A 59,750-nucleotide genomic window follows, 5' to 3' on the forward strand; every position below is an offset into this window, starting at 1 on the left:
GACTGGGCTTTTGGTCTGCAGGAGATGAGCTATTTAGAGAATATTTTAGAATAGCAAGAGAGAACTGCTTGGAGAACTGTTTGTAGTATACACACACACACACACTCACACATACTCACACACACACACACACACACACACAGAGAGAGAGAGAGAGAGAGAGAGAGAGAGAGAGAGAGAGAGAGAGAATTTTGGAGATCTCCAGAGAAAGCAGACCAGAGAGAGAAGAGACAAAGAAAGCAGATCAGAGAGAAAAGCAGGTTGGAAAGATGTCTCCAGAAGAACATAGGCTGCCAGCTTGCACCCATGATTTGACTTTGAGTTACTCAGACACCCCTTCTCTCAAGCCCCCTCTCCAAGCCAAGTTTGGTCCTTGGCAACTTTGTGGAATTGAAAAGCTTTTGTGAGGCAAATGTCCTTGTTAATAGGACAAAATGTCAGCCTACAGAATTGAAAAATATCTTCACCAATACTACATCCAAGAGGGAGCTATTATCCAAAATATAGTAGGAACTCAAGCAACTGAATATCAACAGCACAAATAACCCAATTTAAAAATGGGGGAAAGAGCTAAACAGAATTCTCAACAGAGGAATCTCAAATAGCTGAGAAGCACTTGAATGTTCAACATCCTTAATCACAAGGGAGATACAAATCAAAATGACTCTGAGATTCCACCTTACACCTATCAGGATGACTAAGATCAAAAACTCAATTGACAGCACCTGCTGGTGAGGATGTGGAGGAAGGGGAATAGCCTTCCATTTGCTGGTGGGAGTGCAAATTGATACAATCACTTTGCAAATCAATCTGGAGGTTTCTCAGAGAATTGGGAATAGTTCTACCTCAAGATGAAGCTATATCATTCTTGGGCCAAAAGATGCTCTACCATCTCACAAGGACACTTGCTCAACTGTGACCATAGCAGCTTTATTTGTAATAGACAGAAACTGAAAACAACCCAGATGTCCCTCAACCAAAGAATGGATACGCAGGTTTTTATAATTGATAAAAGTAAAACAATGGCCTTCCAAAAACAGGATTTTTTTTTTTTTTGCTAACATAAGCTTTGGGAGCTGTCAGGTATAGCTGAGGTGAGGGGTACATCTCGTTCTGCTTCTCATCCAGGACCATGAACACCCCTTTGGAAGGCTCTGTAGAGTGTATCTGGAAGGCAAGTTTGTTATGATTATGTCTTTCCATTTTCTTTTTTTTTTTTTTTTTTTTTTTTATTAACTTGAGTATTTCTTATGTACACTTCGAAAGTTATTCCCTTTCCTTTCCGGGCAAACATCCCCTTCCTCCCCCCTTCCTTATGGGTGTTCCCTCCCACCCTCCCCCCATTGCCGCCCTCCCCCGACAGTCTAGTTCACTGGGGTTCAGTCTTAGGACCCAGGGCTTCCCTTCCACTGGTGCTCTTACTAGGATATTCATTGCTACCTATGAGGTCAGAGTCCAGGGTCAGTCCATGTATAGTCTTTAGGTAGTGGCTTAGTCCCTGGAAGCTCTGGTTGCTTGGCATTGTTGTACATATGGGGTCTCAAGCCCCTTCAAGCTCTTCCAGTTCTTTCTCTGATTCCTTCAACGGGGTCCTGTTCTCAGTTCAGTGGTTTGCTGCTGGCATTCGCCTCTGTATTTGCTGTATTCTGGCTGTGTCTCTCAGGAGCCATCTACATCCGGCTCCTGTCGGTCTGCACTTCTTTGCTTCATCCATCTTGTCTAATTGGGTGGCTGTATATGTATGGGCCACATGTTAAGACTAGGAAAGAGTAATAGTTACTGGCATAATATATTCAGAATTTGGGTCAAAGTTCACCCAAATACTAACCAGATCACTGATCCTACTAAGCTACTAAGATCAGACTAAGTCAGTCATATTCTGGGTGGTTTATCCATGGCGAAATTCTTATAAACTTTGTTTTTTCATACAATACATTATTTCCACCCTTCTTGCATGATGTTTCTAAGTCCTGCATAGGGTAATACAAATGTTCTATTTATGATTGAACATTCAACAATCATTTAACCTTTGTACTTTGTCATCATTGACCACTGCAAAAAGAAACTTCTCTGGACAAATATGACATTAACATTATTCTGTGGCTATAAATATAGTTTGTTAGAAGCCAACTTGATGAATATACTAAGTCCATGTAACAAATCAACTGCAGTAGCTTCCTGACTAGAACTCATGACCACAATAATTATTGGACTTTTGACCAGGACTATAGTAATAGACATGAATTATCTCATGGAGTGACCCTCAAATTTAACTACTCAAATCCAATCACAAAATGGGTAATTATCCCATAACAGGCTTGCTCTGTTGCATCGGTAGGCTCATGTTGGGTTTTATAAACTAATCTTTCTCTCTTTTTTATAGCATTTGTGCATGTGGTGGTTTGAATGAGAATGTCCTCTGTAGACTCATATATTTGAATATCTGTTTCCCAGTTGGTGGAACTGTTTAGGAAGGATTAGAGTGTGTGGCTTTCTTGGAGGAAGTATGTCACTAGGGGGTGAGCTTTATGGATTCAAAAGCCTTGGCTATTCCCCATTAGCACTTTCTGGCACTATTTCTCGATAAAACACCATGACCAAGTCAACTTATAGAAAACAAAAAATTTAATTTGAGGCTCAGGTTTAGGGTTTGTGACCATCGTTGTGGGAAGTATGACAGCAGGCAGGGAGTCATGTCACTGGAGCAATTGTTGAAAGCTTTCATCTAGATCCACAGGCAGAGAGAGTTAACTGCAGAAATCATATCCTATTGTTATAAATTGGCAACAAGTGAGAACCTGAAACTCCAAGTTGTAGCTATGATCTCACTAAGGGAAGTTGTGTCCTCTGATCTCCATATACAGTAGTCTCTGTTTCCTATTGATTTTTTTTTTTTGTAAATCAATCACTCCACAGGGCTTCAGAATTGCTCATTAAAGAGTTGAGACAGAAACAAATTAGGTTCAAGTTTTTGTGCTGAAAATTCGTACTCTGTAGATCAAAAGTGTTAGCACTGGGCTCCACAATTCTCAGATGCTTCTGATGTCTCCATTGCATACAATCTTCGACAAAGTGGCAAAGACTTAATAAATAGCCTTGTTGTATATAAATTGATTTTTTGAGCAAATATTTGTTTGTATGCTCCTAGTGTGAAACAGACATGCAGGGTCATAGCCCATCATATTTTGTTTATTGAATAGGTATATTCAATTTCAGAATTTTCTGTTTAATAGTTGGAAGTTCAATGAATGAATTTCAGGGCTATCTTCTGCTTGTCATGAAACACTTAGGATTAAAAATGCTTTCTTTTAAAGGCACATCCTTTTTTATTAGACATTTGAATGCATCACTCTGTTTTATCAGCATTCACAAGCAGAGGGTGAAATACAGAATTGACAGAAATCCATTTGACAGAGAAAATGGGCTTTCTTCCTATGTGTGTGTGTGACTGCACGTGTGTGGGTAACATTACAGTAGTCATCATACAAGGGCAGGCATCTTTAGCATAATGATGGTCAACCATAAATTCAACACAATTTTAAAAATATGATTTGTTTTGGTCAAATAGTTATTTCATACCAGCAGCAAATTGAAATAGATTAAACAAGAGAATTTATTAGATCTGTTTAAACCCCAGAATGGATATAGAATGGATAGGGGTGTGTTTGTGTGTGTGTGTGTGTGTGTGTGTGTGTGTGTGTGTGTGTGTGTGTGGTGTTTAACAAACGAAAAGGAATTTGAAAGATGTCATGAATTAGGAAAAGAAAAAGAAACAATACAGCTAGAAAATAAACGCATATTTTATTTTAAGCATATAGTTTTGAAAACAAAGAAGAGTCTGTGGTTTCCATAAGAGAATCATTGAGAGTGCATTAAATGGAATATTTAAAGCTGTAAAGTTGAAATGGGAATTCATACCAATTATCATCTCCTCTAATAATTTAGATAGTATTTCCTAGTGTGTGAGAACAAATCTCTAAAGTATATGACTATGTTCATATTTGTATATAGTCTTGGAAAAATAAAACAACACAACCGAGAAATAACTTTTTCTTTGAGATCTGCCAGGAAATTTGTATTCGACACGCAAACTTCTTGTGTTTAATAGGTGATATAGGAAGTAACTGCTATTTCTAAAACACTAAACCTTCAAGGCTGACAATAATGTACCCCAAAGGGGGAAGATACGATACATTTAATAAAGTATATTTCATTTACAGTTCGGCGTACCCTCATCTTTCTGGTGATGACATTTTCCCCAGTCATACCTCTGATGAATGCAGATCTCCAAGTACATTTTAAATAGAACAACTGAATGATACACTCAACAGAATTTATGAAGAGGAAATAGACATATTTTAGCATGGGAGAATATTTATGCATTATTTAACAGCAATAATGTTTGAATTCATACATTATGCAAATACAGTTATAATCAGGAAAATGAAAGAAGTTGGACTATGCAGTATCTTCAACCCACCATTAGGTACTTATTTGTGCATAACATTTTACACTACATGATGCTTTACAAGGCTGCAAGGTGTGTCAGTCCAAGAGAAAGTTATTAGAACTTAACTGGGTATAAAATGAAGACCTGATGGCCACTCACTTTTGCCTTGATATTGGCTTCTATACATTTATCTTCCAACAAGTGTCAAAGTGTTAGCGATAATTAAGAGGGTATTAGAACCAAATGCACCCCAGCAAATGCTGTCCTCTTGATTGCTTCTAGGTCGGAAGTGGATGACTTTCCCTTTTTACCTAGACATCTTTATCTGTTTGTCAGCTCAGCCCTCAACATTTTGCTCAATTTGCCTTATTTATGCCTATAACCATTATTTCCAAAAACTACATCATTTTCCTACTTTACAGACAAGGGTACAGGTTTATTCAAAATCAATGTCACAACCTTGGCTTTGAATGCAGAAAGTCTGGATTATAAAACCATGATGTCACATGGTTTACATTACCATGGTAATTATTAATGTCCACTTTTTTTCATCCTTTTTTTTCCTCACACAAAACTCATTACATTTAAAAGGATATCAATTTTGTCTTTCCTTCATTGCAGATCAGGGTTAGTCATAGCACAGGGAAGCAATAAGGAATAAGGAAGACTGTTGCTCTCCAGAAAGCAAGGACGGTGCATAAAAGTGTACTGTGTGGCAGGAAGCACAGACTTCTGCAAGCACAGAGCTTAGCAGGCAAAGAGAGGATCAGTGACGCCACAGGAAAGGCATGTGACCCATCTTGATGAATGGAGGTTGAAGCCTTAGGATAAATGCTGAAGGGTTAAGACTCTGGGACCCGTAATGGAGAATTTTCCTTGTCCTTTCATTACCCATGAGCTCTCTGAGAGTCCATATGTGGCAGAACACTAGATCAACTTAATGTTAAGTCTAGAAGTTAGGTCACTCGTTCTTGATAGAGGGGCCCAGTGACCTCCACACTGATCATTTCTCAGTGTAGATTACAGAGGATGTACTACTCCCTGACTCTAACCAGAAGCAATGATTCATACAGTATCTTATCAAATCCCAACTCTTGCCCCAGAAAAAATAATTTTGATGTGTGAGATTGTGTAACATTTCAAGATTTTGTAAGCTAAATCCACTCAGGGACTCCCAGAGGACCTTTACATGAAAGCAGAAGGGCTGAGCTCTAGCAGCAGTGCCTGGGAACAGATAGCAACTCCTGGGCTTTCTGTTCAGCTTTGAGGGTTGTACAATTCTTAAGAGGCTGGGTTTTCTACCAGTTGTTTATACCAATCTATGCTCAATTAAAATTGAGACACTTAAAATTTAATTAAAAATACAATTACCAACTATTACTAACACACATACAATACCATACTTTCTAAGTGAAATGAATAAAAATTACTGACAAGTTATTTTATGTTTGCACAGATCTCTTTGCTGTGTAGTTCACTGCTAAAACTTGTGGATTTTTCACATCTCTGTGTTTTTACTCTGTTGGGATGTATTATTCTGGTTGAAAGACATAAAGGAAAATCTGTTCCCACACAGCTATAAAGTGGGAAAGGGAGTCTTAAGAGGCCCCAGAAGATCACTGTGGAAAATATTCTTTGATATTTCACCAAAACTTGCTAAGAGATTGCTTCTTGGAGGTCATCTGCAGTACAATCGAAGTTGAAGCCATGCTAACAAAACTCAAATGCGTATTCTTTAAAATACTATTGACTGGCTCTACATTTTATCTTTCTGCATTATGTTTGCATGAGTTTCTTAAATAACATTTTGTGATTGTCACTAATTTGGAATTGTAAGTTCAGAGTTATATGCATGTCTCAAATGCTGACAGAGTCCATAATACAACAGGAAAGTTCATTCACTGAAATCACCATCAAGCCTATGCAAAAGTCCTCAAGTACTGGAAAATGGGTAACCTTCTGTGGCTACCCATTTTTACAAAGGTTGGTTTCATTTGTAACGTATAATTTTGTCAAAAACAGTAACACCAACAAACAACAACAATAATAGTAACAGCAACAGTAATAGAACAGTTGCATTTCTCAACATAACAGATCCACTTCACTTAGTGACAAAATGACCCTCCCCCAATATTCATTATGGCGTAATCAGAGCTTTTCAATGATTCTTTGAAGAAAATGATTTGAAAATTGGCTTGTTCTATCTTGTAACAGCATTCTATCACTGAAGCTGGAGTCAAAGTATACATGTCTACTGTCCTGTATGTCCTCTTCCTAGTCTATAAACTCAACTCTTAGAAAACATACTCAAAAGAAAAATGTAAATAAAGTTAGTGTTTTTACTAGACCATCAAGGATATTCTTAGGTTAAAACTGGGTTTTTTTAAATGTGGGGGAATGTTAGGGCAGGGAAGCAGGAAGGGATGGGTGGAAGGGTGGGGGAACACACTCATAGAAGAAGGGGTAGGGGGTTTATGGATGGGAAACCAGGAAAGGAGATAACATTTGAAATGTAAATAAAAAATATCTAATTAAAAATGCGCTTCAGTGCAGTTGTAAAGCATAATGGTTACACCGAATGTTGGTTGGTGTTTGTCTTTCACGTCAAGAAGACATCAGAAGTCTGGTGCACATTACTTGGTAGTGTTCACTGCAAAACTGAGAATAGGCAGCAAACAAAAAGACAAAGACTATCTTAGATTTATTATGAAAATGATGCAAGGTTAGAGGTAACCTCAGATGCTCTTTCTGACCCTCAGGATGCCTTCACAGGCTCTTCCTGACCCTTCGGATGGTACATTCTCAGCCCTGTGGACCTTGGACTGTGGACTTCTTATGCTATGGTATAAGAAAAGAATATATGTGAGGTTTAGGGGAAAACTTTATAGGGACAGGTGCTAAGTAGAAGCACCTACTTCTAGAAGAAGAGAAGGGTTGTCTCTAACATTGTGAAGCATGGGGAATGGCTGCAGAGTTTCTGGTTGCCCCTTATACCAAGTTTAGCATTGGACCACCCAGGAGGAAGATGTAGTAGTTATTCTTCTGCTGCAGCTTCTAGCATATTAAATGTACCAATATCTCCTTCTCTGGATAGCATTTAAATAAAGACTGAGCAAGGAGTGTCAGGAAAGAATTATTTTCAGATAGCCCAAAACAGATTTGAATAAACCTCCCAGGACAAAGGGTCTCTTGAAGAAGAAGCTGGTACTATGAACACATGGGTTTCAGAATGGAATGTTGAGGTTCGCCTTGTAGACAGGGAACCAGAGGAGCAGACAAAGGCATAGCTGCAGTAATTAAAGCTAAACTGGAGGTGGTGAACGATGCTTGTTATTTTGTGCTTTCAACGCAGCACATCCAGGTTGCCTCGTAGGAATCTATTAGCATTTACATTACAAATCTCATTTCAACAGAGGTCAGAGCTCAAACTGAAATTCACTTGTGGTAGATACTCTTTGCCTTTCTATTGGCCTGTGTCATGCACAGAATGCTTCTCTGGTTTATTTCAGTTGTCTAAATATTGTAGGGCTGCCTGGCAATAAATCAACCATATGTAATATTTTCTTCTATTTATCTGTGGTCATCTTGAAACAGGAGGGTTCCTTGAATGAGGGTGGAATCCTGTATAATATACAGATTACCGATAAGGAGATCGTGTGGTGTTGTGAAACGGGTTAATAAGAAAGATTATTACCAGCCATTCATCTTTCTGCTTCCAAGGCAAAGAGTATCTTCCCGGGAGAGAGCAGGCAATGCCCTTGTAAAACTGCAGGGATGGTTTAGTTACCAACATCATTGCCATCTGGATGGAAACTTGTGGTAGAAAGTCATCCTGTGCTTCAAATTTCATTCATGCATTCTGATTTCCCTGGTGCCATCATTTCCTTAAGTTGAAGCCTGTTTTGTAGATGTTTCATATGGTCCAAGACTCATTTTAAAGATAAAGTTAGCATTTGGCAGTGTTTTCTGTCAAAGTCTTTTGCAAATGGAATTTCCGTGCTGTGGGGATGAATGATGGATATGATCTTTTGGTTTATTGAATATGAAAGCACAGCCCACAACATGTGTAGTACTAGAAGAAGAAAAAGCCTGGACCAGACCTTGCACCTGTCCTACCCCTCTTCCATTTTTGATGCTGTCATTTTGAAAGGAAGACAAAGACACAGCTTTGGAGAAAAAGATAAAAAGAGATCAGGAATAGTTCCATTATTCTATCTGTTGGAATTCTTGGAGAGGGGTTGGAACATTATGGTTGTCCATAGTTGTCTTTGAAATCATTGTGATGATAGAACAGCTTTATATCCTCAAGATTCATTATAATAATTTAGTATGGCTTTTCAATTTATAGTAGCACAAGTTACATATGGCATATAGAAAGCAGACTTCAGATGTTGGATTTTGATCTTTTCTTGGACTAGGAGTATGGGAGATAGCTCAGTTGGTAGAAAGCTTGTGTAGCATGAATGAAATCCTAGGTTTAATTACTAGTACTGGGTTAACTGAGTGTAATGATGAAGCACATGGCAGATGGTGATGGGAGGGTCAAAAGTTCAAAGTCATCCTTGGCTATGTAGCCAGTGTGAGCTCATCTCGAGCTTCATAGGATAATGCCTGTCTATGATATAGATGTTATATAGGGCAGGGAAGTGAGACACAGCTTCCAGTCTGTCATAGACTGTAGGCAAATAACTATAACTCTACAGTGTTCTGTGTGGTGAAGCTGTGCTCCTCAGTGAGGTACTAGATAAATGCACACTTAACTCTTTGTAAGTCAAGAAACCTTCTCTCTTATGGACCAGATATAGGCAATACATTAATGAAAGAATTGTCCCTTGGGCACAGGGGGCAAAAATACTCAGTGGGTTTCTATTTCTACATGTCTTATTTGGAAGTTTATATAAAAGAGTTACAGAATGAAAGCATGACTGAGGTAAAGGGTGCCCTGGAGATGGCGAGTCAGCACCTTTCATTTTGGCGGTGAAAAATGTTTCAGAGTTCATATCACAGACTTTAAGAATTATATCACAGGGGCTGGTAAAATGGCTCAACAGTAATGACACATGCTGAGACTCATACGGTGGAAGAATAAAACTGACTTCTATAATTTGGTATGTAACTCCTAGACATACAGGGTGGCATGCATATGGACACACACACACACACACACACACACACACACACACACTAAATGAATGAATAAATAAATAAATGTTCATCAATAATATTTTAAAAAAGTGATGTCATGTCACAGGAGAGTGTGTTTATAGGCAGCAAATGGGTCAGAGAAATTGAATTACTTTCAAGACTCTAACCTTCATGATTGAATAATGAACAGAGACTTTTTATTGAATAGAAGCCCTTCCTAAAATTCCAGCTATTACTATCATTCCAACGGTTGTCTCAATATATAAAGTGTAGTGACAATACAACCAATGCTTCTCTGATTTTGAAAAAAAGGCCACTTCTCTGTGGTATCTTTCAAGGGAGTAGAAAGCAGGTTTAGCCCAATGTCTTAGTAGAGAAGAGCTGAAGAGGGCTTAGAGTTTTACAAATTGACATATGAGTACCGTATGTGCCACCTCAGTCTCATAACTTCAAAAGGAAAGCCCAGACAAGAAAAGAAAGAAAGAAAGAAGCAGAACTTCAAACTTCTACTTCTCTTGGGATGCAAAATGGATATGACTCATGAATGGCCATGGGAAGAAAGGACATTTTCTCATTCCCAATGAAGATAGTACCTCTATTGTAGTTCTAATATTGAAGTCTTTGTTTTTAGAGCTGTGAAACCTCTCCATGGTTTGCCCATTCCGGGCTGAAATGTGGAGCCCAAAGCATCGTCCGTCACAGTTGTGTTACTAATGAAGCTCTCATTAATGCAAATGTTGACATACTATCTGCCTGACTATTTCAACGAAGGAACAACACAAATAATATTTGACATCTTATTTATGTAGCTACCGCAGTGTGAGTTTTCCATTTTTCTTTACATCTTGACTGCATATTGGAATGCAGCATTATTTTGGCCTAGTTCTGAATCTTTTAATATGCAAACTTGAATCAACATCAAAGGACAAATCAGCGAGTCTGATTTTCCATACTACGGACTTCTCCATCCTTACTAAATATTACCACGCTGATTGTGCCGATGTTTAAGATTCAGTGGTGTCCTACTGAGTTTTCTCTCTTTCCCTTCATTAGTCCATTAATACACAATATGGGCTTGTTTGCTCTTTTATTTTTAATTTTATACAACTCTCATAGAAGTCCTGATTTTTGCTTCTGAAGTATATCACTTATTAAATATGTAATTTAAAACATCATCAAAAGTTTTCTGGGATCACGTTGTGAATGACACTTTAATTATTTTAAGCCACTGTTATGTACTTGAGCAAGACATTGCAAGTCTTAACATTGGGATTTCCTTCATGGGCCAGAACAGAACTGCTGTGGGCTTCCTGTCAATCCTGCAGGACCCTAATCTGAAACAGGGGTCTTGAGACCTGAGAGCCACACTTTACTGTAGGATGCATGCAGTAAAGAAAAGCCTCCCAGAGAAGGGCTTGCTAACTGATTTTCCCTAAGAACAATCTGTTTCTCTTTCAGTTTATTTTAGGACACACTGGCCTTTGTTATTTTCCCAATATTCGGAGCTGACTGTCTTAATAAATGCACATATCATATGTTGCTCTCTCTGTGTCTGATAGGTGGATGGTGTTGGGCAAAAGAAGGTCACGGTGATGTTAAATTTGCTGCTGAGCAAAGGATCAAAGTGTAAATGGAATCCTGAAAGCTTGGGACTGTGAGTGTGCCCGTGTAAATAATCTATTAATTATTGACAGGGAAGGGACTGAGAATTCCTATTTAGTCGTGACATCTTTATTTTCTTACCAGCTGAACTATTTCTGGCACTTTTTAAATTAAAGTTTTCTTTTACTGTAGATAGGAGATATTTCAATTTACAGTAAATCTCTGCTTGTGCTTTCTCCTTCCTGGGACATTTTTGTTTGATTTCTGCATATTAAGGTAATATTGGAGGTGGCAGAAGGCAAGAGGAAATCCAGAGATAAGAACGAGAACAAGAATGGAATGAGTATTGTCTAGAGTTTTTTTCTTTCTTTTTTAATGCTGAACATATACAAAAGAGAAAAAAACCTCCATGAAAAATAAACTACTATTCCAAACGTTAGCTATTTGCAGGGAGCCAATGATGCTCAAGGGGTTGCCATCTCTGAGCCTAGTTAGTTGATAGTGCATAGCTGTCACAGTAGCTTCTATATTGTGAAGAAAAAGACAAAGCACATGTGAACTAGCTTAGTGCTCTCGCTGCAGTGTTTGAAGCCATAAGTTGGACGACAATTTAGAACCCTCATATATTCAGTTTCCCCATCTACTTTTCTTTGGCTATTTTGTGATATTTTCATATATTTTTTGGTTGTTGTTTAATTAAAACAACCAGTCCTTTGCCCATTGTAGTTTAGCCGCAAAGAGTATAAATTTAGCTGTTTAAAAAAATAAAAAAAAAGGATCGGTACCATTGCAGAACATTTGGGGACTTCTAAGACGCAGCGGGTTGATGCCCCTCTGTGTGGGGAGCAGCTTTTATTAACAGCAGACTTCCATTGACAAGATGACATGCAGACCTCTGATAACTATAAAGGCCTTCTCGTCTGGGTTTCTTAACAAACTCAAAGGTTGGACAGGTTCCCTGAAGTTAAGAACCTCTTTTTGTACATTTGGGTCAAGTTTGAAGCCCAAATGGGCCAATTTATGTTTTCAGGTTAGTTTTCGCTTTGAGTTGAGGAAATATGTTTGAACCTTCCATTCAACAATCAAACTCAGGGGGTGTGAATAACAGTGAACTTCGAGCAGGAGCCTCTGCACACCCACACTGCTGTGTCTCCTACTGCTGGCCTGCTGCTCTGAACTGGCCTTGAAGGACTCGACACCAGGGGGAGGTCTTTTATGTTCCCCTGGCTTTGATTTCACACTCTGGGCAACTGATCATTTATGATAAACTGGAGCCTTCCGAGGTGAGCAGTGTCATGGCTACTGCCAAGATTTGAAATGACACGACGTGGACGGATTTTTACAATGGAAACTTATATGGCATGTGTCGTTTTCAGAAAGAAATGTTTTAGAGAAGATGAAAAGATAGGAGAGCTGAGAATATTTAGAAATAAGGATTCCGTTAGATGGTTTGTTGAAAGAAAAGCAGGAAGGTAAAGTAAGAGGCAATTGTATTAGAGGATATGTAAATTACAAAACATTATTATTGCTTTATTTTTTATTTTTTGGTGTAGCACATAGTAGGAGTGGGGCGCTGTATCTTGTCTCCAGTTCGGAGAGAGACTGTTTTCTCCTGCAGGGAGGAGCTGTGCATTGGACGTTCTACATCAATGGCATCAGAAATGGGTGAGGTACAGAGCCATCATTTTTCCTGTTATTTTTAGCTACAGCCCTCCTAGAACACAGAATACTTGTACTGTCCAGCAGAGGGCACTAGTAACAAGTGCACACCAGTCATCGCATCCTGACATTTCCCATGGGCTGAATAACCCTGATTTTAGTATCATGAGTTAGAAGCAGCCAGTAGTCCTTTCTTGTAGCTGTTACCATGACATAATCTCTTCTTACCAAAGCATAAGCTTCCAATTCCGCCAGTCCATGAAAATAACAGTATCTAGTTCAAAGGACCCTCCCCGTGTCTACAATGGTTCTAGTAAAACAAACTCACATGGACCTTATCATACTGTTGAAGACGATGAATTCCCTTGACATTTCCACTCACTTTTACAGAACTCCAGAGAGGAAAGACAGCAAACCTTAATGTGGAGCCTTTTGTAGGTCAGAGAGAGGCATCAGGATGATGCAATCATAAGCCTTAGCTACCAGGAACCAGCCTTCCACAGAAGAGACCTGATCAAAGGTGAACAAAAGTTGGTTTTATAGGTGCACCAACAGAATTGTATTTAGCTATAACTTTACAGGTTCATATATCACGTAAAAAAATCCTCAATTTTGCAAATTATGCAAAACCATGTGAATAAATTTAAATATCATAAATTGTATACGTATTCAGGTAGTCACAGCATTCAACAGCCTTTTGTTTTGGGGGGGGCAGAAATTGACATCAGACTCTCTCTCCAGCCTATATCTTTGAGATAGGATGTTTCATCGATTCCAGGCTCATTTCAAGTAGAGTCTGTCTCACCAGTGAGGCACAGGATCTGCCTGCATGTGCACCTCAGCACAGGAGTTCTAGGCTTGCACTGCATCCCAGACTTTTAAGGATAGTGCTTGAGATGCTAACTCAGGTTGGTCCTCAGGTTTACACAGCAAGCAATTTACCCACTGACCCAGCTCTCTGTGTTGAATCTTGGCCAATTTATCCCCATCAACCAAAATGTACATAAGGGAGAAACAATGGAAATTCATAAGTCCTAAATGCTTCTGGGTACATTTATCATGAGAAACCAAGAACAATGTCTTCAAGTCATTAGCAAGAAAGATTTCTCTGCACATATATGCTAGCAACTTAAAAAGACTGTTATTTTATGATTATCTAAATGAAAATTAGAGGTATAGTCTCATTGAATAAAAAACATAAAGTGTGTTTTATGGTCAATTATATTTATATATTTGTGTAATATACAAATGTGATTAATTTTGGATATTTGTGATTCTTTTTGGCCTAAACTTCATGGACATATGTGTTAAAAATATAAACACACACACACACACACACACACATACACACACACAAATTAACCAACTAAACAAAAAGCTCTAAAAAAGTGACTAATCAACTAACCAACAAGCTCAATAACCACAACTAAACTAAACTAAACTAAACTAACTAAACAACTAAACTAAATTAACTAAACTGAACTAAACTAAACTAACTAAACTAAACTAACTAAACTGAACTAAACTAAATAAACTAAACATCGAAACTAAACTAAACTAACTAAACTAAACTAAACTAACTAAACTAAACTAAACTAACTAAACTAAACTGAACAACTAAACTAAACTGAACAACTAAACTAAACTAAACTAACTAAACTAAACTAAACTAAACTAAACTAATCGCCCTCTATGAAGAGGTGCAGGAGAGATGGCTCAGCATTTAAGAGCACTTGCTGCTCTTGCAGTAGACCTGAGCTTAGTTCCCAGAACTCAGGTTAGGCTACTCCTAACCGCCTATACTCAAGCTCCTCAGGATCTAGTACCCTCTGCTGGTTCTGGAGAGCTCCTGTCCTCAGGCATACATGCGCATGTGCGCACGCGCGCACACACACACACACACACACACACACACACACACACATACACACACACAATTAAAACAGTAAAGTAAATCTTAAGAATAAAGCAGGAATAAATGCTGAGTATCATTGGAATGGCACCTTTTACTCTGAAACTATCCTGTATGTATATGACTCCCATGAAGGTATAGAGTTTGATTGTATGAGTTCTTTCTCTGTTGCTGTAACAAAATACCATGGCCAAAAGTGGCTCAAGAAAGCAGTAGTCTATCTCGGAGTGTGGTTCCCCAGGGAGAACCCATTATGGCAGGAATGGAACGGCAGCAGGATCTGGACCAGGTATCTAAACGTTCTCTAACCTTCTCAAACAGCATCACCACTGGGGACCGTGTATCCTGGGAGACATGAGCTGATGCGGGGAGGCATTCTTATTCAAGGCACCCCAGTGACATTAGTCAATCAAAGTTACTGATATTTTTTTCTTATCACATCTCAATGCACAGTGTCCATTTTGGTTTCCATTATGATCATACCCAGACAAGTGTAGGAAGAGCAGGGTTCTGAGATATGAAGATGTTGCAGGGAGATAGATTGATGCAATTTGAATGGGTTCTATAGGGTTCCCTGCATTTAAAATACCCCTTTCTTGTCATGGAGAAGAAAGGCCGTTATTCTTGGCTTCCACCACAGAAGTTCTCACTTCAGAGTTGATGAATATTGCTTCTACTTCTGGGGCTGACATCTCTTTTTCCTTTTAGCACCAGGTACACACACAGGGTGAGTTGCTATGGAATTTTCAGCATCAGGACTGATACCGCCTACGCTCTTGATCGTCATTAAACATTGTATCACTAGGCTTTCCATCCTTGACTCTGGGATTGCCTGACGCCCAGGCAGTGCCAAGGCTAGACCGGAGGATGGAAGGGGTGAAGCTGAGGAGGTGGTGAGGAGGGTGAGCAAGGGTGTGAGAACAAGGGTAATAACAGAAATCGTCAATACTTACATAGTATTTCTACATATTGAGCAATATATGTTAGGGCTCAGCTATTAAAGGCTAGACTTACAACTAAAAAGATAAAACTATATGGTAGAACTATGCGATTTTTATTAACTGCCATTCAAAATTGTTTCTCTCTATATTTATGTCATGTTTTAAAAAATGAAGGCAGTAGAGAAGGAAACCTGTAGATAAGATTTTTTTTTCCTCTTCTCTTTGGCAGAAAATGTTAAGGCAGTGATTGGACAGATCAAAATGACTTGAATACGAAGAAACATATTATCTCACACTGCCAGAGGCTTCCAGGTAGGTGGGTTCAAGGCACAGTAGCATCCTCCAGACTGAACATCGGCCACCATCTCTTTACTAACATCCTCCCAGAGTCTGGACTTCCCCTCACCTCTGTCTTTATGGGGAGAAGTTGGGCACTGTAAGTTCCAGGGCTTTCAGCCACATTATCAAGTACACAGGATCTATCCAGCACAGGCCTCTGAAGAAGCAATGTCAAAATGAGTCTGGAGTACCCAACTGAAGTGTTTCACTTCTGAGAACAAGTGCTGACTTAATTCTCAGGCTCCACAGGAAAGCAAAATGGCTCCCGTTGCCTCCTGGTTCAACTAGAAAAATCAAAATCCAAAGCAATGGAATAAAATAAATAAGCCCCAGAGGCTCAAAGACTTTAAATCATTTGTTCTAGGATTAGGAAGCATGTATGAAATATGGTGTCTGTTGTCCCGGAAAGTTAGTACTTCCCTAAGATGCCCGGCTTAAGAGACAGAACACTCCCAGGTACTGGCGTGTTTGTGCAAACCTCTTTGTACATGGTGGGAACTCAATGCGAATCAGATGATTTGATTTTAGCCTCAAAAATAAAATTAAAAGGGAGCTCCCTCAGGCTAATTTGGCTTTGCTCCTTCTCTGGCATTTTCCTCTGTTTAGTTTAATTGAATTTGAACCAGACTCAACTGTTCTGGTTCAAAACAACGTCCAGGACCCAGAAAGCTTTTCTGATCTATTTGACGGCACAACATCAGCATAGAAGGAAGAAAACATAACCAAGGATGCTTTCTGTTGTTCCCATATCTTGGCCCTTCTCTGTAACCACTTAGCCAATTAGTGTGTAATTTCCGTCCTTTCCGTGGCTACACTACTTAGCTTCTCCCAAATCTTTAAGATGCCGTATATTTTTTTCAAGATGCTTGCAATACATATGGAGAAACATATGAAGTATATGTAAAAATGTTATGAATTAAATCAACCCCAGGAGATGGTCTCTATATGGTGAATTAATTCCATTAATTAATTAATTGTTTTGGTCTTTAGAAATTGGGGAAAATTTAAATAAAATTAACTTGGATGAAGAAATTCTATTGTGTTTTCTCAGATGTCTGTAGACATACCATCTGCAGCATAGGGACATATTATGTCCCAGAGGAATACCAGGGCTTGGAAAAGTAGAGGTTGGTATTTAGGGCTGGTAACCCTATACAGTAGGTCAATGATTCAGAGTGAGCTCTGGAAGAGAGTGGGGAATATCTAAGTAGAATGTGAAGTTGAAGTGACTGTATACAGACAATAAGCAGTCAATATAGGTGACCATTATAGCCAGCATAGACTCATACACTTCATGGTCCCCTTGTGACACACTATTGCTTTTCTGATTTGTGGCATACAATACATATTGTTGTTGCTACACATAATTACACTTGCCTTTAAGTCTCATCAGAGGGCGCAATCTTCATGGACTTGGAAGCAACAATTCCATTGGTTGTTTCTTTTCACAAGGAAGAGGGGTGTGGCCCTGGGAGTGGCAGAGGTGGCTGTTAACCCACAAAGAGCAGATGAGATATACAGGAAGGAGGTTTCATGGAGGCGAAGCCCAGAGATAGTGCGCACAGGATTGCCTGTGAAGGTGATCTTTAACCACATTCTTGATTGCGGTCACTGATGACATGTTTGTAAATGTGAAGCTAATGAATGACAGCATTTGCCCTATAAGGCTTTAGTGACTTAGACTCAAAGCGTTGGACCATTGTTTGAGAGATAGTAGATTCCCTATTTTGTCATTAAGGCTGTGAACTTTCCATGTTTCTGTCCCATTACATCCCCTCTAGATATTTGTCTGTAACTGTGAAGCTATCCTGCTGCGGGTAGACCTTCCTCAAATATTTAAAATCCCTGGGAGTTTGTCTTTCCTTTCCACAGTCAGAGTTCACCTACCGTATCCTGAGCCACACTATCTCCACCACAAGGGTTTACATTTTTGCTAGACAATGACAAGGGGTGGAAGAATTCTATTGCTGAGGACTTGAGAAACAGCAAGAGTTTTCACAGAGATATCTCCCTATGGACGCTCTTGAGATATCCCAGCATGCATTTTCCTGTTAGTGTGATGCCTTTGAAAGCAGGAGGGGAGATAGGAATAAAGATCATGGAGAATCAGGAGCAGCACAAGGATGTTGTCAAGTGATTTCCACGGAAACCAAGAACTGATTAAAAGAGAGAAGCAAACAAATTTGGGGTCATCTGGAGCCTAAAGATACATTTAATAACGTTTCTTCATGTCTTTAAGTTTCTATCTATCTCCCCTATGGAAGAAATTTGCCCGATAAAACATAAACCACTAATATCGTGCTGTAGGCAGAACATGGTTCTGTGAGCCAATGCAGTCTGGTTTCAGGGAAACTAACAACATTATTGATTTTAGGCAGGCTTATTAGAATCAGTATTACATGCCCTCTTCCTCTAGCAGATTGTATTTGGACCTTCATTATGAAATCTCATTACATTAAAAGGAGGCAGCAATGACTTCTGTAAATAAAAAATTTCCAAAGATGGATCTGTTCAAATTAGGATATCTGTGAAACCTGCCTTGGGTATCAATCTATCGAGGAACCAGATTGTGTATTTTCCTGAGCCTACCTTGTATTTTTTTTAAAAAAATATATTGGAAATATTCATCAATTCTCACAGCATACAGGAAAGCTTCAGTGGGTTTTCTGTTAGCAACCCCCCACAAGGAACATATTGCTGTAAAACCTGGGTGAGACATCACATCACATAATGACTTCAGACAGCTTGAAGGGATGAGCATGGGCTTTTCCTTTGCCACAGAGCCTTAGAACATGATAGACTCACAGACAGCAAACTAAGAGCTATGAAAATGGAGTTAAGTCGCTAGGAGCCTTGCCTGGGATTCTAGTGCAGAAATACAAAAACCAAGAAATCTCCTTCCACTTCTGCCGCAGTGTGCGGCATAACGCTTGGATTAGGAGGCTTAGGCGAATTGATAAAATTGATGGAAATGAACTGATAGAGGAAATTACTTTTCCAAAACAAACAGTTACAATATGTACTTTTCTCTTAGACACTCAGTCCCGTGTCTGTTTGCTCAGTATCAGGAGGCACAGCCTTGTAAATACTGGGGGGAAATGAAGAAAACTAAGTTTAGTGCCTTATTTCAAAACTGTGGCCACAAACCTAAATCAGAATGCACAGTGTGGCTCTCATGAATGCAGAAAGAAGTCCCGCGGTTTCCAAAACTAGAGATTTGGGGACTAGAAAGGAGGAACTGGAAGGTGGGTCCTGGAGAAATACTGGAGGAAAACTCTCATCTGTATTTTTCTTGCTGGGTTGAACATCGTGCCCCAGCACATTCTATGCCCTTTTTGTCACAGAACGCTTTCCTACCTCCTACTCCTTTGAAATCTCGGAGCTGCCTGGTTTACAATATTGGTCTGAGCTTTGGGATTAGACATGGAAGAAAGACCTAGGCATTTAGATGCTTAGCAGCGTGGTGTACTGTAGGGAGAGAAACCCAGAGAAATAGGACAGGATTATCAGGACTAGACTGGTAAAGGGAAATGGTTGGAGGGACACTTTTCTTCTACTTTTTCTGGGGTAGGCTTCATTGCCAAGAACAGAGGAGCAGCAGGATCTCAAGTAGAGGAAGCCACACACAGCCTATGCATTAGCGATGCAGTATTTTCCAATGCCATGATTGATCTTAGCCTTCTTCGTGATTTCTTTCTCTTATGAAATCTACGCATTGTCAGTCATCTTGGTATTTGTCTCCTCTGTTTTACAGAATCTAATTTCAGCCACCCATTAATCTGCCTGGCTCCTTCCTAGGCTGGCCTGTGGCCATTACTCCTTCCTGTACCACTGGGTTCTGACAACTGGGTTTGTCCCAGGGAAGTGTATTTGGGAACACGTTTGTGGAACTGTTGATAAAGGGTATAAAAGGCTAACGGGAATGAATGCTGTCAGTCTGTACTTCTCTTTACTTCATTCTTTTATTCATAGTTTTATTATTTTATTTTCTTCTCTTCCGTGAGTTCATTATTGTCTTCCCATGCAAGGAACGGCCCAGTCCCTGTTTATAAAGTTATTTTTCAAAGTGTCTGCAGAAGGAGAAGATGGTATTTTTGCATTTGACACTGATCAAGCTTTCTCTCGAGCACATTATGCAGTTCTGGATACAGGATACCACAGGGATATTGTACCTCTTCTCTCAATGTCTCAGGCAATGAGAACTAACAGGGCCAGAGAGCTCAGGAAAAACAAATTAGGAACCAAAAAACCCCAAATTTGTTTAGTGCCACAGTGGTACACCAGAAGTTTTTGCCTTTTCCCCAGCATAACTGAGAACTGAGGATCTTGTTTCTCTCAGTCACGGCTGTGTTTGGAATAAGGGAAATAAGAGTTTAGAGAGATGAATTTGAAGCACATCACACCATTTTGGTAACTAACAGAACTAGGATTTGAATCGGTAGCTTTCAAACATCAAAGTCTTTTTTTTTTTTCAATTTTTCCTCTCTTTCTCTCCCCCAATTACCTTTGAAGAAAATTGTCCAGGGTTATAGGTTTTTCTGTCACCTTACTGTCAACAAGTTAAAAGTAAGCTATGAGAGGTGAGCAGACTGGCTGGGGAGACCCTCCACAGAGTATGCAGAAGTGAAGTCATTGGGTGGGACTTCTCCCTGAGGTTCCCCAGAATGTCTGCAGCATCAGGAAGCCTTCAGCCCACACTCCTTCCTCTCCTGCTGACTTGATTGAGAGAGAGAGAGAGAGAGAGAGAAAGAGAGAGAGAGAAGAGAGAGCTGCTCTTTCTCTCCTCACGCTCTCATGCTTCCATCCTGCACAAACTGCTAGCGGTTGAGCTGCCAAGTCGGAGCTGCAGGCGCGATGTCAGACCAGCCAGGTTCATGTTCATATTCTCTCTGGCTGATGAAATATTTAAACTGTGCTGATAGCCTCAGATGTCATGTGAGATGCCAAATGCACCACCCATTTGTGTCAATTTCCACCAGGGACTGTAGGATACAGTGCCCAGCCTCTATTTTGTTCCCATGTTTATGCTTTAAAAAAAAATGATATTTGCCCCAATGGTGTTTTTATCAAAAGCAGCTCATCACCAAAATAGAAAAAGAAGAAAAAAGGAGAGAGAAATGAGGAAAGAAAAAGAAAGAAAGAAAGAGTAAAAAGCCAAGAAAGAAAAGCCATTGTTAGTAGGCTTGACTGGCCAACTGCATGCAGTTAGTAAGGACTTTTGGAGGAAGAACAGAGGGCATGCTCTGTCCATCGACTTTTAATTAAAATTGCCAGAAAATCAGAGCAAGAGGAGAGAAAACCTGTTGCAGGTTTGTTAGCCCTGTAGCTGGCGTGAGGCAGGAGAGCAAAGATCTCTTTGCAAGCATAGGTGAGCAGGTCACCCAGAATGCAGCTTTTATGCCCCAGCTAATTGATGGAGACACTCTCAATTTGACCCAATCCCATGGAAACCTGACAAACAAAGCCAAACCCTTGTCAGAGAGCTCTGCTGACACAGGTAAGGTTAATAGGCGCGAGGGACCAGACTTTCCTTAATATTAATAAAAAAATAATTTAAGCCTTAACATGATGCCCCCGACTTCTTAATTCTGAAGGTAAAAACCAGAATGCTTTGTTTCAATGCTGCTAATGGGGTCAGTCCCCGAGTCTGAGCTGGTTACCATGACCAAGTCCCATGGAATTCTAAAAACCGTCACCATTTGTTTCTAAACAGATCAAGAGCTATTTACCATCGCAGTGTTTTGTGCACAGCTGGGTGTCTGGCAAATGTCCAATATCCATTAACATTTAAAAATTAGTCCCATAATGCATCTTTTCTAGGGCTGGAGAAGTACACACGGTGACACGTGTTGGGAACCAATTACACTTGCACCGCCATTAGTCTGACTGCATTCAACTTCCCAGTAAATGCAGGCTAATTTAGTTTCCAGAATGGTGTGTCTAAATTCATACAATAACCTCGGAGAAGGCTGAGTATCTGAAGATGGATAGTGTAGCCGCTGCTGAACAACAGCATGAGTTCTCCCGTGGAAGCACCAGGGTGCATCGTGCAACTGTACCTTGAGTTTCTGCACAGTTCCTTGTAGGGCATCTTTTCTAGTCAGGGTGAGACTAGAGGGCAGACACTTACCATATCTCAATAACCATCTGGAACACCACTTTGGAAATCAGTTAATATCTTCATGTGACTTTATTTTCTTTCACTCCTAGAATAGTTATTTTGTTCTGTTCATCAAGAGAGTGAACACACACTGCCCTTAGAACAGAGAACTTAAACTCTCGGGGGGGAGGGGAATCTTCTTCCCTTATTGCACAAGCTGAACATAGTTATCACTGTAATTCATATTGAGGTAAAAGGTTGAAAACAGAGAGGAAGGATGAAGGGTAGAGACAAATGTTGGTTAGTAGCACGCTTGCCTATCATGCAGGAAGCCCTGGGTTCAAGCCCCAGTATCACATAAACTCGGAAATAGTAGTACATCTGTAATTCCAGGCTTCCCAAGGTCAAGGTAGGAGGATCAGAAGCTCGAAGACATCCTCCATTACATAGTGTGTTTGAGGCCAGATTGTGGGACACATAGGATGTTGTCTAAGTACAAACATCCACTAACCAGCCAACCAACCAACCAACCAACTAACCAACCAACCAGCCAACCAACCAACCAACTAACCAGCCAACCAACCAATCAAACAGAACAAATAACAACAAAACAAAGACCATAAAAAATACACATGTTATGTATGCACAGTTATTCTTCAAGTTTCCACTTCTGGGAAATTTCCTCTAATCATATCAAGGTTGAAGTCAGAGTCATCCTAGGAGCAGACAGAAGGTGTGTTCCCTCCTTGCCAGGTGTCCATTTGGCCTATGGAAAAAGGACAGAACCTGAAACAAGGCCCTAGCTGATGACTCCAGAGCACATACCACAAAGCTTATCTTCACTCACTTCGTCTGTGTCATGCTGCTTAATAAAGCTAAATTGCTCACGTAAACAGAGCACTGTGCCATGAGCTTTTAGGATTCAGAGGTGGTTTAAGAATATAATTTTTCACTAACATTCAACAGAACAATTTAGGAATAGCTTACAGAAAATTGCAGGAAAGCAGTCATTTTCCAAATGTGCACAAACTGATTCAGCAATGTACAAGATTTGGGGGAGTGGCTCTGGATGTACAGTGAGCTCTTTTAAAAGGTCCTCTCTGAAGGGAGATTTTTCCAAGCCTCAGGCCATGCTTTGGACATTATTCTGTCTTTCCAGCCCTTGCAGTGTATTACGGCATGATTCCTTTTGGAAGCTGTAATTGTTAATTTAAAATTTTTCATTGACTGAATTGATTTAAATTAGAATTGGTCCTAGGAAAAGTCATAACTGCTATAATTTAAGAGTAATTCTGCAGGTATTGGAGGCATAAGTTATGTTTTTCTTAGAGTATTCCTGTTTTTATTAGGACTGTATATTTTGTTCCTCATTGTTTTGAGTGGAGATGCTTTTAAATATTGTAAGAAGTATAACTACCTCATTAGGGCTGATCCTTGTTCTTATTAAATTAGGAATCAGTGAGCATCATCCCTTGTCTCTGTTTCGCTGACCATGAGTCATTGTTTCTTCTGAAAGTTTATGACAGAGGGAGCTAGACATAATAGATGAAAATAATACAGAGGAAACATGCCCATTGAGGAGAAAAACAATAAACCATATCATCTTATCAACACGTATATACTGTGTTTCCAGTTTGTTTTGTCAACAGAAGGATTAGTCCAATGAGTGAAGAATTAGGTGAGAAGGGGGTAACTTTGTTGAGAATATTTCAGTTTTATGATTTAAGAGGAAAGGCTTTATCTATAATAGTATTTGGATGTGTGTTCAGCATAAAATAATTAGTTCAAAACAGGCTGAGGTGGGGAAGTGCATTTATCTTTTGTGTAAAATGCACTCAGGGTTATGATCTCATCACACACACACACACAAATGCTTTACAACTGGAATCGTGAACAAGAAATGTATTTCCTTCAACGTAATTATTTAGTTTCCTACTAAGAACTTGCACTGCAGAGGTCAATTATCCTTCAGGGATATCCTGGAAGAAATGAACAATTAACTTGATTTTCTGTTGAATTTGGAGCTTCAAACTCAGTATGTGATCTATTAAAAAAAGGAGATAATTCCTCTTAAACCATGTCCTAATCTACATGGGAGCCTTACACTGCAGGTAAGAAATCAGGGAAGTAATCCAATCCACCACCATGGGGCCACGGCTGAGCCTCTGACACACAACAATCATAGCTTCAAAACATTCAAAGAAAGAATCTCTCATGGGGAGCAATGCAGAATAACAGAACACACTTCTCTTATGAAGAGTAAAGCCTTCTGAAAGGGAAATGGCATTTGATTTTTTTCCCCAACTAAACAGAATTGCTCAAATCTGATTAAAGAGAATCACGGCAAACATTGTAATTTGGAGTAATCAGGAGAGTGTACAGTTTTATGGAGAGATGAAAGGCATGGGTAAGACTTTCATGAGCCTCCGACTGTCCGGGAGGCTGACTATTACCTGGCTTCACTCTAAAAAAAAAAAGCTTTCTTGCCCCAAGAAACAGAATTTAAAGTGGGGACTAAATTGAGTTAAAAAGCTTCCTATAAAGAGCTTTACAACAAAACACCAGGCTCACCTATGCAATGACCCCGGGGGAAGGAAACACACAAACACGCATAGCCCCCCTCTCTCAATATTCTAACATTGGAGTTGTAAATACATTTTAAATTTATTTTAGATTTCATTTAATTTGGGGATGCTCCTGTTAGATGACTGAATTTCCTTGGAAATTGGGACTATTCCCAATTTCCCAAGAAAAACTCAATGACCCTCAAAGGCCTTTAAACTACTTTCTTGTTACTGATTTAGCATTTCCCTTGACTATGCAGTCATTTTTTTTTTCTGTCTCAGTCCTGGGGAAGAATGGTTTTCAAATATATAAACACACAGGCATAGACACACAGATTGAAGACAGACAGGCAGCCCAACTGACAGACAGACAGACAAGAAGACACACACAGACACACACACACACACACACACACACACACACACACACACACACACACACACACACCCCAAGGGGACACTCAAAATGAGAATATGCAAAGGATTAAAAAGTTAACAAAGTCTACTACATCACAGAAACTTGCTATTTAAAATATAATTTCAAGAAAATGGCTTTATAAGCAGTTAACTGGTTTTCTTTACAAATGGAAGAAGAGTTTCATGAAAGCCATTGAGTGGGTGGCAGAAATGGGTTTCTTCACGCGCACAAGTAAAGCTACTTGAATGGCTGCAACTTATGATACCAACGATAATTTGTAATAATACATAAAAAGAACACCTTGAATTCATTTCACCAGTTTCAATGAGATTTAAACACTTCTCAGACATTTCCATTTACTTTTCCAGCCTTCTGGTGAGGCTGAGTGGGCAGATCTTATTTCTGCGTGTGTAGTTGGGAGATGGCTGCGATGAACAGGCAGGGCTGAGAGTCTGTGGAGCAGTGTCTGGTGATGGGAGATTAGCTGCTTCTCCCTGGACTTCTATAACCATGCTCTCCTAATACGTTTTCCTTTCAACATGTTTTCTATGCTCAGTTTCACACTGTTTCCTATCTGGGCATGAGTTTTTGAGCAGGCAGGGGGGATGCCAGGATGTTGAATCAATATGAAAGACCTGGTCTTTGATTTTGATCTTTTTTTTCCCCCTGCCTACTCAGACTCAACTTCTGCTGACAGCATCGCTGTAGTCTGGTAAACCTGAACAGCAAGACTAGCATCCAATGTGTCTGAAAGAGATTGTGTGGTCTGCTTCCGGAATGTGGAGAGCTAATTTCGTAGCTAGTTCTCCTTGAACAATTGTGATGGCCTGATAGTGGTTTTTTTTTTCTTTCTGTTTGAAGGAGGAGCATAGGAATGGTGACAGGGACTTACACACACCGAAATGGCCTCAAGAATGACCTTGAACTTCTGATCCTCCTGCATCTACCTCCTAAATGTTGGGATTCAATCTAAAGTTTTGTGCAATTAATCACTCTGTCAACAAAACCAAACCCTTAGTCCTAAAGAGTTTTGACTTTATGGCCTCTAAAATGGAGACAGTATTGATAACCACCTATTCTATGCATTGGTTGGCAAGTGTAGATGAAACAATTGAAGTCCAACATGAGCATGATGACTATTGTGTTGTGACCACAGTCTGAGCCTTCCCCAAGTGAGTTACTTGTCTATGAGCACATGAGGTATTCTTGAGTTATTAAAAGTAAGCTTTTAATTCCATCACAGAGGAAGAACCTAGCCTGATGCTGATGAGAGGCTAGCTACATGAATTATTTGGCTAAATGTTTTTAAAACCACCCAATTGACCAGGTTTGTGGTCATCACAATAGCCTTGAAGATATAAAAAAAGTGTTTTTCTGGATGAAGAGGAGCCAGTGATTATGTTGGTGGATCTCTGAAATGTCAGCCTGAGAAGATTCCTTCAAGTTTTTAGGATGGGCTGGTTGTAATTCTTGGCTTATCAATAATCTGTATGACCACGCTGGTGAGATCCCTCCCAGTTGTGATAAACACATGGGAGAGAACTTAAAGGAATCTCATTTCATTTTAAACTTATTTCAGTTTATACTTAGCTAGTTCCATTGTTTGGAGGTCCATGACAAAACAGAAACACTGTGGTAGAAGGGCATGTTGGAGGAAAGCAGTTTACCTACTGGCAGCCAGGGAGTTACAAAGACTAAAAGGAAGCGATAAGGAACAGAATGCATACTTGAAGGGTATGACCCACTTTCTACTGCTCCCACTGATCTCAACAATCTACTTGAGTTTTGAATCCTTTTATGAGCTAACATGGATTAAATCAGAATTCTCATGATCTAATTATCTTTGAACCCACCGTCACTGATACACATAGAGATGTGCTTTTCTAATCTCCAAAGCTGCCCCCTTATCTGATCTAGTTGACAGTCAACATCAACCATCTCAAAGAACCTGCATTTCTTCTTCAGTTATTTCTTTTCTTTTCTTTTCTTTTTTTTTTACTTTTAACTCAGTTGAACTTTTACCATGTTTGATTCAAGATGAAAAACAAAGTCAATGGCAGACTAGAGAAGTCCAAAGGCCATTCTCTGAATAAAAGTTGAAGTTTGAGTAAGACCCAGGAAGCTAGGTTAAAATTAGAAGTGAAAGCTTATTGTTATTTATATTCTATTGGCAAGTAGAATTTTTTATTTTCCCCAAGGAACAGTCGGTGAACTTGTCTTACAAGTGGTAAGTTTTTGTGTGTGTGTGTGTGTGTGTGTGTGTGTGTGTGTGTGTGTGTGTGTGTGTGTGCAGTGATCTTTATTGATGGTATTCAAGAGAGTAGGGAGGCTCCCTAGGCCCCTCCTGTTATTATGGGGGTCTGGGATGAAAATTGTGAGGGAGATGCTCAGTGTTGGGGTCCAAGTTGGGATGGGGATTCCTCAGCAACTGAGGGCCTCTCTCTTGCTCTCAGTATTCTTGCTGGGGCGGGTGGTCTGGGGTTTCTTACTCCTTGGAGGCCATGTAGGCCATGAGGTCCACCACCCTGTTGCTGTAGCCATATTCATTGTCATACCAGGAAATGAGCTTTACAAAGTTGTCATTGAGAGCAATGCCAGCCCCAGCATCAAAGGTGGAAGAGTGGGAGTTGCTGTTGAAGTCGCAGGAGACAACCTGATCCTCAGTGTAGCCCAGGGTGCCCTTTAGTGGTACTCGGATGCCTGCTTCACCACCTTCTTGATGTCATGATACTTGGCAGGTTTCTCCAGGCAGCATGTCAGATCCACATTGGATACACTGGGGGTAGAAACACCGAAGGTCATGCCAGCGAGCTTCTCATTCAGCTCTGGGATGACCTTGCCCACAACCTTGGCAGCACCAGTGGATGCAAGGATGATGTTCTGGGCTGCCCCATGGCCATTACACCATAGCTTTCCAGAGGGTCTATCCACAGTCTTCTGAGTGGCAGTGATGGCATGGACTGTAGTCATGAGCCTTTTCATGATGCCAAAATTGTCATGGATGACCTTGGTCATGGGGCCTAAGCAGTTGGTGGTGCAGGATGCATTGCTGACAATCTTGAGGGAGTTGTCATATTTCTCGTGCTTCACACCCATCACAAACATGGGGGCATAGGCTGAAGTGGGGGAGATGATGACCCTTTTGGCCCCACCCTTCAAGTGAGCCCCAGCCTTCTCCATGGTGGTGAAGATGCCAGTAGACTCCAAGACATACTCAGCACCAGCATCATCCCATTTGATGTTAGCGGGATCTCGCTCCTGGAAGATGGTGATGGGCTTCCTGTTGATGACAAGCTTCCCATTCTCAGCCTTGACTGTGCCGTTGAACTTGCCATGGAACATACTGGAACATGTAGACCATGTAGTTGAGGTCAATGAAGGGGTCATTGATGGCAACAATCTCCACTTTGCTAGAAGAGAAGGCAGCCCTGGTAACCAGGCACCCAATATGGCCAAATCCGTTCACACCGACCTTCACCATCTTGTCTATGAGACGAGGCTGGCACTGCAGGAGAAGATGCGGCTGTCTCTGGAGTAGGAACGAGCCAAGTGGTAAGTTTTGAAACAATCAGTGTATGATATAGATTCCACATCCAATTTTGATTTATCCTGGCCTTTTTTCCTTCCACAGAAGTATTTTAGTATCTGGAGGGCATTGATGCATCACCTCCACTAATGTAGCACTGGCAATGAGCTTTGTTACATTTACATGTTCATCATAGCATAAGTAAATGAATTCTTTCCTCACCATTCTTTTTTCCATCTCTATATAACCACAACCATATATTACCCCCGCCCCCAACAGCTAAATCTTTGACAATTACATCACATGAATAGATACACATGTGTTGGGGTGGTTGGAAAAGTGAATAGTAGAAAACTCAGTTCTAAACAAGAATTTTGTGAAATGACTGGGATAGGAAATAACTTGATAAGAATCTTTAGATGAGGTTCTTCCTTCCAGTGAATCCAACTCTCATTTTAGTTTCTAAGTTGTTTCTAAGGCCACATCTTGTTCACAAGGTCCACTCTTACTTAGGCCCTGTTGTTTCTACACAAATCCACCATCCCCTCTCTTTCTTTATTTTTTCCTATCCTTCTAGAATGCTTTCCTTAGTAAGAAATTTGTCCAGTCTTTGGGATAGGTTTACACTTGATTGAACAAATGTTTCTGTTTGTTTTCTGAGACAAATTCTAAACTCATAAAGACACCCTTGACTCCCCCCAAGCCTGTGCTATGTTCTAAAGTCTCTGTACAGTAATTTAAATGGGTAACACCCACCCAAATCTTTTCTAAATTCTCAAGTTTCATCATGATCATGAACTTTGGATAAAGGAATAGGGACACTTCTAAGGCCAGTTTTTGTAGAATGTCAACAGAGCCTTTGTTATTGTGAGTAAGTAGAAAGCAGTCATTGGACATGCAAAGAATGTCTGTATATATGTTGTTTTATTATGGGAAGGAACTTACTAAATTGTTATTTGCAGCAGGGTTTGTCCCTATAAAGAGTGTATAGCAAGGAATGGGCCGAAATGGTTTATAGGAAAGATGGTGTCAGGAAACACCAAGAAAGGACCAAGGGAGCAAGGCATGGAAGATCACACTAGTGTAGTGATGTGCAATGCTCAGCTTCTAGGAAATATGAATTATATCAGAACCATCCTACCATAAAGGCAGGTTAAAGGAGTATTTACTCTTCTTTGTTACTGAGGAGGGTCACTTTGAACTGGGACTGACCCACCTACCATTCCTGGCTGGTCAAACTGGTCAGAAAATGGAGACAGCACTAAAGGAAGAATTTTCAAAAAAGATTGCTCTGGAACAGCCACAGCCAAGGATTCTCTTTCCCTTCTGCTACTACCCTGTGTAAAGACACAACTAGAAGCACACTTCACTTCAGACTTTACTGCTCAGGGAGCCAGAAGTGCAGAGGATCACTATCGGGGTCCACACAGCTCATTGCTGTGGATGTGTCTTTTGTAATGGAAGCTCTTCCTAAGGTTCCAAAGAAGGTTCTGGTGAGGAACAGGGACAATTGATGGATACTGGGCCACTTGCCTCCAAAGAAAGTGGTTTGGATTTATTGGTTATGTAAGTGTTTATCAAGGGGAAGGAGGAGTATTCGAACAGAATTGGCAGATCTCAAGCGCTACGTTCCTTTGCATTTAGTTCAGTCATTGCCTCATTAAGGATTTCTCAAGATGAGAAGTCTGGAAATAGTAGCCACCTCCGGTAGTGACAGTGAAAGGGTCCCTCCCTAGGGATTCTCAGCCAGGGCTAATAGTGGTTTCCATGTGTCTAAGACTGATCTGTAAATTGGCCTGCCAACCTGGCTAGAATGCAAAATCCCTGCCTCCATTAAGGGCTGTTCAAAATCAACCAAAACGTCAACACTTTAAAAGACAGATCTGCTAGGAATGCAAATATTTCTGTAATAAGCATTTTCTCACATTATATCATAAAATGTGCCAATGTTTGCCCATCTTTGTAATTATGATGGCTTTCTTTTTCAGAAATAGATTAAGTAGCAATGCATGCATTTTTGCATTCAATAGCCCGTCTTGAAGAAAATTTCCTGACGCCAGTAGCTCTCATTTGAATAAATAAAATTTGTCCAAGAAACCTCTGGATTCATCCAAGAAAGAAAGAAAGAAAGAAAAACGAGGCTATGTTTGTCTTACTCTTAATGGTGTTTAAGTGTTTTTGTGTCTTCTAATTCTTTGATAATTGGTCATGGATGGTAGCATTCCATTCAGGATGTAGGCTGTTCTGCTGGCTAGATGGTAATAGTTTCCACAGAGTGAATCTGCGTACACATTATGCGCTCATTCATGCATATTTATATACTCCTTATGTTCAGTCATTTGACAAATATTTATTGGGTGAACAATATATTTGTCATTAAATATATCATCTTAGTTGAAGACCCACAATAAATTAATGGATCTGCTGAAAAGGAAACATCTCGGTCTTCAGAAAGAACTTCATTCAAGTCCTAATAGCTGCTTGACATTGAGTTAGTGACTTAACCCATCCGAATCTCCGTTTCTAAATCTGTCAGATTGCAATAGATAGTCCTTGCTCGGTGATTGATGAAAGCGAAGTTGATAATGTGATTACATTAATATTTAATTCTATAGATGATGGGACAGTTGATATTGCTCACATCTTCTCTTATATGTGAGAAAGTCCAACTTCAACAGAATTGAGTCCCGGCACCTTAAACACCACAGCAACCTTCTGATTTATATACATGACATCTTGCTTTCACCTTTTCAGGGCTGTAGAGAAGTAGCAGGAAGCTTCCTTTTTATCTTAGGTGTCTCTAGGATAGCTCTTATCAGGTAAGAGACAGGATCTCCTTTTTTATCAATTAGATACTCATTAGGGTCAGAAAACTTGTATTGATTAGTGAGGGAGTGCATGGACAAAGGGTAGTGGCAGATTGCCTTTGAACTGCAAAGCAAGGGATGCCCGGAGATGCCTCTGAAAGGATTTTCATCCATTTCCACTGGATTTTATTAAACACCTGGCGCCAAAGGCCTAAGAAGGCTGTTTAAATATTTGATAGCGAATTGATTGTGTGTTTTGACAGAGTTGTGCTTTTTCAGGAGTCCCAATGATCATATGGATTGGTTGTCCATTTGCTGAACTTGCATGAGCTGTGTTGACAAAGCCAGAATATTCCTTTGGGTACATGTTTGACATCAACTAGTGTCATTTTGTAATATTGGAGCAAACATTTTTCTCTCTGTGTGTGAACACACTTCTAAAATCACAAAGGAAGGGCATGAAAATGTGTGATTTCTGTACACAAATATTTATTTTATAGACAGTGCTTCAGGAACATTTAGTGGATAAAGCCAAGTAGATCTATATATTGATCAGGCTGGCTAGCTTCCAGGGTAGGAGAACTTGATTCATCTACTACAATTCACTGTTCTCTTTACAGTTTTAGGAGTTTGTGCAGGCAGCATCTCGTCCATGACTATGAGCCCTTTGACACCTACTTGGGCATAAGCAAAGGAGAAGAAGAAAACACAAAGGAGAAACAGAGTGTGTATAAAGTATATCAATGATAGAATTAAAATGCTTAAAATTTTATTTTTTGATATACTTTATATAGGGACATGTAGGAGGAAGAACTCTCCATGGATTTGCTCTTTTAACTCATATGCTTTTTTTTAATAGATTTATTTATTTTATGTATTTATTTTTTGGCACTGTCTTCAGACACACCAGAAGAGGGTATCAGATCCCATTACAGATGGTTGTGAGCCACCATGTGGTTTTAGCATTTGAACTCAAGACCTCTGGAAGAGCAGTCAGTGCTCTTAACCACTGAGTCATCTCTCCAGCCCTTACCTAATGTTTTTAACAAGTCAGTAATGAGGGTTATCGGAGCACGGCCCTTCTGAACTCCTCTCTGGTACTACTTTCCTCCACATGACTGAAGAATGTTCCCTCCATCCCTGAATTTTAGACTCATCATTGACACAAACCCAATTCAGGATTGTTATGAATAATATAGAGAATGTACACAGAATTCACAACAATTAGTAGGCAATGGTTTCCAGCTACTTAAAAATTTTAACAGGGATGTTACATCCTCTGGGAAGGCAAGTTACATAGTAGTTAGAATACAGTAGTAAAAGTGGGCGAGGTGTCAAACTGTGTTTTTACAGCTTCATGTTGCTCACTGCATACATACTGTTAGTATAGTTATCAAACTATGAGTTATATGGCAAAGGTATGTTGGAATTCAGTGACAATGCAAGAACTCTAATGAGTTTTCAGAAGAGCTGGAAGGTGAATGGGGAGCGTATACTGGGCCTTGCAGGCCCTTACGATGGCTTTGAATTTTACTATGTCATGGGTTTTAAGAAGAGGGGCAGAATGACTTAATTTCTGTGAGTTTTTTTTTTGTTTTGTTTTAAAATTCATGCTTCTGGTTGCTGTTTGAGCTCCAAGCAGACAGGGGAGAGTCTGTCAGGGATCAGAGAGAACTCTGGTAGATCCTGCAGTGATCTAGGTAAGCATTGGTAGACCCTTGGATCAAGATGATCACAGTGGAATTTCTGAGAAGCTACCATTCTCTTGAAGTGCGTGACAGACTTAGAGAACAGTTTTGCTGATTTGGGGTATTAAGGATCAGGAATTCAGTCTGACACACATTGAATACAAGAATATTTATTTAGTCCTCCCTAGCGATGCGGAGTCAGAAGTTAGACAAGATCAGTCCAAAGATAGAAACTTGAAAATTATTAATGTAGCCATGGAATTCAAAGTCACAGACTAGATGAGATCAACAGGAAGCGAATATGACAGATGAGAGCAGAGGAGTCTGAACCCCAGGAGAACAGACTTTTCACTGATGCCTCCAGAAGGCAGAAGGAAGAGCTGAGTCCTCAAAGGGCTCAAACTACATCTCATCGCTTGAAAGGTTTTCTGCCCTGGTTAGGTTTTGGGTATAAGAGATAGGGTTTAATATTCGGATCAAGAACATAACAACCCAAGACACAGTGCTCATGCACAGTAAATACTTTAAACTGAAAGGCATTTGATAGGGCCTCAGATTAAGGGAGGCACTCTTGACCTTCTCCAGCCCATTGTCTTCTGCTCCTTTTTCTCCTCTGAAATGAGCAATAAATATTTCTCTTACTGAAGAGGAGTCTTTGAAACCAGAACCTCTATTCTCTGAAACTAGCTATAAACCCCCAAAGGTCACCCTCTACTTTATTCCTTCTCCCTTGGAGATCCACAGGGCTAACTCCATGCATTATGGAAGGAATCATGCTTTACACAGAAGCAAAGAAGAATTTGGACAGGGCTGCTGGGGTTTCCTTTTCATACTGGAACAGTTAGGCCAGACCCTCAGAACAGTTATCAAATTCAACATCGAATCTAAGTATGCAAGTGGACACTGCTACTTGGACCTTTTCTTTTTTTATTTTGGAAGGCTCCCGTGTTATATCCAATGTTTGCTGAAAATGCTTGCTCTACTATTTTTTTTTTAATTAACCCCTGCCCTTTCTTCTATAAATGTCTGCTGTCTCACTTGTGATGGGTAAGGAACATGGGGTGTGGTCAAATATTCTGTCCTTGGAATAATGTCACATTTTATTTGATCTATTAGGGTGTCTTTTAAATGTTATGGATTTGTATCTGGGATATGTGAAGAGTGTAAAATCAAGTGATATAAAAACTAACTCTTATAAACCATAAGTAAAAGATTTGAACTGAAACTTTGTCAAAGAAAATAACAGAAAGCAAGTCATATCTAATCCTGTGAGGAACACACAGCCCTAAGGGCTCTGTGACATTGCTAGTTAGGAAGGCACCATGGGGTAGTTACTTAGGTAAAAGGTCAATCTCTTATAAAATTAAACACATTCTTACCATATGTACAACAATCCACATTTATCCAAATAAGGGAATAAAACATCCCATTCGTGCATGTTTATAGCCTCTTTGTTTACATTCAACAAAAAACTGGAAACCATTCAAATGTCCTTCAAATGATGAGTGTTTAAGAAGACAGGCTCTCAAGGATAAGCTATTGAGTTATATAAAGAAACAGGCTGTGCGTAGAGACTAGCTCAGATACATCTCAAATGCATCGTACTTAGTGAAGAGAGCCATACTCACACGCATGCGTTCTGTGCCTGCAGGGAACCTGCTGAATGGTCGAGGCCTGCAGTCGTGGAGAGAAATGATCTGTGGATATTTGGGGTGAGGGGCCGATTGTGCTATGTCTTGATTGGTAGTTACAACATGCTCATCAAAACCCTTAAAATGTCATACGAACCAGCAAATTTTACACAGTATTTGTAGTTTATTACATGAGCAAAAACAAAGAAATATTTAAACATCGAGAAATCAGAAGCACTTTTTTTTTTGGCCCCTTAGTGTTGAAGTAATTGTCCCACTTAATCAGGAAGGAACCATTTGGTTGTCATGCTGAAAATTTCCCCAGGGCAGACAGAGTAACAGTGCTGTATCCAAAGCTAGTGGTGACTTTCAGACAACGTAATTAGGCCCTCACCCCAGTGAAAGATGACTTAGACCAATGCACTACAAAGTGTCCACACACCGCAGCTTGCTCTATTTTGAGATCCCAGACCAAGTCTCCATGTACAATATTTTTTTACAAGGGGTGAGGTTGACCTGAGACACCACAGGCAGATTCTCTGGAGTAAAAGATTTTTAACTACATGTCAGGAGTGATTAGTTACAAAGAGAAAGAGAGCTGGTCCATTTGACACCAAGTGACACAGCAATATGACAAAAGAGAGAAACGGGGAATCAGTCTTAAGACAAGAGACTGATCCCCAGTACTATAAGGAGCAAGTCTTTTGATATTTTTTTTTTGTCCAAAGAATAAAAATCCCTACCCTCAAAAGGCTTTTTAGGCTAGTATCTTCGATTTTGGCCTGGTGACCTCCAAAGTGCAATTTGAAGAGTTAAAAGGGATCTGACCTGCATTTAATATTTCATTTTTATGTATCTCCACAAAGTGTGGTTTGCTGAGCAAACCAGAGACTCTTACTCTCTGTAAATCAGTACCGGTGGACAGCATGCTTTATTGCCTTTTTAAGAACCCAGGTAACAGGTTTCAAACCCTGATTAGCAATGATGCACTTTCAAATCTCTTGACTTAGGAGGTATCTGGCCATGTGGTCAATTGTTGAGGCTGGCTTTCTCTGAAAGCTCAACTTCAGTGATAATAGAATAGGGATTTTGTGGGAACCAAGCACTCAGACACCAGAGGGAAGAACTGGAACTAGTACGATGATGGTCCTCACCCACTACCATCCCCATGGCCACTAGAATCATCAACATCATTGTAGTATGAAGCATGGGCTAAGCTTGAAACCTTCAAAGGAAATAAGAATACAATGGGGAAGGGGCATGGCATGACTCAAACCTCTGTTCTTGATTCCAGGTTCCATTGCTTCACAAGCAGGAGTAATCAGATATCCAATTAAAGGAGAGAACTGATAACGCTTTAGTTTATTTATTTGTAGAGAGAAGATCAGGGATATGGGAAAATTTCTTAGTTGTTTAGTAAAGTGTTTGCTTCTCAAGTATGAGTTCAATCTCAGACCCCATGTGAAAAAGCCCAGCATGATAGAGCACATTTGTAACCCAAAGGTGATGCTTCAGAAACAATGCCTGAGGTTGACTTCTGGCCATGCACATGCATGCATTCAAATATGCATGCTGTATATTCCTCTCTCTCCATCTCTCTTTCCTCTCTCTCTCTCTCTCTCTCTCTCTCTCTCTCTCTCTCTCTCTCTCTCTCTCTCTCACACACACACACACACACACACACACAATATCCACTGTTTAGGCTTTTGAGCTTAGCTTGTAGATGTTTAAGTGCAATGCTTGGCACAGAGTACACTCTTAGGTGTTATCTCTTGATAGTAGCCACAAACACAGTAACAGGGCATTTCCACCAAGGCTTGTCAAGTGTCCTCTCAAGGAGTGATCCTAGCCAGAGTTAGAACTTTAGGAGCGTAGTATAGAATGCGTAAGAATATGTGGAGTAGTAAAACTTTCTATGGAACAAGGCAGATCACAACCATCAACAAAGAAAAAGACCAAAGGCATAGGTGTAGTCTAGACCTCTGGAGTTTAATAGAGAACAGGATACGTTGATGGGTGTCTCCCTTTCATTCATGCTTGTGTTTACTCAGGGCATACTTTATTCTACAAGCATCTCATGGGTGAAGTCAGAGGCCTCTAGATAAATCCTGACTGTCCCCTCCACTCACTTTTAGTTCTCTCACTATGAATAGAATGAGAGGAAATAAAGGTAAAGAAATTTATCTTGGCTTATGCCATTGCAATCCAGATCTCTATTGTCAGGGTAAAGGGTCCAAGCAATTATCTGGATAATTCAGGCAGAACCTACCAGGCCCCTGGGATCTCTTTCTCCTTCTGCTTCTTTGGCAGGAGTTACCAAGGAACTACTTCAATCCTGCTTCTGCCGGCACAGCTCTGGTCTGACTACATCTTTAAGCATTGGACCTTGTCGCTGAAATAAATATATCCTATTGGAAACAAATAGCAGCGAGGAAAGGCACCCTCGTCTCAAAACGTGGGTGTATTTAATTTCCATATGGACTGAGCTATAAGCCAGTGCAGAAGCAGATCCGAAGTGTGAAGGATAAATGAAGGCAGACAGTCAGGGCTGAGTCCTTGTCAATTTGAAACGAAATCAAGCTCGCTAAAGGGAGAGAAGTTGAGTTTCCCTGAACCAGAGCCTGCATTAGCATTCATTGTTATTTATGGCTCTTGGGGGCAGGGATAGCAAGCATACTGAAGTAAAGGAGAATTTTTGACCCATGTCGCAGAACATCATCTGAATTTACAGTTTCTTTGTTAGTAATGCTCCCCTAATGAAGACACGTCACTCTAGGTGCTTTAAAGGAAGAAGTCTGGAGATTTTCACTTGTTTAAATGCCCACATAGGATACACAATACAATACGGTAATTGAAACTCTAACCTGCTGAGGGTGCCCATCCTTTTGCATGACTGAATGTGAGTCCATGGAACTTGCTGTTTTTGCCGAAGAGAAATCAGCAACCCTCACTTAGTGTTGAGGGAGCCTGTCGGATCTTACCTTAATGAGCTACAGATCCCAAGACAGGTGAGGAACAAAACGGAACTGTGTGATAAGGTGAGGGACTCCGTAATTGGATCAAGCTGTGGTGGTCCTTCGCAGCAGCTGCAGGTACAAAGGAAGGGGCTGTCACTTGCTCATAATTCACTATGTTTCAGGTTTCACTTGAGTCCATACCGTCTGTCCCATGGCAGAAGAAGAGTCTAGGAGCATAGGTTGGTTTTGCCTTCTCCGTTTGCCATCCAGAATATATGCCTCTATTCACATGCCAGTGGGTCTAATAATGTGCCACATCGGAGCAGGACAGCAGTCTCAGATACACTGTACATGCCTTGCAGGTGATAAGGCAAACTCTTGGTGGCTTCGGCATCATCCACGAGTGCTTTCCATGAAGTTTAAAGTTGGGTGAAGAGAGCAGAAGTCTCCAATGCCATCGATCAGTATGTGGCCAGCACCATTGGTGAGGGTGACGACCTGGTGAAATGGAAAGCACTGTTTGAAGAGGCTCCTGAGTTCCTCACTGAGGCAGAGAAGAAGGATTGGGTGGACAAGCTGAGTGGCGTGTCTGTCAGCTCCAATGCTTTCTTTCCTTTCAGGGATAATGTAGACCGAGCGAAAAGGAGTGGTGTGGCCTACATTGTCGCTCCATCCGGATCTACTGCTGACAAGGCTGTGATCGAGGTGTGTGTGTCCAGCTGGGGATCCTGTTGGCTCATATAGATCTCGGGCTCTTCTACCCCTGACCTTGGCTGACATTGTTACATTGTTTCCTAGTGGGAGATACTCATGTGTGGGATCCTGAAAGTATCTCTTTTTAAACAGTCATTTGTATCTTAATATTTGGGTCTGTGGTTTTAGATAGTTGTGTCTTACTCACTTGGAAGGTATAGCCTGAGACACCACGTGGGGAGGCTTGTTTCTGCAAAACCTGGAAGGATCCCTCCCCACGGGGGCCAATTTTCACAAAAAGTCCCTGCGAGACCTTGTTTCAGGAACCTATCTCTGTAAGGAACCACCTTCAACGTTCAAGGGCTTCAAACAACCCTGTTGCTTCTTTCCGAGCTGCAGTCTGGTTTGGACTGGGTGTTTTCTGTTCCTGGGGTGTCTATGGGAAATGAAACACATAATGTGGCGGCATTTTTCATCTTCTTGACTGTTCTTCATTTGAAAGGCCCCGACTTTCCAGAAGCTGGCCAGGCATCACCAGATCGTGTTTGCATGAGTGAAGCTTGAGCTTCTAACGGTCTCATTCCTAACATGGTCCCCTAGAGGTTAGAGTTCATACATAGTGGCTGGTTTCCAAGAAGGCCCAGGAAAGAGCTTTCTTGACTTCGTAGGGCCAAGCATTGCCACAGCACAAAATATTATACCAATAAAAGCAAGTGTCAGGGCCAGCACAGTTCAGGCTAAGAGAAATAGCACTGTCCCCCAGGAGGCAAAAGAGCAACATAAGTAGGAAGGAGAAAGGGCTGGATGTCAGCCATCTTTAGAGGCCACTGAGCTGCCTCCTCAGGAGACCAAGGAGTGCTGGGCATTGAACTCATTGCTTATAAATAATTGCACTTAAACACATTCCTTTAAAAATGTGTGGAACTCTTAACATTTAAACAATGATTTTTAACCCAATTTTATAAATATTGACACTTGGAAATACTTTATATTGGAATATAGCCTGCAAACCAGAAATCACAAAATATACATTTCTGTAAAAAAAAAAAAGTGTGCATGCATAACCCATTATACTTGTACACATACATTTCATGAAGTAATGTCAATTCTTAATATGTGCACTGAACTCTGAGGGGTTTTGTTCTGTTTCATTTTAAACAAAGTACTCTTGACCCGTGAAATTGATATCATGACCTACCAGAGGGGTAGAATAGCGATTGGAACAATACAGATCTCATCCTATCTACTCATTTGGCAGATGAGGGTTTGTGGGGCTGGGCAAGAGCTAGAATACAGAACTCTGAATTCTGAAGGAGAGAGAGAGGGAGACCAATAATCTCTCAGTTCACTGCCCAGCCTGGGCAGACACAGAGCCAGCAATGACTCGAGGTGAGTGATTCATTTGTGTAGTTTATTTGTTCTCCTCTGGCCTCCACAAAAAAGCATGAGTGAGGTATTTATTTCAGTGGTGTGCTTTCCTGCTCACAACTGCGTTAGGCACATCTTAGCAAGCCTGAGCATCACCACAGCCTGTCACACAGTATCTATCTATCCCCCGCCTTCAGACTGGCAATTTTGATTTTGCTTGTATAACGGAATGATAATCCACAGAAAATATTATATTTACTTAATTCCAAGAGCATAATTTTCCTGGCTTTCATGCTGTAGAAAACCAGGGCAGTTTTTTTTAAAGGGAGGTGGTGAATATGTCTGAGGAGATTCTGAGCAATGAAGCTGGCTTCCAGGAAGGGGTTTCGGTGCATTTCTGTCTAGATTCAAAGCTTGACTAGCCGACCTCTGAATCCAAGTCATTAGTCACTGTTTTCCTGGTGTTATGAGGTTGCATTAACGGATGGTCCAATTAGCTCTTAACAATAAAACTGTTCATTAAGTAGACTAAACTATCTAAATGTGGGTCTGGAATTGATGGTGCTGAGAGGCATGGGTGTTATTTTTGTTCTCATTGTAGTTTGATGTTCTGCATCACCACGACAGGAATGTAATTGGCCCACTTCAGTCACACTTGTAACTTTTCTAAGAGCCACATTTTTAAAAATTAGAAGCAGAACTCACAGTAATTATGTATTTTGAAGTAAAATTAGATCTAAAAATGTAAAAAGTGATATATGATTTCTTTATATCATCATTACGTTCCTTTGATGGTGGCACGCTGCAGAAACATGATAACGTTTACAAATATAAGAAATTAGCATGGGTTCCATACTGTTTACTCAACCATGGACTTTATTTAGGTTGGGAGAGTAATTAACCCAGCAGATCCAGAGTATTGTCATTATCAATGGATATGGGTGCATAATCAATCTAAAAACTATGCACAAAGTGTTTCATATTCTCTGCTTTTCCCGATGTATATTTTCAAACCCCAATGAATATTTTATTCTCATAGTATATCTCAGTGCAGGGAAGGGACATTTCCAACCTTCGTCAACCACATGTAACATCATAAAGAGGAGCCATCATCAATAAGGCGTTCACCGTGAATTGGGCACTTGAGCCCACGAAGCACTGGTGGCCAAGGTAAAATACCATGGGTGTAGGAGTTGAGTGGAGTACTGTGTTTGAAACCTAAAATTTTTGGAACGCACTTGACCTTGACACCTAACTTTCTGGACCTCCCCCCCCTTTAAGGCATCTCTAGAAATAATTAGGTCAAAAGATGAAGAAATCTTGGTCCACTCATGGGATTACCAAGTGGATCAATGAGGTAACATGTTAAATACTAGTTCTACACCTCAGCTAAGCTGGTACACAAAGGATGTTAGCTTTGGGTGGTCAACTGAGTCACTATGAAAAAGGTCAAGCATACATGTACTTTCTTCTGTGCTGAGTGATATTAAAGTTAGGCTAAGGCTCTGGTTAATATTTTAAGAAGGCTCAAGAAATGTTTATTGAGTACTGACTGTCAGTTACTTGACTGAGTGGTAGGATTCTAAAGAATTAAAAACTCGATGAAATTCACTACTTAGTAAATGATGGGTGGAATAATGATGGGTGGAATGTGAAGAAGTATATGTTTGCCTTAAATATTGTGGGATGTGTGTGTGTGTGTGTGTGGTATGCTTGTTGTGGGACAATACAAATTGTTATGGTTATATTTAATTCACAATGTAATACGACTCATCTATATTTTGTATTTAATTTTACTTTTTATACTGCTTAGTATTGCTTGCTTGTAATCATAGTCTGGGTGCAATCACACAATTCTGTCTGTGTGCTAGGTGTTTGCTGTGGAATCTGAAAGATTGTTTAGAGAACAGATTGTGTGTGTGTGTGTGTGTGTGTGTGTGTGTGTGTGTGTGTGTGTGTGTGTGTGCGCATCCGTGTGCACAGAAGTCAAAGAGAAATGTGAGGATTTACTAGGGTCTTCTTACTTTAAAGCCTAGTATCTCACTGGATCTGGTTCTAGGCTGGTGGCTAATGAGCCCCAGTAATCCTGTTGTCCATGCCCTCACTGTGGTGGGGTTATAGCAGGTGCTTGACTGTCTGAGTTTTCTGGGGATCAGATCGCAAGATTGCATAGCAAGTCATCTTACCCACAGAGCCATCTCCCCAGCCTTACTAAAGATTGTTTAAATATTTAGTTATTTCCATTTTTTTGTTTGTGAGTGCTTTTCTGGCACATACATACGTGCACCATGTGTGTAATACCCACAGAGACTTGAAGAGAGTGTCACATATCCTCAAACTGAAGTTATAAATGGTTGTGCTTGTCACGTAGTGTGCTGGAAATGAAATTAGATCCTTTACAAGAGCAGCAAGTGTTCATAACCACTGAGCCATCTCTCTGACCTCCAAAGATATTTTTAAATAAATATATAAAGTCATTAGTGTAAATAAAATTTATTTACTTCCTATTAGAGAAGGAGACAATGATTCTGGGAAGACATAGGATTTAAATAGAACAATTAAAGCAATACCATTGCAAAGCTAAATGCTTTGGGTCCAAGTACATGCAATTCCAGAGTTTTTGCAACCAACACCCATGCCAGGAAGACCTGTTTATTTTGATCTCTAAATGTTTTATAAAATTTCTTTTAAGCTTTAGTACATGCAAAAAAAAACCCAAATAAAACAACAATAACAAAAAAAGAAACACTGCAAACCAAACAAAGCAAGAATATCACAATAGTGCTTCTACTGAATTTTTGGCTGCCTTTTAGACATTATGTTATGAACTATGAACTATGGAACTTACCTCCTTCCTCCCTCCATCATCCAGCCCTCCTCTCTCCTCTTCTCTTTCCCTCCTCCCCTCTCTTCCTTCTATTATTCTATTTTTCTTCTTTTCTTATATTCATATATTTATTTTGTATCTTTTGGTCAATCTTTGAGGATCAAGGTGTCTAATTTCTGTTACAGGTATGTGATGGTTTGTATAAGCTTGGCTCAGGGATTGGCACTATTAGGAGGTGTGGCCTTGTTGGAGTAGGTGTGTCATTGTGGGCATGGGCTTAATTAAGACCCTCCTTTAGCTGCCTGGAAGTGAGTATTCTGCTAGCAGCCTTCAGATGAAGATGTAGAACTCTCAGTTCCTTGTGCATCATGCCTGTCTAGTTGTTGCCATGTCCCTGCCTTGATGATAATGGACTGATCTTCTGAACCTGTAAGCCAGTGCCAATTAAATGTTGTCCTTTATAGACTTATCTTAGTCATGGTGTCTGTTCACAGAAGTAAAATCCTCACTAAGACAAGGTATAATGAAGAATGAACTGCCTTGAACTTTCAAAATGAAAACAAATAGCTCATTGGGATACTTAAAAACATAGTCTTTGTCGTGTCAAAGACAGACCTAGGCCTGCATTTTGCCTCTTCTATCTGTTTGTTAGGAGTTTTCTTCTTGGACAACTTAACCTCTTTGAGTCTCAGTTTTTTAATTTATAAAATGCAAATAAAAATGAAAGACGCTTTCCTTCCAGGTTTGTTTTGCAGATTAAAGGAGAGAATGCACAAGCAACTTGGCCTCGGAAGTTGGAAACTATCTGACTATAAGACCATATGACTTGAGGCTGGAGGCCGCACACCAGAAAGCATAAATTCATAAAGCAAGGATTCTAGTAAACAAAACTGAGGACTCCATAAGCTTTTAATTAGCTAAATACGATCTTTGGATTGATCCGTTTATTTTGGAAACAAGATAAAATAAGACTTTATTACTTCTTCTTTATTAACTTGTTCATTCGTTCCTGTGTGCCCACTCTCTCTTTATTCACTTATTTTATTTTTTGGTTCTTTTTTTTCGGAGCTGGGGACTGAATCCAGGGCCTTGCGCTTCCTAGGCAAGCGCTCTACCACTGAGCTAAATCCCCAACCCTATTCACTTATTTTTAAGAATCAAGTTTAGAAGCTTTAAAGCCTAGCATTTGTTATTTATATAATTTGTTACAGAAGAACAAACCTTGGGACTTGTCTATGATGAACATATATGCTATCACTGAGCTACTCCACAGCTGTGGGGCTTACAGCTTAATAAGGCTGGCCTTTTCCTTCTGTCAACTAGGATATGAGGCTCACCTGGATATGGAAAGAGTTCATGGGGCAAAGAAGATGGACAACTAGAAAGCAGGTGGCCCTGAAGGATAAAAGAAGCATCAGGCAGAAACAGAGTGAGGATGCCTTCTTGTCCTCTGAGCGAGAACACATCACGGTGGCATCAGGACACTTTAGCATCATCCAAACAACTTTCAGATCCTGGAAATGTGAATGCTAATTGCTGTAGGCTCGTGTAATAATAACCACCTGTGACCCTCTACTTACTTAGGGGTGCCAATGCCATAGCTCAGGGATGAACCTGAAGGGACTATCATGGAGCTTCTTGGCATAAGGCCTTGGGGGGGCATGATAAGGTGACAGAATAAAGGGGCCAGTGGATGTGACATGGATGTGAAGGACTGGGTTTAACTGAGTGGGATTAGGGGCAAGAAATGATCAACATAATCTCATTCGCAAACATGTGAGATAGTCAGTTGTGGTGGCACAAGCAACTAGAGTGTGCTGAAGAGACAGGGTCATAGGAACAAAGTTTGAGATAGAAGCTGCTACAGTTGTAGCTCGTGGAGCAGAAGAGAATGAACCAATTGTACTAAAGGACACCGGGTGACGAGGGACTCCAGGCCCAGCACCCAGTTACATCAACACTGGTCTTCTACATATCGTGATAGCATTTAAAGCTAAAAGATTTAAGTATATCCCACCAAATTAATCCTTATGTCCTACTCCATTCCTAGTGGTGGGGGTATTTGTGTGTGTGCAGGAGGGTTGACATTTCCTTCATAATGAGATCAATAAGCCAATGGGAGGAACATTGCTATAAGAGGAAAATCAAGCTCCATTTTTGTCATATGTCTCTAAGCAGAGAGAATGAATTGGTTTTAAGTACATGAATCTGGATTTCAGAAAAGACCTGTGCTAAAGAAAACATGGAGTGCTCAGCAAATCAAGGATGGTTTTGTGCAGGGCTTGGTGGTTGCTAATACTTAATGACTACAGACTTTACTTCAGTCTGTGACCTTTAGGAAACTACCTCATAGATGATAGGGGCTGGAGGAGGGAACCTAAACTGCCCCTCCCTCCCTCCCTTCCACCCACCTTCCCTTCCTTCCTTCTTCCTTCCTTCCTCCCTCCCTTCCTTCTTCCTTCCTTCCTCCTTCCTCCCTTCCTTCTCCCTTCCTTCCTTCTTCCTTCCTTCCTCCCTTCCTTCCTTCTTCCTTCCTTCCTCCTTCCTCCCTTCCTTCTCCCTTCCTTCCTTCCTCCCTTCCTCCCTTCCTTCTCCCTTCCTTCCTTCTTCCTTCCTTCCTTCCTTCCTTCCTTCCTTCTTTCCTTCCTTCCGCTTTCCTCCCCTCCCTTGATATTTGGTGTGTATGTACATATATATGTGTTAGAGGCCAAAGGTCAACCTTGGATGATGTTTCTCAAGAATCATTTAGAGCCGTTCACAGGACCTCAGCCTGATGAATTAGATTAGAATACTTGTCTCTGCCTTCCAATTTCTGACACTCAAGTACATGCTACTTCATCTGGCTTTATGGGTTCTTAAATATTTTTCATTATATTTGTATTGAAAATAATTTAAAGTGTGTGTGTGTGTGTGTGTGTGTGTGTGTGAAGTATATATACATGACTGAAGATGCCCTTGTCAGAAGAGGGCTGTGGAGTCCCTGGAATTGAAATTACAGGCAGTTGTAAGTTGCTTGAATTGGTTCCTGGGAATGGAATGTGAGTTCTCATTACAATCAATTTGAACGGTTTCTTAATCACTGGGCCATCTCTCCAGCCCCTTGTACATGGGTTCTGGAGCTAGCACTCAAGTCTTCATGCTTTACAGCAAGACCTTTTCTAACTGGGCCGTCTTGGTATCTTAATCACAAGTTTGAAGAAAACAAAAAATTGGTAGTGGACTGAGATGATCCAGGGCTTATATTGGTTCTGAGTAGGAAATTCTTAGGCATGTGCAGGGCTATCTGTAAGGAGAGATGGGTTCAAGTTGTCTTAATGGGAGGAGTACTGAAGATATTACATGCACACCATCCAGGCCAATGTACTGTAGTCTTATACTTTTGGTTTTTTTAATACAGAATCAAGAAGGCATTCAAGGTCCTTGCCTCTGATTGAATCATGACCAATGATTACAGTAATGTGCTATTGACTTCAAACAGGTAGAAGGAATGAAAACGTTTTCACTATAAAAACATAATGACAGACATGACATGTTCGTCTGACTTAAACCTTACATAATATTTCATGTACCAAAAGCATCACATGATACTCTGTGAATATGCACATTTTCTACGACTCCCTGTATCATTTGCACCAGCGGCTTAATGTATTTGAGCATTTCTACACCACTGTCTGGGCTGTATTGTCCCAGCTTGACAGTCAATCCCATATTGTCAACTTTAAAGATCTGGTAATTATGAGTCTGGATATGTATTGTACGAGTACCAATACCTAGAAATACTCGTGCCATCTGGGTAGAAATCAAAAAGCCTCTGAAAGTTGATGTTACAGCTCTCAACTCGTTTTTTTTTTTTCCTCTATTTTTCTTGCGTCTAAGGTTGACAACCGCCCACATGGCATTCACTGGTTCTCGGCGTAGCCCACAGAAATGCCAGCTGGCTGTGTGCCCGCGTTGGGAGGACCAGACTGTTGAAAGCTTCCTCCCTGCAAAACCTTGTCAACGGCAACGCATTGTTTCTGGGTCTGAAGTATTTTTCTTTTCCTGTCGCTTTGATTTCTCTTCGCGCCTGGGAACAGGACTCAGAATGAGTTACTAATTATATCACGGGAGCTATGATTCCGAACAACACGAGTCCACATTCCAGAGGCATCAGTCTCCCAGCTTACCAGTTAATACGCTCGGAAGGTTGAGGATGTCAGCATCCGGGAGCGACTTTGGCAGGCCAGTCGGCTTTTTAAAAAATGTGATTTGTTGTCAGCAAACTCATCCAACACACCACATCCAGAGGGCGATAAGAAAAAAAAAATAAGTATGCTAAGGCCTCCCGCCTGTTTTTGGCAACTATTATCTTAAATTAATAGAAATGCCGATTTTTCTTGTTTGAGAATCAATGACCACCAGAGTTCAGGTACCAGCACTTAAAAACCCAAAGATTCCTCCTTAACAACCCTCTCCAGTAGCCTCAGATACTCACTCCAAGGAATATCTTTATTTGGACTCTCGATTGGATTGCTGATTAGAGCCATAAATGGAGGAAGCTTGCAGAGCTCACAGCATTCCCTCGACTGTATAAAAACACTTTACTTTTTACTCTACAGGAATAATGTTTTAAAAATTGATCCTCTCTGGCTTTAGTACCTATTCCAGCCTCCAAAAATCTCCCTGTCTGTCTTAGACATATAACAAAATTACATGTCTGAAGACTGGGGAACATTTTAATGACTTTCTGTGTTACCGTGCTTGTACTGAATGGTGGAAGAGATCAGCTCATTAACTTAAGATTTCTTTACAATGATGCAGTGCGGATCTGTACACTTGTCATGTTTAGTTTAGGCTAGGGACTGTGATCGTTCAGAAAACTGCATCATCTCCCAGGGTTGTCAGTGGGATTCCAAGTGGCTCTGGAACTGTGTGCAGGCATAGAAAAGAAGGATTGATTGACACCCCTCTGTTACATAGACAGGAGGTTTCCTTGAGTCTGTAATTCTTTCCGTGGCGTGTGCAATAACTATTTGCAAAAGAGGTAGGGTTTGGAATATTCCCTATTCTTCTTGCCCAGGGCACAGTGTCTATTTCCTTGTTAGAGCAATAGATGGATCAGTGTTCACTAAGCACTGGGTTCGCCATATTCTGAGGTCGTATCCTTTGTGGTCTCAGATACCAGAAGAATACCACAGAAAGGACTTACCCTTCCCCTTATTTTCCAGTAAAGACATAAAACGCAGTGATTTTAAATGAATTGATATTTCTTCATTTTTATTTATTTATTGATTAAAATTTCTTAAGGTCAGCCAGTGAATGATAGAAGAGAAATAGACCCAGATTCTTCCCATTAAACAAATGGTTTTAAGCACTGTGGCCATGAACTGGGAGAAAGAGTCTTTTTAGTGCATTTGGGTTTTTTTGGTTTTTGTTTTTGTTTTTTGTTTGTTTTGTTTGTTTGATTTTGTTGTTGCTTGGTTTGGTTTTGTCTATATCATTTGGCTTTTGAAATTCCTCATTTCTACTTATGTTTAAATTAAATGTCTTTTCAATTTTTCTGTTTGGGAGCATAAAAAGTAATGGGTTTCTTTAAAGTTTTTAATTCCAGCAGACAGCTTTTGGATAGAAATAATAGCAAGAAAAATTTCTCAGGACAGGAGAATCCAGAAGAGAAGTTAAAAACTCAGCTTTCTAACACAGACACTTGGCCCCACGAGCATCAGCTTTTAGAGACTTGGCAACTTGAAAGAGAATCCTAGATCTATTTTAAATGTGCAGTTTCTTCTCTGCTAAAACATATATAGCACATATATGAATAGAGCAATACAAAGACTCTGAAAACTGTACAGGGTGTGTAGTTCGAGATTCCTTCCACATGTGATGGTTGTGATAAGAGGACAACTCCAGAATCGTTAGCCTTTGAAGTTTAGACTTGGCCTCTAAAGGAAGGCTCTTTCTTTCCAGTCAGAGGTGTGGAGTCATAGTTTCACCTTCATAATAAGTAAGACATTTTCTTTAAATGTGTTACATGATGCTAGACATTTCAAGGGATGCTTTGAACCAGAGTATGTTGATTGCTTCAGAAGATCCTGTCCTGCCTCACAATCACAGTATGGGCATGGGGTTCCACAGGGTTCTGAGCCATTGAAAGCATTTGAGTAAGCAGAAGCTTCTTCACACAAGGGTTCACAGAAACTCCACCTTTGGAGACCTCTGTGTAGACCTACCTTGACCTGTGTCCAAATGGAATATGAGCCTATGGTTCATTTATTTCAATTCATTTCATGTAATTCTTTATTACACAATCCATTTCACTCATATGAACAGCATCATCCTTGTGATTCTGAACCCAGTCAGGAGTTGAATGTTACCTTCTGGTTATTTTCACTGAGACTCCATGCAAAAACCATTATTATCACATTCGCAAATTGTTGGTTGATTTCTCCTGACCCACCTGCTACTTTGGTAACCTTACAGCAGCTCTGAGATGGAAAGGTACCCAAGTTAAGCCTCTCTGTGTTAGGGAAATTCAGTAACTAAGGGTTGCATTGCTAATTTGATTTTGCTGATGATCAGAGATAGGAAGAGAATTGTAATTGAAATGCATCATGACTGATTTGTGAGTGTTGGTACACATTTCCCATCATTGTTATGCTATTATGCCATTAACATAAATTAGAACATAGAGGTAATTTAAAACTGTTAGCTGACACAGGTATATCTCACTCCTAGTAATAATCAAATCTAAAGGAAAAAGACTGGGCTACACCGCACACAATGTCTTTGCATGAAATTTTGATGGGCAGCAGGGTTTAAATGTTAGCATCAAAAAACACCTCTAACCTGAATTTTTCTTATTTTTCTTTTACACATAAATTTTAAGTATAAGAAAACAAGCCATATGTGTCTCTAAGCACACTAACTTCTCTAAAGTCACTTCTCTTTCACTTAACACTGATTTGCACAGGTTTTTAATTTTCCCTTTTTCTTCTGGCTCTGTAAACTTACGGATGATGTTTTTCCTTGAAGCCTAAAAGATACGAGCAGAGGTTATGTGGGATGGTGACACCAGCTCTCAACTCCTTGGTGTAGCGATGAATTGCTTCCCTTTTGTTTTTGAGACAGAGTAGCCATGGCTGGCTTAGATCTCCCTCTGAAGACCAGGAGGGTCTTGAACCCACAGAAATCTACCAGCCCCAGTCTGTCTCCTGGGTAAATGCTTGGAGTAAAGTCATGTACCATCATGCTTGGCCTATCTTAACAGTTTGGAACAAAAGATCATAAGCTAGCACTGCAGGAGGCATTTTCTTGGTTTAAAGGAGCTGAGAAGCTGGGCACACTGTATAAAGAAGACTTGGCTGTAGGAAAATGCTTGCTGCTGCTTTTTATGGAGCCTGTCAGGTTAAATACTTTACCTGGCCTTTGGCACCTAATGAAAAGAAAACTGAAATTGATTACATGATAGCAGATAAAGCCAGATGAAGGACCGTGGACTTCTCAGATTTAAGCTTAGGAAATCTGTCATACTTGAAGTCTCTCTCTCAGTCAGAGAAGGTGGTTGTTGATGGATATCACAATGAAAATACCGGACAAGTGTCATGCCGAGAAGTGTGATATGAGACCTTGCTACAACCAGATGTCCGGGAACAAATGTAAAGTGACAAATGACCCTTTAACAGAATCTTATGCTGTCAATTCATCTCCTCCTAAAAGTTTCCATCAGTTCTAGTGAACTTCCTTCAGAGTCTGTGAATTTCTTGTGCTGCAAATGTTTATAGGTTGGGCCTTCTGGACCTGAGCTTTAGGGGGTCCAGATTCAGATTGGAAAACAGGTGCCTGAAAACCCATGGAGAGAATAAGAATATGCCAGTATATGCAAATTTATGAAGTAGTAAAAACCAAGCCTGAGAAGTGGAGCTATTTCAGAGTGAAGAATTCTTTAATAATCTTGAAGGACAAAGGGAAGTATGTCGTGATAATACCTTTAAAAATCCTAGGGTTATCCTCAGACAAACTCTTGGGAATCCAGTACAGCCTACTTAGCCCTTAGCCTGTGTATCAGTGTTTCTGTGTATCAGATGTCCTAGGGGAGTTCTAGCTAGGCTTGTGATACACATGGATTTGTGTATGCTTCATTGACCACCAGCGTGTGAGCCAGCATGACACGGGTGCTTGCATGATGCAGGTGTGGGAGCACGGGGCTGGCAGCTGTCCCTCTTTCCCTCCTATCCTCTGTTCACTCCATCTTCTTCCTCTCCCTCATCTCTCCTGACCCATTCCTCTAGTGTTAGTTTAGCAGTTAACAGCATTTAACTTCACTTTCTCTCTTTCATATTGACTAGAAACATTAAGCCTCTCACATGAACTTTGAAATGATTTGTTTGCGTAGCAGGGTCCATCTTGGGGCCACGTATATAGCAAATTAACCCGTAATAATTTCTCACCTATAGAATAAATAAAATATGTCTTGGGAAGGAAGGTAGGGATAGGCTCATACGAAAACATGTCAGCACCATATGAAAACATGGTTGAGATAGAAGAAACCCCCAGGGTAAGGGTCAGGGTATGAATGGGCAACACTTGCTAGTCTGCTATGGAAGAAAATCCTACTAAACTTATTTACTTGGAATTAGAATTAAATTATAAAAGCATTGGACATGGGGCTTGAAACATATTTCTTGATTTGTGTCATGGGAAAATGACCTGTAAATCTCCTTTTGTTAACCTGACCAATAGATGATCATGTGTTAAAATGCTACTGTTAATCCTCTGGCTATAGTAGCTCTATTGTGAAGTAAATAGTATTCTTAATGCAGATGTTTAGACGAGCTTATTTAAAGTGACAAGAACTCATGAAGAGAAGCCAGTGGAAATAAGAAGCACATGCCTTACAAGAATGCTGTGACCTGGTTGTGACACAGAGTTGTGACGAGAATGGTTCTGAGCTTAGAAAGAACATGTTGGGATCTGATTTCTCAAAGGTCTTTGATACTGTAGCTGACGCTTGGCACTTTAAAGCAATTTTCATTTTTATATTAGTTTGTTTGTGGCTAGAGCAGGCAGATATTCAGATATGGAGAGCAGAGGATTACTAGGGGGAATTAGTTCTGTTCCTCTGCCAGGTTGAAGTAGCCATAAAGCTGGGTAGCACTTTCCTTTACCCAGGAAAGCATCTTTCTGGTCCCACTTGGAGGTTTTTTTAACAAAATACTTTTATTTTATTTTTAGCTTTGTTTCTGTGTTTCTTTGTTTCTTCTTTTGTTTCTATTTCTCTGTTTCTTTCTTTTTCCTTTCTTTTGTGTGAATGTTTTGACTGCACATATGCTTGTGCACCCTGTTCATTCAGGTCTCATTTGAAGGTTTTTTAAAAATACTTTTATTTTATTTTTAGCTGTATGCAAGTGTGTGTGTGTGTGTGTGTGTGTGTGTGTGTGTGTGTGTATGTATTGTGCGTGTGTGTGAGTGTTTTGACTGAATGTAAGCTTATCCGATATGCACATGTGTGGTACCCAGTGATATCAGAAGAGGGCTTTGGATCTCCTGGGGTTGAGGTTAAATCAGTGAATGTGAGCTGTCCTGTGGGAACCAGGAGTCAAACGGGGGTCCTCTCCAAGAGCATCAAGCACTCATACATGTGGAGCCAACTCTTTAGCCCTCTCTCTGGCAGTTTTTAATGAAATAAACAAGATGTAATTTATATGATTCTATTTTTTTCATTTGTTTGTTTTCTCTGGGGGAGGTACAAAAACAAAAACAAAAGCAAAAGCATCTTTTTATCTAATATAGGGCACCAAAGTCTGGCCAAGAGAATGATGATTCCGCTCAAAGCTAGCTTAGTGAACCAGTGAGCTTTTTAGAGGTTTCTTGTAAGAGTATAGTTGAGGGGCTACTTACAGCTTCAGAAATGACTGAGAGCTCCCTGATAGCACATGGATGCATGGAAGTGGCATTCCCGGAGTTTCCCATACAACCTGCTTTGCTAGTTTCATGGTTGGATGGTCTCTTTCCATAGCAGCTGTTCCTGCTTGCTTAACCTTGCGAAGGAGCCCTATGATCTCTCAGGAAATTCTTGAGGTGTTGAGAGTTTGTATTTTACATCCTGAGCGGTAATAGAATGCTTTGATTCCAAGGAAATAGAGACAGCCTATGCCCAGCACTGCCACCCACACAGCCTGAGCCAGCTCCTAAGACAATCCAAAGTTTGCCACAGGGACATTTTACTGGTTTTCTTTACCTGGCTATGAAGGTGCTCCATGAAAGATGGTTCTAGAAAAGAGTGTTTTTGGAGTTCTGTCAGTGAAAAGGACTGTGTCTTACAAGGGTCACACTGAGCTAAAACCCTGAAAGGAAGGGCACATTTCCCCTTTAGTGTTATTAAGTGAGAAAAGAAATGCACATTTGGGACCTGATACATTTGAAGAAATATGGGAATCAGGTTGAAACGTTCCTCCCTAAGTGAGTGTGAGAGAAACTGCTCGGGCAAGCAGCTCTGAGCGTAATCATTTGGAAAAATGAATATCAAAAAGTTTTAGGTTTAATACTTTTCAAAATGATGCTTTCTATTTAGATTTATATTTCATATTAGAAAATCTCTCTGGTCTATCATGAACTCGGCATATCATGATGAAAATACTAAAGCCAATTGTAGTAATGCGTTTTGCACTTGGGAATAAATGTGCATTCTCACAGAAAGCTCAAAGGGCAATTTAATAATGAATAAATACGGTCTCTAGTTTATGAGGATAGAAGACTGCCTCTATAATTTCAAAGGATGAGCTGGTATATGTGGAGATAGGAGAGAGAATGAAGCAGTGTGTGGTAAATGCAAGAGAGACACAAAATTGAAAAGAAAAGAAATTCCCTTGTATAGGTGTTCTCTGTACCTAAATTAGAGCCATTGGGAAAATTGGGTAAGGGGTAAAGAAAATAGGACATTAGAGTTAGAGTCTGTGAGAAAGAAAAAGGAGGATGCTTCTTGGACATTGGACCAGTATTATACAGTTGATCAAGAGTGTGGGCTTTACAGTATAGCTTTAAAACCTTCTATCAGTTGTGTGACAACTTAATTTCTTAAATCTCATATATTCCATCCTCATACACGAATAATTATTTCACTTCAGAAGAGTACTCGGTTAAGTGTGTAAATCTATGTAATGTTGTTATCACGATGCTTTCTGCAGACAACTGCTTCATGAAGTTTCTTGCTTATGGCTATGTCTTAAAGAACAGGACCACCAACACATCATTCTGCGATGGCTCATCTCTGTTTGGCAACCTGAACTGGATTGAGAGATGATGATGTGCCCCCCTCTGCTGTTCCTGTGAGGTGCGTTTCAGGAGAGTGTTGACATGTGTCACATAGACGGGGGTGTGTGGTCAGATGCACTTTGAGTGTGGGCAGTTTTGTCCAACGGGCTGGGAGCCCACATGGAAAGACGATGAAGAGCTAGGAAGACAGGGCATGTGTGCTCACACTATTTCTTAGGTGTAGCATGTCCTCTGTCTCTGCTGTCATAACTTGCAGACTTCTGCTTTCCATGGTGGACTCTACAGCAGTTATTTGCCAGGAAGTTTCTCTGAAAGGTCCACATCGGATTGAGCCTGCTCAGGCTTCCTGCTTCTTCCAGTGAACAGATCCTGGATTCTCTGCATTGTGGCATGCAGGTGGGCATCGGCGGGCTACCCGGCCTCCTATTATGTAAGCTGATCCAATGAAATACCTTCTATTATTTTAACTGTGTTCTGCTTGAGCACCAACTGTGGGATGGAAAACTTACAGTATGCAGCAGGGCACATGCTAGTCACAACTCTTCCTTGGGTACCACTTGTCTGACCTTGACTTTTCTGAGAAGAAACTGGATTGTTCAAAAAAGTGATAGAGGTTTTTTTTTTTTTTTTTTTTTTTTATGAAGCCCTAACGTCAGAATGCTAAGCATATTGCATAGGGCTACCTCTCCTTTTAATTTTGTGTTATGGTTTTTGACCACCGATTTAGGCCCTTTACATTGTGACATTGGTTTTTAAGGTCATCTGGGAATTAGCAACATCCCTCGGAACCTAATAAAAGTGACAAATTCCCTTCCCACCCAATACAGGTCTGCAAACATACAGTGTTTGTGAGCTAGACATGAAAGAAAGACAGAGTAAGAAGCCTTGTGTCTTCAAAGAACGAGTGGTTAGCAGACTCTGAAGGAAGAGGTAGGAGGAAGAGGAGGCCAAAGAAGGGGTGGGGTGTGGAGAGAAAGGAGAAAATTAGGGAAGGCAGATTACCAGTTGCCTGTACCCCATTGCACACTTTTTTTCAGGCAAAGAGAAATTGAAATTTTGGGGACATGGGAGATATCCATTTCATCCTATTCCAAAGACCTCCCAGAAAAGGGCAATTCATGGGGCTTCTGGAACAAGTGCCACAGACTGACAGACTTAAGCTGTAGCGATTATCTCTTTGCAGCTTCAGTGTCCGGCATTCTAAGATCAGTGAGTACATAGAGCTGATTTCCATCTTGGGGCTCTATGTTTCTCTGTTTCTGTTTCTCTCTATCTCTGTGTTTCCCTCTCTGTCTGTCTCAATCTCTGTCTCTCTCCCCTGCTTCCCTTTCTCTGTGAGGTGCATGCGTGTGTGTGTGTGTGTGTGTGTGTGTGTGTGTGTGTGTGTGTGTGTGTGTGTGTGTGTGTGTGTGTGTGTGTGGTGTGTGTGTGTGTGCATGCCAGGGTCTACCTTCTGTGTACACACAATTTGTGCCCCTGATATCACTGCATGTCATATCTAAACATTTTCTTCTTGAAAGGAGAGCAGCAGGCACATTAGATTAGCACTTAACCTACCCACCTCATTTTAGCTTTTGACTTACATCTTCAAAGACACTTGATAGAGGTCTAAATGGAGGTGTGAACCTAAGAACTTGGTGCTATGATAGGCAGGATCAGATCCTAGTCTCATCCATGGGCATCCTTGCAGAGCTTACTGGAAACTCTGTCTCTCTTACTAGAACAATATTTCTGTGATGAAGACAATATAAGTTATTATTGTTTATTTTTTTGTTTTGTTTTGTTTTTTTTAACAGCCCTTAGGACTATGAAAGCATCAAGTTGACCAAGGTGTGTCCTGACTCCTGTATCAGCTCTCTCTCTGCAGGACTCGGAAGCTTGTGGGGACAAAAGATCTTTTTGTAAGCCTAAGGACGGGTTTCCAAGAAGGCTGCCAATCCTGCTACAAAGCCTTCATGACCAGTTTGTCTTCAGTGCCTGGCCACTCACTGTGCAGAGACATTCCCAAACCTGTCAGCTTGTCTTTGCTTTTACAGTTCTTTCTAGCAAACATCAGTGCTTTTCTCTGTCTTTCAGATGTTGAAAGTCACAAGTTGCACAGTGGTTATGTTTTTATTTTATGTAAGGATTATTTCTATTTTGGGCATCCTCTGACAGCTCTTTTGGAGCAGTGCTGTAACAAACCTATGGAAAGTTGACTTTAAGGAGAATAAAACAAGCCTGAGAATTATTTTGCCTACTAAGTGGCAGGTAGATTTGTCAGTGCTGTTTGTTTGTTTTTGTTTTTGTTGTTTTTGTCTTGCTTTGCTCAGCAATTCTAAGCTCTGTGTCTCAATCACCGTCACAGGGCTGCATTCCCCGTGGAGTTAGGCTTATACTTTAGGTATTTCATACAATGTAGTCCCCCCTTCCGAAAAAAAAGCCAAAAAAAAAACCCACCAAGTACTTTTCTATTTTTTATACAAAGCCAGGACATCTGGGCTGAAGAGGTGACTTTGAGAGGTGGAGTCAGATCCAAAATGGGAGAAAAATCCTTCTCTCTTTCTTTGTCCTCTTCTCCCTTCCCCTCATCCCTTCTTCCCTTTCCTGTCCTTGATTCCCTTCCGCTCGTTCCTTAGTTGGTTATTTTGTCCTTTATTTCCTAGTATTCTCTGACTATAACCATGGATCTCTCTCTCTCTCTCTCTCTCTCTCTCTCTCTCTCTCTCTCCATATTTGAGTATAAAACAAGGTGAGCATTGACATCTTCATGAGATTTAACCAAATGCATTTTTGAACAGTCTACAGTTTTAATCTATAGTGGAATCTAACTGTGCCTTCTGTTTTGTTCCGATTATATCCACTGTGCCCGGAGAAACTCTGGACACAGAAATAGTGTGTACGTAGGGACGTGGTGACCTTCTAATACTCCTTTCCTGGAAGCAACTTGTTTCTATTTGTGTAGCTTTTAGGTAGTAGGGAGGAGCATAAACATGTTAAATTCTTTGTGTTATCGGCACAAATTCAGAAGATAAACTCAATGCTCTTGCCTGTTTTGAATAACAGTGATTAGAACTTGTTTAATTGAAAGGTACTTTGGTTTGAGACTCATTAAGATAAGACTTCAAATGGCATAATGGATTCCACTCTTGAATTAACTGGTTAAGAATACTTTTAAGGACTATGAATTAGTTAGGATTCTTTATAGTAATAATACTTAAAGAATGAATTTACTATCTATCTATCTATCTATCTATCTATCTATCTATCTATCTATCTATCTATCTATCTATCTATCTGAGATTTATTGGAATGACCTGCAGGCTGAAGTCTAGCTAATCCAACCATGGCTGACTGTGAATGGAAAGACCAAGAATCCAGTAGTTTCTCAGTCTACAAGGCTGGCTGTTTTAGCTAATCTTCAGTATACACTTGAATTGCCAACAAGTAGGCCCCAATCCCAATGAAGGAATGGACATGTCAGCAAAGTGAATACAAGCAGGCGAAAAGCAAAAGCTTCCTTTTTCTATGTCATTATGTAGGCTTTCAGCAGAAGGTATGGACCAGATTAAAGGTGTGTGTTCCCGACTCCAGATCTGGATTAAAGACTTGTGTCTCAAAAGGGCAAAATTAGGGGACTAGACGTGTATTCACCCATTTCAAACCGAGCCAAAAAACAAACAAACAAACAAAAAAACCAAAAACAAAGTAAAAGAAAACCTCTCACAGGAGTACCCTCCATTTCTGGATTATACTTCACTCCAGATGTAGTAGTCAAGTTGACAACCAATAATAGCCATCCCAGCCTGTGTCTATTACATTATACAAATTTTTACTGTACACAATAAACTTCTTTTATTTAAACTGTCACAGGAAAGTTTACAGTCAAAGTCAAGTCTCAATTACAGTCAGCCAAGCAATCTTTACCGGTGAGGTGTTTGAATGAGAATAGTCTACATAGGACCATTTGAATATTTGGTCCCAGGTAGTGAAAATGTTCGAGAAGTACTAGGAAGTATGACTTTATTGGGGAAGCAACATCACCTAGGGTGGCCTTTAAGGTTTTCAAAGTCCAAACCATTCCCATTTTGCTTTGTGCCTGTGGAAAGAAGATGAGAAGTCTCAGCTACGGCTTCAGTGCCATGCCTTCTTGCTGCCTATTGCCATGCTCCCTGCCGTGATGGTCACAGACTCTAACCCCAAAGCTTTATTTCATAAACTGCCTTGGTCCTGGTGTTTTGTCATAGCAGTAGAAGAGTAACTAAAACAATGGCTTTGTTAACTACACACAATATCCCTAGTTCTTTGGTTTAAAAAACCAGGATGGCCTTGTTTGGCATCAATAGGAGAAGTCCTTGGTCCTGTGAAGGCTCCTTTCTCCAGTGTAAGGGAATGCCAGGGTGGTGAGGAGGGAGTAGATAGGTGGGAAGAGAAACATCCTCATAGAAGCAGGGGCAGAGGAATGGAAGAGGGGGAACTGGGAAAGGGGATAACCTTTGAAATGTAAAAACATAAAATATCCTATAAAAATGCAAAAAAGCATAGATTTCCAGTGTGTGTGTGTGTGTGTGTGAGAGAGAGAGAGAGAGAAGAAGAAGAAGAAGAAGAAGAAGAAGAAGAAGAAGAAGAAGAAGAAGAAGAAGAAGAAGAAGAAGAAGAAGAAGAAGAAAAGAAGAAGAAGAAAAGAAGAAGAGGAAGAGGAAGAAGGAAAGAGAAGAAGAGAAGAGAGAGAAGAGAAGAGAAGAGAAGAGAAGAGAGAGCAGAGGCAGGCCATGAGCACATGGAGAGAGATAAGGGAAGGGAATGGGGAGAGAGGAAGAAAAGGCAAGAACAAGGAGAACAAGAGAACAAGAGCACATAAATGATTTTTTCTTTTATTGATTATTTTTTATTTACATTTTAAAAATTATTCCCTTTCCCAGTTTCCCCTCCAGAAACCCACTATTCTATCCCATTCCTCCTGCTTCTATGAGGATGTTCCCTCACTCACCCACCAACTTCCTCCCACCTCCCTGCACTGACATTCCCTTACACTGGAATCCAGCCTTCACAGGGCCAAGGGCCTCTCCTTGCACTGATGCACTACAAGGCCATCCTCTGCTACATATGTGGAGAGAACCATAGGTCCATCCCTGTGTAATCTTGGAATTGTGGTTTAGTCCCTGGGAGCTCTGTGGGATATGATTGGTTCTCTAACTACATTATTGGTGACATCATTTTCTTTATTATTCCAAATGAATTCATAAATTGCTCCTTCTAACTCCATGAAGAATTGAGTTGGAACTTTGATGGGGACTGCATTGAATCTGCAGATTACTTTTGGCAAGGTGGCTATTTTTATTATATTAATCCTGCCAATCCATGAGCACAGGAGATCTTTCCATCTTCTAAGATATTCTTTGAATTTTTTCTTTAGAGGCTTGAAGTTCTTGTCATACAGATCTTTTACTTGCTCGAGTAGAGTCACCCAAAGGTGTTTTATATTATCTGTGACTATTGTGAAGGGTGCTGTTTCTATAATTTCTTTCTCAACATGTTTATCTTTTAAGAAGAGGAAGGCTACTGATTCGTTTGAGTTAATTTTATTCCCAGCCACTTTGCTGGAGTTGTTTATCATGTTTAGGAGTTATCTGGTGGAATTTTTGGGATCACCTAAGTATACTATCATATAATCTGCAATTAAAAATATTTTAACTTCTTTTTCAATTTGTATCCCTTTGACCTCTTTTTGTTGTCTGATTGCTCTGGCTAGGACTTCAAGTACTATATTGAGTAAGTAGGGAGAGAGTAGGCAGCCTTGCCTAGTCCCTGATTTTAGTCGGGTTGCTTCAGATTCTCTCCATTTAGCTTTCCAAGACTTTTATCATGACAGGGTGTTGAATTTGGTCAAATGC

General features: G+C 40.3%; 1 pseudogene; it reads right to left on the reverse strand.

The window, feature by feature from the left end:
* Window positions 1–27,615: 27,615 nt before the first annotated feature.
* On the reverse strand, window positions 27,616–28,611 carry LOC116895338 (annotated as a pseudogene).
* Window positions 28,612–59,750: the final 31,139 nt, after the last annotated feature.

Source organism: Rattus rattus, chromosome 3, assembly GCF_011064425.1.
Source record: "Rattus rattus isolate New Zealand chromosome 3, Rrattus_CSIRO_v1, whole genome shotgun sequence".
NCBI lineage: Eukaryota > Metazoa > Chordata > Mammalia > Rodentia > Muridae > Rattus > Rattus rattus.